General features: G+C 37.5%; 1 long non-coding RNA gene and 1 pseudogene across 1 annotated transcript; one reads left to right on the forward strand and one right to left on the reverse strand.

Moving 5' to 3' along the window:
* Window positions 1–3,408: 3,408 nt before the first annotated feature.
* On the reverse strand, window positions 3,409–3,526 carry LOC118603708 (annotated as a pseudogene).
* Window positions 3,527–36,546: 33,020 nt separating this feature from the next.
* On the forward strand, window positions 36,547–45,105 carry LOC107506976. The gene is made up of 3 exons (XR_001596038.1): window positions 36,547–36,706; window positions 42,359–42,498; window positions 44,959–45,105. It is a non-coding gene; the product is annotated as an uncharacterized LOC107506976 (long non-coding RNA).
* The last annotated feature ends 26,984 nt before the right edge of the window (window positions 45,106–72,089 follow it).

Raw genomic sequence — 72,089 nt, forward strand, 5'->3', positions numbered from 1 at the left:
CTATCCATGAACCTGGTTCTGAATTTAGGATTCAAATCTTAATCTGCCTCTGACTTCCTGACCTTGCTGTTTCTTCACCTATTGCCATCCTTAACACCTCATGTCTTTGACACTTGAAGCCAGTCGCTGCACACCACACCCACAGTGACCTTTCCTCATTCACATGAGCAACTCTGGTTTTTCATACCCTCTTGGATTAATATTCATCACAATTCAACACTATTTCCTAAGGCCCACCTACTGTTGTGCTCTCTGCAAGTACTAACCTTTCTTCTCCCCTTGATGATCCAGAAAAAAAGGACTCAGGACACTTAATTGGGTATTGGCAGGGCGTTATGTTGGCAGACAGCCCCCATGCTTCAGTAAGGAAGAGTGAAGGCACTGGGGTAATCTGCCCAGGCTCTTAAACTGGGCTTGATAAGTGAACTGAGAGGAAACAGCTTCCCTTATGCCCACCTGCTCATTCTTTCTTTTGACCCCATACTATCTTGGATCTCACTCAGACAACCATACTTCTAAGTTCAGGAATACAGAGTAACAACAATACCCAAAAGTGAAAAAGGAGAAAAAATGAATAGGCTGGCTGGAGATAAGTCATAGAAATGCAAAGTAGTTAAGCCTTGGTGTAACCGAGGACAGCAAGCTGAGAGAGTGGAAAGAAAAAAACAATATGGGAGCAATTAAGGGAACGAAGAGATAGCAATTGGGGACGTGATATCCCCCAGTTCTACTGCCTTCCTCTAGGTATCTATTTCAGGAACAGGCACTCATAGAAAAGAAGATATTTTAAAAAGAAATTTAAAAGGGAAACCAGGGGCAGGGTGACTAGAGAAAAGAGCTGTTCAGAGATCTTTGTTTCAGACCATCCGGCATAGGAGAAAGAGAAGAAAGGAGCTTCTCCCAGCCTCAATAAGAAGACTGGCATTGGGCACAGCTTCAGCTGGAAATTTGAAGGCCCGGATGAAGACTCAGATGGGAAAAACCCAGTATAGTCATGTTATTGTTTCTCCCTTAATAATGACCAAAGGCCTTGCTGGGTCGTAGAAAGAATTTTATTCCTCTGATAAATATTTGCATTTGTGAAGATGAAAGCCAAAATTACAGAAACAAGGAGCAACATTAGCAATCTGAAACTTAGGTTTTCATTCCAGGTCTAAACTGGGTGCCATTTGGTAGGTCACCCTCCACATACTTCCTGAGGCACCTCTTAGGGTCCAGCTCTGATGCTAGGTGCAGGAGATTCAGTGATAAATAAAATACTCTATTCCTGTCTCTGAGGGCCTCATCTGTTCTTTGGGCCTCCATTTTATCTGCAAGATAAGATAACTGGGGTAAATACATTCAAAATCTTTCCAAATTCCTTTTTTTTTTTCTAGCTAAGGAAGAATAGCCAGGGGAAAAATATGTAACTAGTTTTGCTGAAGTTCCTATTTTCACTTATTAAAAAAAAAAAAAGAATCAAATTCACGGTCCATGATTACAGTCACTTGATACATAGTCATTCTTACAAAATGATGTTTTTATTTTTTTCTTTAAATACACACTAGATATTTGGAACTTATCACATAAATAAGTTTGTGACTTCCAGACATCCCATAAATCTGAAAGAGGCTCTTATTTAATTGTATTGTTCCAATTGACATTATCAGGATGTTTCCTAGTCCCACAAATTTTTGTGTCTGATCAATATTTCTTGTTAATGCTATTTACACTGGTCTTCCTAATCAAGTCAGAAAGTGCCCACTGTTTTTCAAGCTAAAATGTGAACCTCTATTTCAGACAGTGCCTGACTGCTAGGAGTTTATATCAAAGTCAGGCTTACTGATTTAGAGACCAAAAAAGAACACACAAAGATATGAATAGTAGAAGTAAAGCAAGAGATATATGACTTAGTATATGCTTTGGAAGGCAGGAAGATAATCCATGTTATAGTAACCCAAAGTGAAACAAGGTTATGCATGTTGAGGAATGGAACTGCCAAAGCAAGTGCTCACAGGGCTTTGCAAACCTATGTCACAGGTTTGCAATAGATGAGAAATAGTGATTTCTCATCTTAATCTTCATGGCTGAAGAAGAACATGTAAAACAAAAAGGCCTGAGAATAATACAAAATCTTTGAGATATGAAAGAAAGGTGGTTAGAGCAGAAATTAAGACCACTATCTGCCTTTGAACTATCTTGGTTTGAATCCAGCTCTGCTGCATATTTGACATGTTAATGTAGGCAAGTTATAAACTTTCTAAGCCTTTGTTTCTAATAATACTTCATAGAATTATTGTGACTATTAAATGAGATCATATATATAAAATGCTTAGCTCAGTCTCACAGATATTAGAAACTCAATACATGGTAGTGATTATCTACAAAACTGTTCCTTGATATTTTATAATATATGTATTTATATACATATATATATGAAATACATTTATTTGTAGTTAAAGTCTTAAAAAACCTTTGACAAAGAGGTACCAACACTGAACAACAAAGTCTAAAATTTGTTCAAACAATAAGACCTTTTCGAATTCATAACAATGGCTTTTCTAAACAGTGAATATGACTTTAAATGTTTAAAGCTGTGACTTTTTCTTTAAACACTTCTTTAGTTGCATCCCAGAATTTTTATACATTGTCTTTCCCTTTCATTCAGTTCAAAAGATTTCCTAATTCCCCTTGTGATTTCTTCTTTGATCAGGGTTATTTAGAAATGTGTTATTTAATTTCCACATATTTGAGGATTTCTCAAATTTCTGTTGTTCCTTTCTAATTTAATTTTATTGTGGTTAAAGAACATTTTTGAATACCTTCAATCCTTTTACAATTAGGGAAACTTGTTTTAAGGCCTATCATATGGCTTTTCCTAGAGTGTTCCACATGTACTTGAAAGAATGTGTTTTGCTGCTATTGGGTAAAATATTCTATAAATGTCGGATTATGTTGGTTAACAGTGTTTTTCAGATCTATACCTTTATTAATTTTCTATCTATTTGTTCTATCAATATCAAGTCTTGAAATGTTGAACTCTAATTATTAGTCTATACCTCTTTTGATTCTCTCAGTTTTTGTTTTTCGTTTTTATGGTTCTTTTGTTAGGTGCATATACATTTAAAACATTATATCTTCTTGGTGTATTAACGCTTTTATCATTAGAAAACATCCCTGTTTATTTCTACTAATACCTATTTTCTAAAGTCTATTGTGTTTGATATTAGTATAGCCACTCCATCTCTTTTGTTTACTGTTTATATAATATGTCTTTTCCATATTTTTACTTTCAATGTAGTTGTATATTTGAATTTAAAGTGTATCTTTATTTTTTTTTATTTTTATTTTTTAGGTCAGGTGACCCTTAGTTGACCTCACAGATTGCAAAGATCTTGTCAGTTTACAATCTCTTAGTTTTATTTTTTACAACTACAGCACCTATCTTCCTAGGTGGTCTCCCATCGAAGTACTAACCAGGCCTGACTCTGCTTAGCTTCCAAGATCAGATGGGATCAGGCTTGTTCAGAGTTGCACGGTTGTAGTTGAAGTGTATCTTTAGTAGTAAGCACATAGTCTTTCTTTTATATCCAATCTGATAATCTCAGTGTTTTCATTGAAGCGTTCTGTCTATTTACTGGACTATTTAATGTGATTATTGATGTAATTGGATTTGTGTGTCATTTTGCTATTTGTTTTCAACATGGTTCATGTTCTTCCTTTACTGCTATCTTTCGGGTGAAACAAATATGTTTTAGAATATCATTATATTTATTTATATATTTATTTTTATTTTTTTAGTAAATAAGCCACTTATACCCTATTGGTGTATCTCTACATCAAAACCAAATTATGGGTGTGGTGGGGTCTGTCCTATTTTTATAGAACATTTACAATAATTTCTATTTAGAAAGACTATTCCATAATCAAGAAGAAACTAACACAATCTAAGGCCTAGGGTCTTTTTGTTCTTTTGTTCTTCCTTCTGTCTTTTAGATTAAACCAATATTTTTTGGTAGATCATTTAAATTCCTCTTTTGATTTCTTAAAGTTATGTTCTTAGTGTTTTCTTCAGAGATTAAAATGTACTGACTTAATTTCAGCAAGATATAGTACCTTTGTTCCCATATAGCTCCATTTCCTCTCCTCTCTTTTGTGCTATTTTCATATGTATTATAGCTATCTTAATGTTATAAACCCAATAATACAGTGTTACAATCATTTTCTTATACAATCTGGTTTTCTTAGAGGAGTAAAATATGTACATATATATTTATATATTCTTTTATATTTATTTATACACTCAGTTAGCATTTCCATTGTTCTTTATTTCTTCCAGTGCATTTGCCTTATAATGTCATTTCCTTTTTTTCCCTATAGAATTTCTTTGAGACTGCTCTGCTAACAAATTCTCTCATTCTTTATCTGAAAATGTCTTTATTTTGCTCTAATTTTTTAAAGGATAGTTTTGCTGGATATAAAATTCATGGTTGTCTATTTTCTTTTATTACTTTGACTAGCATCCCACTGCCTTCTAGACTCCATTGTTTCAGACAAGAGTTGGGCTATTACTTGCATCGCAGTTCTCATTTAGAATGAAGTGTTTTTCTCTTACTGCTTTCAAGATTTTCAATTTGTGTTTAGTTTTCAGTAACTTTACTATGATATGGGTAGATGGGGATTTTTATGTTTAACTTCTCAGAGCTTTTTGAGCTTTGTGTATGTGTAGATTTATGCTTTACACCAAATCTGTGAAATTTTCAGGTATTATTTCTTCAAGTATTTTTCCTGCCATTTCTCTCTTCTGTGACTCTCATTACATATGTTCGAGTTTAATGTTGTCTCATAGGTCTCTGAGGCTTTGTTGATTTTTCTTCAATCTATTTTCCTCTCTATTCTTCAGATTGGATAGTTTCAATGATCTATCTTCCAGTTAACTGATTCTTCTACCATCTCAAATCCATCCATTTAGTTAATTTTTTATTTGTTATTATGCTGTCAAATTCTAGAATTTCCATCAGTTTATTTTTATCATATCTGTTTCTCTATTGAAAATTCCTATTTTAGGGTGATTTCTATTTTCATCATAATTTCATTTAATTTTAAAAATATATTTTGAGGAACTTTGAAGTCTTCATGTGCTAAATATAATATATGAGTCCACTCAGAGTCATTTCCTATGATTTTTTTTCTGAGTATGGGTCACATTTTCTTGTTTCTTTAAATACATAATGATGTTTTCTTAAAAACTGACTTTCTAGACCATATATTATAATGTCCCTGGATTATATTTTTTCATAAAGTAGTTGTTATTTTCTTTAGTAACTTATTTAGACTTAAGCTGAAAAACATATCTCCCTGAGATGTGTAGCCACTGATGTCTCTGCTCAGGCTTTTTTAAATTCTCACTTAATTTTTCTGCCTAGCTTCTATGCGTTGCCCTGTATCTGCATAGCTTTCTGGTAAATCAGTGATTTATGAGAGCTTATGCTCAAAAAACTTGAGCCTGTAAGACTTTCACCCTCTGCTGATAGATCCGTGCGTATGTTGAGGAAGCATTCAAAATTTAGAACGTTTTCACATCTGCCTAGGCTTTTACTTTCCTCTGGACCTTTGTGAGTCTCCTGTAAACCTGATCATATATTCCCATTCAGCCAGAGAGGTAGGGAACAACTTATCTAGCCCTCCTACAATTGTCTCATTTCCAACATCTCCTTGTTAAGTTTTTGAATGGTCTGTTACTTGCCATAACTAGGACTGCAAATTCAGGTTGGCAAAACTATGGGAATTCACTTCCTATCACTTATGCTGCTTTTACTGATTGTGCTTCCAGTCCAAATCAAGTAAGCCCTCTCTAGTAGTGAAGCTGCTGGTTTTCACGGGCAGTCCTGGTCTAGTAAGACTACTTCACTGACCAAACTTTTGGAGATGGTATGGGGGAAGAACAGTTCCAAGCAAGAATGCCATATACTCTTGGTAGAATCCCACTTTTTTCATCCAACAGTACAGCAATTTTTGAAGAATAAACACTTTACAATTTCTTGCTTTTCTCTGGTTAATTTGCAGAGCCCTGAAACAGTTGTTTTGGGTCATTTTTCCAGTTTTATCCTCTTTTTTTTTGAAGAACATTTGTTAAATTTCTCACTATAATAGAGTTCTGCTTCTGAATAAAAACTTTAAATGAATTGGTTCGACATGTATCAACAATGTTTTTTTCTATTTATCCTGTTTACTGTTGCTTAATAATATTTATCCATTTTCTAAAAAAAACTATTTTTATGCTTATTTTATTTTCTCTAATGATTAAAAAAAAAGACTTCTTGAGATGATTATAAAACTGTCAAACCATTTTCAGTTATCGTATCATACACTTACCATACAACCTACCTTTAGGTATTTGCCTAAGAAAAATAAAAACATGTTCACATAAAGATGTTTATAAGAATGTTCATAACAGCTTCATTTATAATAGCTTCAAACTAGAAATAACTCAAAAACTCATCAATCAGAGAATGGGTAAAGAAATTGTGGTATATCTACACAATGGAATATTACTTAACAATAAAAAGTCATAAACTCTTGCACATGCAATTATATGGAGGAATCTGAAAAACAACACGCTGAGCAAAAGAAACCAGACACAAAAGACTACATGCTATGTGATTCTATTTATATGAAATTCTAGAACAAGCAAAAAAATCCATAGTGACAGAAAGGATATCAGGGGTGTCTGAGCATGGGGGTGGTGGGAATTATCTGTGAAGGAGAATAAAGGAAGTTTTTAGAGGTTAAGGGGATAGAAATGTTCTTCTATACCTTGATTATGATAATGGCCACACAACCCTATACATGTGTCAATACTCATTGAACTATCTCTGTAATATGGTTGCTTTTTAGTATATGTAAATTATACCTCAGTAATGTTGTACATAAATTACTTAGCTCAGTTACTAGCACATAGTAATCACTTCAAATACATATTGACATTTGTGGTGAAATAATATTAGGATTTCAGAGACTTATTATCTTCCTTGCCTGCAAGACTAGAAACGCAATTTCTCCAGCAGTTTCCCAATCTCTTTCATGTTAAAGACTGGGTGTAGGAATACTTGTTCCACAGGGAGACAGCCAGCAGGTAGAGGTTTAGCAAAGACAGATAGAAATAGCCAGGTAGGTTATGGAGTATTTTTGTTGTTGCTGCTACTGTTTATTATGTTTCTATTTATTTTGTCCTTGTTTTCTGACAAATTGGTGAGGTTGATTACATTCACCTTAAGGAAGGAAGTGCTACAGTTGGTGGTAGAAGCTTGGGTTTTAGTCTATCTCAGGATCCTGACTAAGTTAGTTAACTCTTTGAGCTTCACTGTTTAAAAAATGGGTTGAGTTTTATGACCTCCAAAATTCCTTCCAATTAAAAACTTTTAAGGTTCTGTGAACATACAGATTTATTGCAGATAATATCTGCAAAAGTAATCTGATTTTCACATTCTGAATCTCTTTCTCTCCTTTAGTGAATTATAATTCTGAAATCACTCTGCCATACTCCTTTTGACTACAATTAAAATTTTATTTACTTATGTCCCATTTCCTCAAGTTTCGCTAGGCAATAGAAAAAAATCCATAGATCTATTACTATTTAACAAACCACCTCAAAACTTAGTGGCTTAAAACCACCACAAAATTTGTTTTGCTTGTGAATTTTCAACTTGGACAGGGCTCAGAATGGACAGCTCATCCCTGTTCCACTTGGCAGAACTGGGGTAGCTCGAAGGCCAGAATCCTCTGAAAGCTCCTCACTCACATGCCTAGTGCCTGGACTAGGAAGTCTCAGTCAGATGAATTCTGGAACAGCTGGGACCCTTGAGCATCTTTCCCTGTGTCTGTATGCTATCTCTACATGGTCTTTCTAGCATGGTAGTTTCAGAATAGCTGAATTTCTTACATTGTGGCTCAGGGGTCCAAATATGCAGGGCTGGAGAAGGGAAGGTTATTGAGAATATGCATGTACTCACTCTCTGGCCAGAAGCTGTCTTGCCTTCTCTGCCCTAGTTTGGAAAATGTCAGTTTTATCTAATTGTGTGCCTCAGAAGCAAATCACTAAGGTTGGCCTATATTCAAGGGAAGGGGAAATAGATTCCACCTTTTGATGGTAAGAGTGTTAAAGAATGTAAGGACATGTTTTAAAATCATGGCCAACTAGTTTTAACCAAGATGATTATGTATGAAAATGGCTTTAGAAAAGATTTCCCTCTCATCTTTCATAGTATTGACTTGTCAAGGTCCCTATTGTCTCACCCAAAATAGCTGGTCATTTAGGCATGATGATGGCCATGGTGGAAGGGAGAACACTTGGAACCCCTAAATCACAATGAAAAACTATTCCTACTGTACCCCTCAGAAGTCAACTGAAAAAAAAAATGGTTTGTGGTAATCTTGGCTTTGTCTGCAGCTGGAAAGCAAGTGTGGGCTAGTGACTATGTTTTACCTCAGTGGAGAGTCAAAGAAACAGATATTTCATCTTATTCTACCAAAGAAAACATACTGATGAACAGATGAAGTTTTGAGGGTAGCACCTCATAAGGGGTAAAAACTGCTCATTCTGCAACTTAAAAAAGAGAGCTAATATCTGGGTAAATACAATATGTTTATGGCATAGATTTAATCATGGTTGCAGATTTTAAACAAAGAGCAAAATTTCAGACTTTCGCCCACTGCCAGTGAACTTGCAGAAATTCTCAAACTTTTCTGTCAGTGTGCCAGAGGAAAGAAATCTTCATCCCCCAGCATCTGAGATAGTTGCCTACAGGTTTCCCTCCAAAAAGATTTTTTAAATATGCATATGATATTTGTCTTCCATACTATAATTTATCTATGTTCATTTTAACTTAAAATGAATGAGATTTTACCCAAAATTGCATAGGTAAAATGAATGCCCTGAAAAGATGAGTCATGTTTACTCTATGACTATTTATTAGCCCACATTCAGGTATTCCTTGGGCTTACACACCCAGTTTGAGAAGAAATGGTAAGCTCCACCTGAAAATATAACTTTAATGTTTGAGAGAATTTCTATTTTATAACATTCTGGTTTCATATTGACCATAAAAATTATAAATCCTTAAGCTTTATTTACATTCAATGAATAGAAATTGAATTCTGCATTACATTATAAGTTTATTAAAATTGTAGACCTCAAAGAGCTGAAGGGTTCTTTATATCATCTGATATAAATTCTTTGTCTTTCAGATAAACATCTGTGCCTGAACATATAAAGTAATGTGCTTAAGCAACATAGCCATTTAATGGCAAATAATCCATAAATTATTCTTCGCCGTATATAATTTCCCGTGTGAATACATTTTTGTTTTTACTTGGTACTTACATTTTACACATCACTGTTTAGGGTTACTTTTATTTCCCCCATTTTATATATTTTATATAATATACTGGGGGTTTCTGGTTCCAAAATGCTAGAATAGCTTATATTAGACCTATCCTCTTGCCAAAACTAATGATAAACTATGGACGATATATGAAAATCAACTGTTCTAAGGCCTTGGAGAACAACTGAAATGGCAGAAATGGGGCTGATACTACCTTGGAAATAAGAGAAACTCATTAGATGAGGTATACATTTAACTGGCTTTCCCCTAAGAGCTTCAAGTTTGCTTGAAGCGTGGGAGACAGAGAGCAAGGAATAAAATTTTCATAGATCTTAGGAGGAACTGCCTATATTTTTAACATGAGGTGAATGCCAATAATTTCTGGCAAGAGGGTAGTCTATGGCAGATTAAATATGATCCTATCTCCCAGTAAGAGGTAGGGTCTCTCCCCTTTTCATTTGAATCTGGATGAGCTCGATCTTGCTTTGACCAATAGAGTAACCTAGTTTAAAGGTCAAGACCTTATGAGACTATCAGCTTTCCCATCTCTTCTCTTGGACACATATTCTTAGAACCCAGTTACCCATGCTTTGAAGACATCCAAGCAGCTATATGGGCAGACTCACATGAAAAGGAACCAGAGCCCCTGGCTGACAGCCTCAACTGAGTCTCCAGCTGACAGTGCCAACTTGCCAGGCATGTAGCTGAGCCATGTTGGAGTGAATATTCCAGACCCAGTCTAGCTATCCCAAATGATGCCACATGGAGCAGAAATCGGCTGTCCAAACTGACTCCTGCTCAAATTGAAGATGTATGAACAAAATTAAAAACTGTTGTTTCAGCCACTAAGTTATGGGGTATTTGTGTTACGCTGCAATAAATAACAGAATGAGCAAAGAACTTAGATACTTTACAGAGGCAGATATACACAAGGCCAATAAACACAGGAAAGGACTAGCAACATCAGTCATCAGGGAAATTAATCTTAAAACCACAAAAGATATCACTACGCACCCATTAGTATGGACAAAACTTAAAAGATTGAACCATATCAAGCGCTGGTGAAGATTTAGAGGAACTAGAATTCTAATACTTGGCTAATGGCAAATGGTACAATTATTTTAAAAATAATTAGGCAGTTTTTAAAATAGACTTAAACATATTCTATGACCTAGGTCATACCGTTTGACCCATTTCTCTTGTTTTACCCAAGAGAAATGAAAACATATGTTCACAAAAAAATTGTACAGGAAAATTCCCAGCAGCTTTTATCATTATAACCCAAACTGGATATGACCCAAATATCTGTCAACCATACCATGGATAAACAAGTTGTGGTATTATTATAGAATAGTAAATATAATTGAAGACAATATGAAGTAGTAAATTATCAATACCAGCAATAATATCAATGAACTTAAAAGATATGCCATCGAGAGAAAGAAGTCAAACGCAAAGGGATGCTTACTTTGTAAGTCCATTTATATGTTTTAATTTTTAGCCTACTTTTCAGTCTACTGTTTAAGACTTTTTTTATTAAGTAATACAGCCATCATTCTGTCCCAAGCAGTCCACTTTCTAGAGCCTGTGTTCTTAGCATGGTACTATGTCTATAAATCCACAGGTAAAAATCATGAAGGAGATAATACAAAATGATTAAACTGGTTATATGCATGGTGAGATTTTGGAGAAGAGAGAATAATGAAGACACAATTGAGGAGGGAGTGAAATGTGATTTTTAGTTTTTGCTCTCTATATATTTGTGTTATTTATAAAATTTTAAATGAGCTTATATAACATTTTAATAACAATTTTATTGAGTGTAATTTACCTAGAGTAAAATGTACATATCATAAGTGTATATTTTGGTGAATTGTGTGATGACTTCACAGTAATATAACTAATGCCCCAATTTCACTACCACATGCATGTCCAGAGGCAACTACATTTCTAATTGGATTCCAGAACGAGGCTCAACACTTTCAAAAGAAATATAACACAATCCAAGACTCAACAATGTAAACTTTCACAATGTATAGCATTAAATAAAAAATTATCGGGCATCTGAAAAAAGTAGAAGTACATAGCCAATAACCAGAAGAAGATCAAAGAGGTGCTGAAACAGAAATGACAGAAGGGGGAAAACATGGACATGGTGAGGAGCAGACAGGAAGGTTGTTGTTTTTTGGTTTTTGTTTTTTTTAAAAAAGACTGAAATAGAACTTCTAGAGATGAAAATTATATTATCTGAAACAAAAAATATACTGAATAGATTAACAGTTGATCTGATGCTATAGAATAGTTATAGAATATATCCAAAAGTAAATACAAAGAAAAAAAAGGCTAAAAATTAAAATAATATATAGTATCTGTGGAACAATATCAAAGCAGTCTAACATGTATAACTGGAGTCCCAGAAAGGGAGAGGGGATATATATCAAGAAATAATAGCTAAAAGGTTATATAAATTTTAAAAATTGTTTATTGGGGCAATGTTTGCTAATAAAATTATATAGATTTCAAGTGTACAATTCAATAATACATCATCTGTATATTGTATTGTGTGTTCACCACTCAAAGTTAAATCTCCTTCTGTCACCATATATTTGACCCCCTTTACCTTCTCCCTTTCCTTCGGATAACCACTAAACTGTTATCTGTGTCTATGAGTTTTTGTTTGTTGTCTTGTTCATTTGTTGCTTTCAGTTTTTATATTTTATAGATTAATTTCCCACATATGAGGGAAATTCATGAAGATTCTAAACAGGCATAAAAAAAATCTCAATGGAACCCAAACAGAAAAAAATATAAAGAAAATCATGCCAAACCACATCATAATCAAATTTGCATATGGTAAGATATGCAAACCAAAAGAAAATGGAGCAGCGCCAAAAAAATTATTGTCATAGAATTGTATTTCCAGGAAAATTATCTTTCAAAAATGAAGAAAAATGGAGAATAGGTTAGAAATGGAGAAAATATTTTACATGAATAAAAGCAGAAGGGACCCATCAGCAATAAATCTGTACAAGAAATATTAAAGACAACTTTTCACACTCTTATGAAAAATCAGAGATTGTCAGATTGAATTTTAAAAAGCAATATATATTCTGCCTATGAAAAAAATACATTTTTATGTATAAAGATATTTTAAAAAGTTAAAACTATAATGATGGGAAAAACATGCAAAAACTAATCAAAATAAATCTTGAGTGGCTACAATTAATATCAGAAATTCACTTCGAAACAAGGAATATTATCTAAGATAAATAAGGACATAATAATTTTATAATAATAAAAGGATCAATCTATCATGAGGTCTTACCAATTATAAATATATATGTACCTAATAATGCCTAATAACTTCGAAATTAACTGAAACAAAAACTGATAGAACTGAAAGGAGAACTAGACAAATTCACAGTGATAGTAAGAAATTTTAAAACCCTTTTCTTAGTAATTGTTATACAAATAGAAAATAAGTAAAGATATAGACTACTTAAACAAAATCAATGGCCAACTTGACCTAATTGACAGTTACAGAATACTCCACCCAGCAACAGCAAGATACAAATTCTTTTCAACTGTACATACAACATTCACAAAAAGATTATGTTCTGTGTCATAAAACAAGTCTCAGTAAATTTAAGGGAATGTAAATCATACAAAGTATATTCTCTGATCATAACAGAATTAAAATAGAACTCAGTACCAGAAAAATTTCTGGAAATCTCAAACATTTTGAAAATAAATAACACATGACTTCAAACTTAATCGCAGGAGAAATTAGAAAATAATTTGAACCAAAACAAAAATAAAAATGTAACACATCAAAATATGTGGGATACAGCCAAAGCCGTACTTGTAGTGAAATATATGACTTTAAATGTGTATATTTGAGAAAGGTCTCAAATAGATGATCTAAGTTCCCACCTTAAGAAACTACAAAAGAAAGAGCAAATTAAATACAAAGCCTATATGAAAATTATACCAACAAGTCTGATAAAAATGATCTTATTCTTCATTTTGGCCTGATAATTCATCTTAAATTGTTATTTGCTGTTGCTTTTATTTTCCTCATTGCCATATATTTTTGTTATAAATAAAAGCCTATTGAGAAAAGCATAAAAGTATATACAAGAGAATATATAATTTTTTTTTCTGAATTTTATGGTTCAAATTGTGGCAATGCATAACCATATATTAAGTTCTTACCAACTGCCAGCTTCTGCACATATGTTGTTTCATTTAATACCAAGGCTACGGTGGATTCTTAGGAAATTTTGATGGCCTAATATATGATTACCAGGAGCTACTATTTAAATATCCACCTCCTGCAGAATTGTTGGATTTAGTTTATTTTCTTTGTAATGTGTGAATATTTGTTTTCATCACACAAGAAATCATCATAAAAAAAACCTCTCGTTACTTTTGGGTTATATGAGATCAATTTGCTTTAATGACATGAGATCAAGCAGAACCAGTTTGGAAAAGAGCAAACATGTCTAGAACAGATACAGAATTTATGGCAATTTATTATTTCCCACAAAACTCAAACTCAGCCAATATATGGCATTGCAATAAGCGAAAAGAGGGAAGATGAAAGGTGTGCAAAGCAGAGATAAGAGACTCTTGCCCTGTTTGTCAGGAATCAACATTTCTTCCTGTCTGTCTCAAGATGTCTCCTCATTTCACGCTTATTTATGTTCCTCCGTGGTGAACTTCCCGACTTTGCGACTCCAATTCCCCTTTCTTTAATTCCGTTTGGGGCGCTGCTAACTGATTTCAATTGTAACCTCCTAGAAAACAGATAAAGTACTCACATCAACAATGAAAAATGTCACATTAATACAGAAGAGATATTTGTTTACTGATGAACTGATCAGAAGATGTCACTACTGTCAGGGCTCTTTTTTCTGAATTAAAGCTAGGCTTAAGAATTATTTTTTCAAATGTCTATTTAGAATTATGGAGCATAATTCCATCTTGAAGGCTATTTGTGGGTCACGCTTCACTTCTTGTGGTTTACGACTTCAACCCAGGCCCTGAATGGAATTATAACCCAGCAGTCACAGAGACCGTTGTTTATCATCTGTTTATTTTACTACTGAGCATCTAGTATATTTTGGTTTTATGCTCATGTAGAACACAAGAAGGGAGGAGGAGGTAGAAGAAGACAAGGAGGAGATAAAATAGTTGAACCAAAGCTGCAGCCAGGCCTACCCAACTCTAAAAATTTGAGATAAAAACTGAAAGTCAGACAAGAGTCCAGACTGTTATCTCCATGCTAGCAAATACCTGGAAGTATCTTCTATTCATTACCGTGGACATAAAATATCTAAATGATTGTTTTTTGTCTTTTCTCAGCTGAGCATGACTGCAACAGAGCTCAGAGGGTTGAACTGAAGGGCAGCCATCATTCTCTTCCTCCTCTGCTTTTTTCTACTCTGCACCAATAACAAGCTCTCTGGCAAAGGCTGCAAACAGCTGAGGCAGAGATCAGGCAGGGTCATTGCACACTCGAGCCTTGGCGTTCACCTGCTTGCTGGTCCCTGCAGTGTGCTGGGCAGGACACTCCTTGATTTCTGTATGCCGTCACCAAGTTCTGCAGCACAGTTGGCACTGAGCCTTTGCAAACATTCTAATTTGATGCATAATTAATATAACAGTGATTCAAGGCATAGAGGCTTCTGGGACTAATTAATGACCTGAATCTCCATGGTAGCCTGCATTCCATTCTTATCAGTGCCGGGAAGAACTGCACTCTTAGAAATAATCGGTCTCCCACTTATTACTCTGATACAGCCAAAAGGCAAAGATCATCTTTCCATCCAGTGTACAAAAATTCCATCAGTGTGCAATCACTCCCCACAGGGACTGAACTTCCCCTGGAAGAGTCTCACTGATTAGTCCCTCATGAACTTTTAGGTTTCCATATGGACCTGGAGAGATCTTATTGCAGGTGAAGAAATAAAGACAGTTGGTAAGGGCTCACTGACCATCCACAGAATGGACAGCATTGTTCTAGGGCTTGAAGCTGGTCTGCAGGAAAATAAAAGCCTCAGCTCTCTTTCCAAAGACCTTGTAATACAATAATGAAACACATAGTGATGAGAATGAATGACTTGTGTACTCTTATTCCTAATATGGTCCCCTTGTGTATCTGTGGATGCCTGGCTCCAAGTGTCTTAGTCACATACAGAGGACTTGTTCAAAGTCAGAGTGAGTTCACACCAGGAAGAGAGGTAGCATTGCAGCAGTGCTATTCTGGTCTGTCTTCCCCTCCAACTCCTGTTGCTCTTCAGCCCCATCAAAAACCACTTTATTTCCAGCTCGTTTAGGCCCGGCATGATCTAGACTAGAGTCAACATACTGCAGATATAGATTGTGAGCCAAATCAGCCTGACCATTCATTTAATTCATGTATGGGTGGCCCATGGCTGCCTTCACACACAATGGCAGATTTGAATAGTTGAAACAAGGACCACATGACCCATAAATCCTAACATCTTAGTTATTGCAGAATAGGTTTGGTGACCTCTGGTCCAGACCATCAAAAACCATCCAGCAGGTGGGTGACCTTGGAGATAACAGTCTGGACTCTTGTCTGACTTTCAGTTTTTAGAATTCCTTTTGGAGGAGTGGGCTATGGGCCACCCCATGAGCAGTCCCTTTAACAAAATATATGATTTCCAGCCTCTGCTCATGATCAAATAATGACTAAATGCCTATTTATTACCTTCCCATGTAGGCTTCTTCATACTTATCACACTTTTATTAATTTAATAAATACTTGGATATACTTACTATATGCCAGCCACTAAGCTCTGTAAATAAATTCATTTTGTTCTTACAATCACCCCCATCAGGTAGATATTATCCTCATTTCACAGATGAAAAAACTAAGGTACAGAAAGATTAAGCCCAGGGTTACATAACTAGTAAGTTGACAGCCAGGATTTGAACCCAGAGGGCCTTGTTCTTTAGTCTGTGCTTTTAAGTATATCAATACAACTTTTCTACATGGTATCTCTGGGGAACATAGGGGCATCAACCTGATTAACTGCTTGAACCTGGGGAAGTCTCTTAGAGTTTTTAATTTGAAACAAATGTCAATATCTCACTACTATATTTATCCTATGACTTCCAGTACCCATTAGCCCACTACCTGTACCCACTGGGATATAGGCACTCCTATTTTGAGAGGCATAGACCTAGTTGTTTTTTTGGAGGGGTGGTTTTGTTTTGTTTTACATTAGACAGACCTTTATTACACCTGATTTTGCCACCGTAACACTCATTTATTTGATCAAAACTAATTGTTTGAAAACTTTTTTATCTTTAATCAAAGACACATTTTTTCCCAGACAGAATTGAATGTAGAACATGTAACAGAGGCAATCATCCAAGGAATTTTATTCATTGGGATACTTAGGGTCCTTGAAAAGCCTTGTTAGTGATCCACCCTTCTAAAGCAATGCAGACCAAGCCTACTTCCTTTCCCACTGACAGTCCTTTAAACGTGCTAAGATCAAGATCACGTCTCCTCTTATGTCTCTTATCCAGGAAAAAGAAAGCTAGTTCCTGTGATAATTTCTCGTGGGATGAGCTTTTATTTTTTACTGTGCACACTGATTAAAATAGGTGCCCAGACTGGAGACAGCATTTCAAGATTGGGACTATCCACAGACACTTTAGTGGGAAACATTCACTTCTCAGATCTGGACACTCTATGAAAGGGTTTGTGGAGGACTGTATTTTCCAAAAATGGATGCAGCAATAACTCTCATCCCATTTGTTCTTATAGAACCTTGCCATCCTCCCATTAAATGACAGACGCTAATTCTTTTTCCTCTGAATCTGGTTGGGCTTTTGCCTTATTTGTAACCAATAGAATGTCGAGGAAATAACATTGCATGGCTTCAGAGGCTGTCATAGACAATGAGGCAGCTTCCACCTTGTGAGTTGGAACACTGCACTAAAGCACTGAGCCACCACACAAGTGAATTGACTGTCCTGAAGCCACCATGCTGTGAGGAAGCACAAACTAGCCCATACAAAAAGACCACACATAGTGAGAGAGAGATGCCTGGCCAACCTCCAACCTCCCCAGTCCCTCCCCCTCCACTGTTCTAGTTTCAACTGCCATCTGATTACAACCATATGAGAGACCCCGAGCTAGAATCACACAGCCAAGCCCTTCCCAAATTTGTGACCCACAGAAACCACAAGATAATGAAAATTTTTTTTCAGTCATTCAATTTTAAGATGATTTGTTATGCAACAATAGATAACCAAAACAGGGTCTTATCTTTGATCCTTAGTCTGAAGGGACAAGGTTTGAAGTAAACTCAGAGAACTCAGCACTGTTTATCTCTCTTTGTTTGAAGTGTTGGCATCCCATCTCAGCTACAAAGAGACTTCACAAAGGGTCATAAAAAGATGCTTGAGACCAAAGCTTGAGATAAAATCAATTCAATGGTTGATAATTAGAAAATATATTTTAGTATTGTTTAAATATCCTTTCTCTTCTCTCTCTCTCCCTCCCTCCCTCTGCCATATGATAACACAGTGAGAAGATAACCCTCTACAAGCCAGGAAGACAGCTTTCACCAGAATCCTACTGTGTTGCCATCCTCATCTTAGACTTTTAGCCCTCAAAATTGTGAGACATAAGTGTCTGTTGTTTAAGCCATCTAGTCTAAGATACTTTACCTAAACAATAAAGATAATTTTCATCTTAAGTGAATGAATTTGCAAGCATGCCCACTTTAGTCTCCAAAAATCCTGAAAAACAAAAGATTATACCAATATCTGTAAAATGCAGTAGCCATGCCATTTAGGCTTTTCCTGTATATTTTAAAGAAAATAATTACTTTATCATAAAACCAATCATGGTATAACTAGCTATGTCATAATTTAAATTGATTATAAATATAATCTAGAAGTTTAGATCTTAAAGTCTATTAAGCGAAATCTACCAGAGACTGTTTTATAACATTTTCCAAAGCTCGTATGGTAATGTCCAGCCTAATCATCACAGACCACACAAATTTTCAGTGTTCAATATATTACTGTTAGTGTTGAAAAGGATGCAGTAAAATGGGCACTCTGATTCATTTTTATAGATTTATAAATTGCTACCTTTTTGGAAAAGGATCTTATTAAGTTGCTTGACAGTATTAAAAAAGGTTTATACTCCTCAATCTATGTTCAAGTAATAACCTAACATAAAAGAAAGCTTTCTATGCTATATTTATTGTGACAATATTTGTCATATGGAAATATTAGAAACATCATAAATGTGTAATAGTAAGGAAATGACTGAGTAAGTTATTACTCATGAATTATCCTACAAAGGCTATGTAGATGTGTAAAAAGAAACTCTAAGAAAATGTGTAAATATATATTTGTTGAATGAACTAAATAATAACTACAATCTCCTGAATATTGTATTATCTCTGGGTGTCATAGTTATACTTGGCAAAAGAATGACCCAAATTCATTTTGGAAAATATGATCACTGGAGAGTCATGTGGTAATGAAGTCATGTAATAATGAAATCTGAAAGTGTCTACCAATAACCCATTGTTACACAGCTCTGGCACTTAAAGAAATCTGTCTTCTTGTACCCATTCTTAGGTCTGGCAAATGAAGTGACCAAAATCTTTATAAACCATGACAAGTGTGTAAGACATTATGATCTTAACTGCTCTTAAATAATAAAAGGTATGTCCTAATTACTGTCATGGTTCAAATCACAAATATATGAAATTATTTTTGAAAATGTTTTCTATTTTGGCACTTTAGATGAGAGATTTCTATTTGCTTTCCTCCAAACCTGCTTTCTTCATCTGGAATGTGGATTTGTGGTTTAGAACTTGAAACACTGTCCAATATCTTTCATTACTAGGGTCTAAAATATCCTAATAATTGAAGGCAAATGATTGTTTTCTCCCTTTTCTTGCTGAGTGTTTTCCTGGATTTTGTTTTTTTGCTATTGACTGATATTTTTTCTTGAGTTATGACAGGTGAAAGCCAAATGGATAAATTTCCACAGATCCTGTGGTCAGGATCAGCCAGCAATAGGAGGTAGGAAAGATTTTTTCCTTGGGAAGACAACGATATCATGGGACCATTAGCAAAATGATTCACATACATTTAGTGTGGAAACAGAAGCTGAAGGGAATCTGAAGGGATGGGACTGTGAGTTTTCTTGCTTATCCTGGGGACTGTGGACTTGGTCAGTATTGATATCTGACAATGCTTTTTGGCATGACTCAGTGATGTATACACTTGGGGTACTGAAGCTATCTGGCTCTTGTAGGGCATTTACTTTCAAAGTTATAAAGCAACAAACCTGATTATTCATCTGGTGAATGTAAAGTGGAACCAATGTAAGGGTGTATATTTAGGTGAAATGATAATATGATCATGTATAATTAAGGGGTTCTGGTTAAGTGATAGGTCATGTCAGAAAAAAAAAAACAAAACAAAGTTTTAGTTGACCAAGCTTTGAGGGAAATTTCTATGGTAAATGTACTCTTCCATATCTTGATAGGAACTGGATTACACAAGTATACAAAATTACTCAGCAAGTGTACAATTAAGACTGAGAATTCATTTGACATCAAAAGAAATACTGTAAATAAATATTAAACTCCAGTTAGCATGCATGCTGAAGTATTTAGAAGGAATCATAATTGTATCTGAAATTTACAAAAAAAAATAAGATATACCGATGGAAACAGGACTGGATACCCATGTGATAAAAAATAAATATTCTAAAATGTTAGTTAGTATCTAGGTGATAGTTCTATGCACTGGCACATATAATCTGACTTTGCTCAAATTTTCCCCAAGTTACATTGGTAGCTTGAAACTGGCTGTGGTGGGAATACCTACACCACAAAAATCAGCAAATCATGCAAATCAGAGCTTTTTTACTTTTCCCCTGGAGATCCAGCTTACTAACACACCACTGGGTATGTGGGGTATTCATTGTAAACTTCTCTCAATTTTGCGGTATGTTTTAAATTTTTCATAATAAAATATTGGCAAAACAATATGACTCAGTTTGCTTTCACTGATGAAAAAAAATCTAGATTAATAATTAGTTTTAAGACTTGTGCTTCCAACTAGGATTTAGTAGGGAGAGGCGAGGCATTCCTCTCACTGCAACAGCTAGCGAAAATAAAGACATATTACAAGATTATATTTTCAAAAACAGTGTGGATAACCACAAAGGTAAAGAAGACTAGGAGAATAAAAATTCCAGAAGGGAAGAGCATGTACAAAGGGAGTTGAGTTTGCTGGGAGTTTTCTTCCTTTGGGGCATTTGTTGAGGCCCTGAGGACTGGGCTTACCATATGCAGAAGGGAAGAGAAATTAGGGGAGCTTGTCATATCCCTGCAGCCTGGTATAACAGAGTGGAATCTAGCTGAGTCCTAAAGCATTGCTGACTTTCCCCCACAGAATAGTTATTGCATGTGGAGTGTCACAGAAAACTCAAGAAAGAGTGAAATCGCCCATAGTCTCAAAGTTCCTAGTAGACAGCCACACTAGTGCAAAGGGCTTGAAACCATACCCAAAAGGGCTACCCTTCAGATCTTAGACAGATTCTTAATCTGTATGATGTGGAGTCTAAGGAGCTCAACTTTCAGGTTAGAGATAACAAAGACATGACAACATTTCAATCCAAACCCCAGGAGAACTTTGCCCAGAAAGGGACTGGGTTAGGAAGGCAGAGTTCAATTTCCCTCAGTCTTACACTTCTTAGGAGACAGAGTCCCACTAGAGGAAGGTACCTTCAACAAACATGCATCAGGTCTCATCCCTAAGACATTTGAAACCACAGAGAACCAAATCTAACTGCAACTCAGCCACGACCCAGTTTACTTTCTCACAGCATCAAGATGATTAGCCCCTTGCACCATCTGTCCAGCTAAAGAATGGGCAAAGCCTTTCTAGGGGAAAATAACATTAACTTCAGTCTCTATGGTTCTACATAACATCTGGCAAATAGCCATAAGCAATGAGACATAAGAGAAGGTAGGACAATGTGACCAATACGAGAGAGAGAGAGAGAGAGAGAGAGAGAGAGAGAGAGAGAGAGAGAGAGAGAGAGAAGCAGAAGATACACAAAATATCCAGAGGTTAGTGTCAGCAGAGCCTTGAAAATAGCTACATAAACATTTAAAAAAGAGAAATAATGAACAACCAAAAAAAAGATGGATGAAAAGATAAAGAATTTCAACAGAGAACTATAATCTATTTTAAAACAAGCCAGTGGGCATTCTAGAACTGCAATATCATAAGTAAGAACTTATTGGGTAGTTTTAACATTAGATAGGACATGGCAGAAGTCAAGCTGGTGAACCTGAAGACATGTGAATAGGAAAAAAAAACATGTTGACGGGCAGATAGATTATAACAGACATGCATAGTATAGAGAGTCTAACATATATATGGGTATCCCAGAAGTCAAAGAAGAACAAGAAAGAAGAAATATTTAAAGTCAAATAGCAATGGAAGATGTATTACACTTGGATGTTCACATCCTGGTGGTTAAATTCACTGATTACCTGTGACATTGGGTAAACCCCATGAATCCTCTAATCATCCTTTTTTCTCATCTGTAAAATTGAATCAATAATATGAATTCCTTGGAACTTTCATAATATCATCTGTAAATAATAAAACTATATAAAGTAAGGTGAAATTTTAAAAAATTATTGTCATTGCCCTTATCATTGTTTCTTTGCTTGGTTATTCTAGTGGCCCAGTATGTAATTTCTAGCCCTAGCACATACCAGGGTAAAATTACAAATCAACTAAAAAGAAATGGATTGCACTTAGATCATATCTCCTCTTCATTCTAAAATAATTTTATTTTTATGCATGTATCCTCATGTTTTTTCCCATTGAGTAACAAATAGTATATATTTTAGAGGTTACTAAAATAATCTCGTTATAGGCACTGAAGAGGATTTCCCTTCTGAGACTATCTCCCAGACTTGAAGTTCTTGGGTAGAGTAAGGACATAAGAGACAGAATTGAAAACATGCCCCTAACTTATGTTAAAAGGGGTTGAATCCATTTAAACTCATTAACCATTTAGTTTCCAGTCACATTAGAATGAAGTGAAAGCCCAAAATCATTTTAGTCATACGGGTAGACCCATAAAATTCACCAAAATGACATGTAATTATAAACATATATACATATATACATGTGTTTTTTAAAGTTCTAATGGAACTCAAGATTAGAAAATATGTTTTCATTTGGAAAATTGTTAACATGGAAACCAGAACTTTGAGTTTGCTGATTCTGAGCTATCTAATATAACTCAAAACCATGGTCTCCAAATCATTTTATGCTCTTCTATGGGTTTTGTTGATGTTTTTACAAAGAAAAAGAAGAGTGAATATAAAAATAGGGAGGAAAAATGAAGAATAAAATGAAAGCAGCAATGTAGTCTGCTAGGGCTGCTATAACAAAATACCAAGGATTGGGCAGCTTAAAGAACAGAAATTTCTTTTCTCACAGTTCCGGAGTCTGGAAGTCCAAGATAAAGGTAACAGTAGGACTGGTTTCTCCTGAGGCCTGTCCTTGGCTTATAGATGGTTGCCTTCTCACCATGTCCTCACATGGTATGTGTGTGTATGTACATCTCTGTATCTCTTCCTCTTCTAATAAGGACACCAGTCCTATTGGATTAGGGCCCCACATTTATGACCTCATTTAACCTTAATTTCTCTTTAAAGGCTCTATCTCCAAAGACAGTAGAATTTGTGGTTAGGGCTAAAACATGAATTTTGAAGGAACATAATTCGGTCCATCACAAGCAGGAAAAAAAAGGGGGGTCACATGTTAATAGCTTCACAACTAAAAATATTTTGCCATATCCATACCCATACCACATTAACTGATATAGCAGCTCAGAAAGCTACAGATCTTTGTTTCTTTTCTTTATTGAGGGGGTTTTTTTGTGTGGGGCAGGGGTGGGGGGGGGAGGTGGTAACAGTCTCTGCTTGCCTTGTTAGCTTAGGTGTGTGAGCTTAGAGTCCTCAGTCTTTTCTATCATCATGTTTATGATGAGTTGCCCTCCATTTTGTTCTCCTTAAATATCCTATCTTTTGAGAAATAGAAACTTCTAACCATTCCAGGTATGTCTCAAAAATGAAGCTACCTAACTTCGGGTGACCAAGTTGCAGGAGAGGAGCCATAGGGGATCTGCTCTGGAACATCGAGTTCCCAAAGGAGTGAGATGCTATATGTCTCTGGCCTGATTCTCTATTCAAGATAAACCTCACCCTTTCCTGTCAATGTATATGAAAGTCAATTTAGAAAGTGCTTATTAAATGGGAGGCTGTGAGGAAAAACAGTAAGACTGAAGCAAACACATGTCAATAGCCCAGGGGGCAGCACGAGTGAGAACTCAAAAGGGAGAGTAATTCATTGTGCCTGGGAGGATCAGGTAACACTTCATGGAGGAGCAATGTTTGGACAGGAATAATGAACAGGAATTTGACAGGTGGGAAAAGCATGGAGTGTGAGATGTAAAGAAGGCAAGCAATTCTACTCAGATGAAAAAGCATGAACAAAGTCATGGAGGTACAAAAGTAATTATAATCTTCAGAGATAAATGAGAAATCTGACCCCATTAGAACAGTGGTTCTCAAACTTGAGTGTGTATCAGATGATCTAGAGGGCTGATTAAAACATGGATTGCTGCCTCTCCCCCCTTACCACCAAGATTTTCTGATTTGGCCGGTCTGGCATGGGACCCAAGAATTTTAAATTTTAACAAGCTCCCAGGTAATGCTGGTGCCTTTGATCCAGGGACCACACTTTGAGAACAGCTGGACCCAAAACAGTGAAAGATGTAGTGATGCATAGGGTGAGTTTCATTCTATAGACTATGAAGACTCATTACGTCACTTAGTTGTAAGATGAATTGTAAAGTTAAAGGGAAGCTTGATAGCTGCCTAGAGGTGGAGGCAAGTTCTGAGGCTGTTTAATTGTCCAACTGACAAATAATGAGGGATTACCCTGGAATTTTCTCAGAATGGTTAAAAAACTAAAGATGCAAATGATACTCCAGAAGCAGAATTAATTCGTCTTGGTGACAAGTTGAACACAGGAGAAAGATATGGTAAAGATCACTTTATAGTTTCTTTTTAGGAGACTAAACAAATTTTGAAACATTCCAGAGAAAAAGCACAAGAAGAAGAGCAGCAGGGGAAAAAAATGGGTCTGGTCCTTGAGACAAGTTCCAGTTGCCCAAAGAGCAGGCATGTAGAAATGAACAATGGTTCATTGGCAACTTGGGGCTGGAGCTCTGTAGAGAGTCAAGGTTGAAGATGAAACTTAACATGAAAAGAAAATACAGTGAAAACCAGAACCAAAGAAGTAGCTACCTAGAGGTAATAAGAAGAAAGGGAACGAACGCTCCTGAGGTGCCCAGGAGAGACCTGAGGACAATAGGGAGCAAGAAGAGGCTGTAGAGAACTTTAGAGGTTGGCAGAGAAGCAGTTTGATAACTGATGACTTAGATGTTCCTATTTATTCTTTCATAGATATATATAAATCTTGAGTGCCGAAAATAAGCCAACATTGTGCAGAATGCTGGGGGCATAGGGATGAGCAAAATAGAACAGTCTCTGCTGCCACAGAGCTTGGAGGGTGGTGGTGGAGCAGAGATGCTTTACAAGTAAAACCACCCTGGAATTTATCATTACAATTACGAAGGAAAAATCAAGAAGGTGCAAGAGGGAGTTACAAGTGAGAAGATTGCTCTGTGAAAATGGCATCGAACTCAGAGATTACAGAGAACAAACTGGTGCTTGCCAGAGGGAAGCAGGGTTGGGGGCTGGGTGAAAAGTAAAAGGATATAGAAGTATAAATTAGTAGTTACAAAACAGTCACCAAGATGTGGAGAACATAGTTAATAATATTGTAATGTCTATGTATAGTGCCAGATGGGTGCTAGAGTAATCAAGGGGGTGGGAGGGTCACTTTATAAATTATATAAATGTCTAATCATTCAGGCACTGTCTACCTGAAACAAATGTAAAATTAAATTAAATTTTAATTTTTTTAGAAAATGGCACTCAGACTTACACTTGACAGGTGAGCTGGGCAAATTAAGCCAAGAAAATAATGTGTGTAAAGGCCAGAAAGAGGTAATATGCTTTGTGTCCCAAGGAACTGAAAGGAAACCAGGTGACAGGAACATAGAGAGTGAGTGGAAGAGCAGTTTGAGATGAGGCTGGAGAGGTAGGCAGGACCCAAAAAAAGGACAGCCTTTTGATAAACATCTGCTAAAATCCTCTAGCAGAAGAACATCTTCAGTCAGTTTGTGAACTACTCAAGACCATCAGCATTATTTTACACTAACGCCAGCTTGTTTTTAAACAAAACTGAAAATTTGAAATTGACCTTATTTATCAAATTTGGCTCTGAATTGCCTTTGGGTTTCTGTAATATTCAAAGCTAGTCTCAGAGGACTAGGATTTGCCATGATTGAGGATACATATAAAAATATACTTATGTGACTGAGGCTCAGAAAACAATTTCCAAAGAGAATTTCTAAAGCTGTTTTGAGCATTACATAGCCTCTTGAGACGATGGATTTTTTCCAAACACATAACAGAACTCTATACATCCTAATGAAAGTTCACAGTTCTGTGTCTTCTCCCTGCATGACTAGCACTTCTGGGGCCTGAGGGCACCTAAAGCAGTATAAGGCCTAAGCTTTTTCTCACAGTCTCACTGAAAAATCAATCTTGCCAGAGGAAAGAGCTTGGCAGTTTCCCCATCCTATTATTAACATTTTTCCACAACTGCATTTACAGTCTTACCTGGAGTGGTGAGTATAATATACCAATAAAAGTCTTAGGAACCAAACAAATCAGGGTTTGAGTCTCATCTCTGCCCCGTGCCAGTTGTGTGATCTTGGGCAAATTGCTTAGCCTCTCTGAGGCTCAGTGTTCTTTCCTGTGATGGTGATAATACCTACTTCATAAAATAGTTCTAAGGATTGAGTGAGCTGTGTATGGGAAGCACTTAGTACTTTACCCAAATGTTAAGCTATCATAACTATCCTGACAGAGGAAATTGAGGCAAAGGCAAAATGCACCAGGTAGGACACACATTGGTGATAGGGTTAGGCCCCACTTACCCTACCCACAACCGGAAGTAGAGTATGTCTCTGGTACCTTCCAAGCCACCCTCTGCCTTCACTCTGCTTGTAGCTCTGCCAGATATAGGATGACTCCTATTCCCCAGCCATCTGCTACTTTCATAGACACTGCTTTTCTATGCCATTTTACAAGGCAATTATGTAGGCACAGGTTGCCCAAGGTCAGCCAACTGCTAATATAGAATTATATTCTCTCTTCTTCCTGATAGGACACAGACTGTTCCCTGGCTGTCCCCTCAGATCTTTTCACACTCCAGGGTGTCATGATTAAAGGCTAGCTCTTGGGGCTTCAAGAGCCACCTTTGTTTTTCTTCCATCCCACCTGGCAACTTCATAAGGTCTGAATGGGTCATGTTTCAGGAAACCCCTAAGGAGGTAAACTCCAGTTTCCCATTGATATATTCATAGAGAGTAAAAGAAAGTGCCAAGTTGGTTGGGTCACTGCAGCCCAATCAGAGGTAGAAAGGAGCTGTGCTGTACTGTACAAGTGTTTCCATTCAGAATGAGTCACTGGCTCAGAACTGGCAATCCTGGACCCTGGAACAACTTGGCAAATGGAAAACTAAAGGGATTGTTCATGATGCATGTTTGTATCCCCAGTGCCATGTATTAAATACCACCTCCCTCCACATACCTCCTTTACGCATAGAGAACAGACATACAGCTTGCCTAGAAATCAGACCATGAGGCAGAATGACCACCCCCCCCCCCCACAAACCCCTGGAACATCAGCCCCTGAATTACCTGGGACATGGGGAAGGAGTACTTGAGTGAGAGTAGAAAATTATTAAGAAGAGATGACACAAAAGTCATTTTCAAAAAGGTAACACTGTGACTTTCATGCAAATATAAAATGAATACATACCACAAAGTTATTCCAATTCATCAATTAATGAGTAAAATAGTAAAACATTAAAACTGCTCAAATGACAATTTGAGAAGTTTGATTTTGATAAGCAATTTAATAAAGAAAGATTAGGATATGATCACTAGGTTAAAATCTAAATTGGTTAATGCCTCACAGGGTCATAAACCATAACATTTGTAGTTATCCCCCACCACCCCCAAAGGACAGAAATTATTTGCACCTCTACCAAACAAAACTCTATCAACTAACTCCTGCTCTGACAGAACTATAAAATACCCAAGTCAATGGAGAGCCAAGAAAAGGAGCTTTCCAAGCATTGCTCTGAAAGACACCCAGGCATCTCTCTGCCATTGCTATATTTCAGATAATTTTTCTCCATCATGGTTCAAGTCCTCTCTTGTCCCTTTGCCCAGCCCAGATCTCTGCTCTATCCAGACAGTTTGAGACCCTCTTTAGCCCTTTTGTCTTCTAGAAACCTTCAGTTCAAACTGAATTAATAGCTAATTTGGTACCTCCTATAGCTTCATCTCTTCATTTATTGTATGCCTATGAGGCAGGACTGGGAGACACTGCAGCCTCAGCTGTGGATCACCATGTTCTCTTAACAATAAGTGGAATAAGGGGATTCTGGAAAAACAATGGTGGAGTGAAAGACATCCTAAGATCTCTCCCTTTGAAACAACAATAAGCTAAACATCTATAACTCAACAAAAAAACACCCAAACTGCAGCACGTTTGAGTGTGGTATCTGTGCATAAGAGCTACCAGAGGTCAGAACTCCAGATATTGGGCGGTGGACTCAAAGAAAAAAAGAAGCTGCCTCTCCCAGCTGCTGGAGCTCCTTCAAGAGGAGGGGGAAGGTGAAAGTGCAGCAACTTCACTGATCGGCCCTGCCTGGAAGTGCCGGAACTTTTCTACACAGCCGGCAGCAGGGCTCAGTCATCAGGGCAGAAAGCAGAGAAGCAACACAAGACTGCAGAGAAACAAAAGTTGATTTTTACTGGGCCAGTTGCAAAGTCGAGGCTGAGCTGTAGCCCCCAACCCACAACCCAGAGAGCCCCTTCCCCCACACCCTCCAAGACCAGTCACCACAGAGTCCCAAGGGAATCTGAGCAAATGCTACCAAAACTGTTGCTAATACTGACAGGGACTGAAACTGAGAGTAGTGAGTGTAATTAAAATCTACAAGAACATTAAAAGGCTTTATATAAAGCAGGAATCCAAGAGGCTTAAACACTACCTACTTGAAACCAAAACAAAAGTGCCTTCTTTGCAGCAGGCTAAAGAGATACCTTTATATAATAAATCTTCTTTCTGAAAAACAACAGAATACTCTTCCATTAATGCCCAGGCAGAGAAATAGTCCATTAAACACCATGAACAACCAAGGTGACAAGGCATTTCAGAAAGAAAGAGAAATATTTCCAGAAAAAGAGCTTACAGACAGAAATATGTGACTTAAGTGACAGAGAATTCAGGATGGTACTTCTGAAAAAACAGTGAGTTCTGAAATGAGTCATATCAACAATTTCAGAAATTGCAAAAACAGCTAGATGAGCAGAGCAAGGAGATTTAAACCCTCAAAAAGAACTAAATAGAACTTCTGGAGATTAAAAAAAATAAAAAAAAAACATACTGCAAGAGTTAAAAAATGAAATAACAAGTTTGGGAAATAGAGTTGACCAAATGGAGGAAAGTATCAGTGTATCTAAGACAGAAATCTAGAAATAAATCGGAAGGAAGAAGAGAAAAATGGAAGAATGAAAAATAATGAAAGAGAAATACAAGAACTAGCTGATACCATCAGGAGAGGAAACATAAGAAAAATGGACATTACCAAAGGCGAGGAAAAGGAGCAGGAACTAGAAAATATTTTAAGATAAATAGTAGCCCAAAATTTCCCAAATCTAAGACGTGAGCTACAGCTTGGAATTCAAACAGTCAACAACACACAATTATCTCAACCCAAAAAGGCCTTCACCAAGTTACATTGTGTTAAAGTTATCAAAAATCAATGACAAAGATAGAATTCTCAGGGCAGCCAAGAGAAGAAAACAGTAATGTGTAAAGGAAAACCCATTAGATTATCATTGGACTTCTCAGCACATACCTTACAAGCCAGAAAGGAATGGAATCAAATATTTAAACTATTAAGTGAAAGGAACTACCAGCCCAGAATAATGTATCCAGGTAAGCTCTCCTTTAGATATGAAGGAGAAATTAAGACCTTTTCAGACATACAAAAATTGAGGGAATTCTCCACTATGAGGCCTGCACTACAGGAAATACTGAAAGGATTCAGCTCACCTAAAACAAAATATCAAGAAAAAAATACATAATTAGGAGTAAAGTGATTATCAGGCAAATAGAAGCAGAAGAGCGCAACTCTTACTAAGAACAGGGCATTACATGCTTAAATAATAGTAAGAGAGTTACTATAGCAAGATAGTAATGAACATTCAACATACATAGGAACAAATTGAGATAACAATGACTGAAAAGGGGAGGATTCAAAGATCCAAATTCACAAAGGGGAAAGGAGATAAGGCACGCACAGAAGAAAATGGATGACTGTATATATATATATAACTACCTTTTTCACATCTGCAACGGTAACCACACACCATAGAGTCAGAACTGAAGTATATAACATAAACCAAGAAGAATCAGAGGTAAAACCTACAAAACCCAACCAAAATAAAGAAAACAGAAACACAAGGACAAAGAAGCAACAGAAATACCGAGCTACCAAAAAGCAAAAGATAAAATGGCTATAAGAAGACCTCATATTTCAATAATTACCCTAAATGTAAATGGACTAAACTCACCAATAAAAAGACATAGGGCTACAAAATGGATCAACAAACAAAATTCGACACTATGCTGCCTCCAGGAGACGCATCTTAGCTCCAAAGACAAATATAGACTCAAAATGAAAGGGTGGAAGATAATATTTCAAGCAAAATGCATTCAGTGAAAAGTAGGAGTAGCGGTACTGATATCAGATGAAATAGACTTCAAAATAAAAAAGGTAAAGAAAGATACTGAGGGACACTTAATAATGATAAAGGGAATCATGCACCAAGAAGACATTATTAATATCTATGCTCCCAATCAGGGAGCCCCGAAATATGTAAAGCAATTACTAACAGGACTAAAGGGAGAAACAGACCAAAACACTATCATAATAATTTCTCCTTCATTCCAAAATAGCTGCTTATACATTCTTCTCTAGTGCACATGGTACATACTCAACAATTGACCATATACTAGTACACAGAAATAGCCTCAACAAATATAAGAGGGTTGAAATCATACCAACCATATTCTCTGATCATAATGCTTTGAAACTAGAGATCAACTGCAAAAAGAAATCAGGAAGAACAGCAAATACATGGAGATTAAACACATGCTACTAAAGAATAACTGAGTTAGAGGAGAAATAGAAAGAGAGATCAAGAGATACAAAGAAATGAATGATAATGATAGTACAACATATCGAAACTTGTGTGACATGGCAAAATGGTCATAAGAGGGAAGTTCATATCATTACAGGCCTATCTCCAAAAACAAGAACAAGAGCAAAAAACAACCTAATGCTTCATCTTAAAATAAATAGAAAAGGAAGAACAAATGAGGCCTAAAGTCAGCAGAAGGAAAGAAATAATCAAAATTAGAGCAGAAATAAATAAAATTGAAAGCAAAAAAAAAAGAAAGAAAGAAAGAAAGAAAGAAAGAAAGAAAGAAAGAAAGAAAGAAAGAAAAAAAAAAATACAACAACGGGCTGGTTCTTTGAGAAAGTTAATAAAATTGACAAACCCCTGGCTAGACTCACTAAAGAAAAAAGAGAAAGAACACAAATAAACAAAATCAGGGATGAAAGGCAATTACAACTGACATCACAGAAAAACAAAGGATCATGTAAGAATACTATAAAAAAGTATATAATACCAAATTTGATAACCTAGAAGAAATAGACCAGTACTTAGAAAAATATAATCTTCCTAGACCGAATCAAGAAGATCAGGAAAATCTAAATAGACTGTTTAGCAGTAAGGAAATTGAAACAATCATCAAAAACCTACCAAAAAGTAAAAGTCCAGGACCAGATGCCTTCACCAGTGAATTCTACCAAACATTCAAAGAAGTTTTAATACCTATTATCCTCAAACTCTTTCAAAAAATTGAAGAGGAGACAATACTTCCCAACACATTTTATGAGACCAATACCACTATGTAAACAAAACCTGGTAAGGATGACACAGAAAAAGAAAACTACAGACCAATATCTCTCATGAACACAGATGAAAAATTCCTAAATAAGATACTAGTGAACCGAATATGGCAACATATTAAAAAGATTATACACCACGATCAAGTGGGCTTTATCCCAGGGACACAGGGATGGTTCAACATATGCAAATTGATTAATGTGATACACTACATAAACAAATTAAAAATAAAAATTATATGATCATATTAATATGCAAAAAAAAAAAGCCTACGACAGATACGGCATCCATTTATGATCAAAACACTTAATAAAATTAGTATAGAAGAAAAGTACCTTAACATAATAAAGGCCATATATGACAAACCCTCAGCCAACATTATACTTAATGGTGATAAACTAAAAACCTTCCCTCTAAGATCAGGAACAAGGTAAAGCTGTCCACTATTGGCACTGTTATGCAATATAACATCGGAGGTCCCTAGCAAGTACAATCAGACAAGAGAAAGGTATAAAAGGTATCCACATAGGAAACGAAGAAGTCGAACTGTCACTATTTGCAGATGACATGATTCTCTATATAAAAAACCCTAAAGACTCTGCAAGAACACTACTAGAAACAATAAGCAAATACAGCTAAAGTCTCTGGATACAAAATCAACATTAAAAATTCATAGTGTTCCTATACTCTAATAATGAAGCATTAGAAAAAGAAGTAGAAAAAAATAATTCCTAGTGCAATTGCAATAAAAAGAATAAAGTACCTAGCAATAAATTTAATGAAACATGTGAATGACCTACATAATGAAAACTGTAAGACCCTATTAAAAGAAATTGAAGAAGATACAAAGAAATGGAAGGATATTCTGTGTTCTTGGATTAGAAGAATCAACATAGTTAAAATAACCATATTACCTAAAGCATTATGAAATTTAATGAAATCCCTATCAAAATCCCATCAACATTTTTTAAAGAAGTACAACAAAAATCATCAGATTTGTATGGAAGCACAAAAGACCCTGAACTGTCAAAGCCATACTGAGAAAAAAGAGTGAAGCTGGAGGCATCACTCAACCCAACTTCGAATTATACTACACAGAGACAGTAATCAAAACAGCATGGTATTGGCAGGAAAACAGACACACGGACCAGTGGAACAGAATCAAGAGTCCAGAAATAAACCTGTATTTATATGAGCAAGTAATTTTTGACAAAAACACCAAAAACATACAGTGGAGAAAGGAAAGCCTCTTCAAGAAATGGTGCTGGGAAAATTGGAAGGCTACTTGCAAAAGAATGAAACTAAACTGTTATCTATCACTGCACCAAAATTAACTCTAAATGAATTAAGGACCTGAATATAAGACCAGAATCAATAAAATGCATAGAAGAAAACATAGAAACTAAACTCAAGACCCTTGGACTTAAAGAAGATTTTATGAACAAATTCATAAAATTGTATGGAAGCACAAAAGACCCTGAGCAAGGGAAGTAAAAGCAAAAATAAATGAATAAGACTATATCAAACTAAAAAGCTTCTGCTCAGCAAGAGAAATTATCAACAAGGTAAAGAGACAACCATCTCAATGGGAAAATATATTTGCAAGCAACACCTTCGATAAGGGCCTAATATCCAAAATATACAAAGAACTTATATGACACAATAGCAGCAACAACAACAAAATGATCCAATCAAAAAAATGGGCAGAGGACCTAAATAGGCACTTCTTCCTAGATGACATACAAATGGCCTACAAACATATGAAAAGTTGCTCAACATCGCTAACTCCTAGGGAAATGCAAATCAAAACCACAATGAGATACCATCTCACACCTATTAGAATAGCTATAATCAATAGGACAAGTAATAAAAAATGTTGGAGAAGATGTAGAAAAAAAGAAACCCTCATATGTTGCTGGTGGGACTGCAAATTGGTGCAGCCACTATGGAAAACAATATGGAGGTTCCTTGAAACACTAAGAATAGATCTACCATGTGATCCAGCAATCCCTCTACTGGATATTTACCCCAAAGACTTGAAAACCTATATCCAAAAAGATATTTGCACACTGATGTTCATAGCAGCATTATTCCCAGTGACCAAGACATGGAAGCAACCGAAGTGTCCTACCATAAATGACTGGCTAAAGAAGCTGTGGTACATGTATACAATGGAATGTTACTCAGCCATAAGAAGAGATGAAATACTGCCATTTGCAACAACCTAGATGAACCTCGAGTTAATCATGCTAAGTGAAATAAGCGAGACTGAAAAAGTTGAAAATCACATGATATCACTTATATGTGGGATATAAACCTAAAAGCAACAAATGAACAGGACAAAGACTCAGGGACATGGACAATGGACTAGTGGTTACCAGAGAGTAGGTGGGGGGAGGGAGGGGGGAGGTAGATGGGATAAAGGGGGTTAAATATAGGGGGCAGAGGAAGGGTAAAGAGGGTAAAAGGGATCAAATATATGGTAGCTGAAGAAAACTGGACTTTGAGTAGTAATCACACAATAGAATATGTAGATGTCAAATTATAATGTACACCTGAAAATTATATAATTATATTAACCAATGTTACCCCAATAAACTAATAAAAAAATAAAATAAGTAGTAAAAGGGCTCCAATGGCTCTATATCATGAGTTTCTCCACTTTCTGGGATTTTGTTGAAGCCCCACCAAGACTTAAGAGGTTGTATTTTGGCCTAGGTCATAGGCAGAGAAGAGAAACAGCTTAAAACATATAGCCAGAACTAGATAATATGGCCATAGAAAACCACAGTACAATCGTCGAAGAGAACACTTAAGATATGTACATTTCATTTTATGCTAATTATTCTGTTAATTCAATCTCAATTTTAAAAATTAAAAACAGAAACAACCACAGTGATCATTGTTCCTTTCATGTACTCAGCAACTGTTTACCATGCATCTATTTGTGATCTATAATGTACACAGCGGTGCATACAATTATGTGGCATCTGCCTTTCTGAAATATTTGATAAAATGACTCTTGAAAAACTAATCTTCCCTTACATATTTCATACTTTCAAAGATTTCTCATATAAGAAGGCCCAGAACCACAAATGCTTTTAGCTGTTCCTCCAAATTCATCCTGTCTATAACCAACTCTCTCCACCTCCACTCCTGCCTCTGTGGCTCATCTTCTCCTCATCTCTTGCCTGTCACTGCAGTAGCCTTCTAAACAGTGTTTCTGCTTTTTGTTTCACCTCACCACATCCATTCTCTTCAATACAACTAGAGGGCTTTTAAAATGTAAAGAAAATCAAGTCTCTCCATAACTTAAAACCCCCTCTACCACCTGCAGGTTTTTGCCGACTTCTCCACCTTCACCTTCTCTCCTAAAACAACACCAAATTCACTTCTGGGTCAGGGCCTTTGCACATACTGTTACATGCCCTACAGGCTCCTTTTCAACAGGCTCCTTTTATCATTCAAGTCTCAGTTCAAATGTAAACCTTTCAGAGAGGGCTTTTGTCATGCTAGGTCTCAGTAACCACCCACTCTCAGTCACAATCATATCACCATAGCACTCACCACAACAATTACCTGATTCTTTATCAATTGATTTCTTGTCTCTCTACACTTGATTATAAGCTCCTTGAGAGAGGCTGTGTCTGCCTCGTTTACTGTTGAATCCCTAGCACCTAATGCTTAACCCATAGGGAGCACTGAATACCTCACATAGTGTGGTTTCCTATGGCATATGAATGAGAAAATAAAGGAGTTATTTCTTATCAAAATTCCAAGCACTAGAGTTTTTTTCTCAAGGTAGAAACTGGACAGTTATAAGCACAGAAACAGAATTTAATAAGTTTAGAATTAGATAGAAAGCTCTGGGAAAGTAGCTCTCATCTCTTCTGTTAATGATACCAGGACCTAGGGTTAGAACTTGGGACAAAACTGGCATTCCATATTTACAGAAAACACCTCACCACATGCAATTCAGGGGATGACACAATTCTGCATGGAAGAGCTTGCTCAGGCAGGCTGGGGTTGGGCAAGATGTCCTCTCTGAGCTGACAGAGAAGCCTGGGGAAGACCAAGAATTTCACAGTCACTGCCTGGCACGTATCCCCCCTTGAAAGGATTTTCAGGAAAAAGGAGGTCATTTCTGCCTAGTCAACAGCTGAATTTGGGGAAGATAATTTTGTTTCTAGTTAATCTTTCTCCTTCTAAGTCCCTCTCTCTATGAAGCTCCTTGAATGTATATTCAAGAATTTATCATTATAAATTTTTTTTTGTCTGTTTCTAACCTGCAATTTCTCACTTATTAAAATAGGGGCTCTGGAATAGATCTCTAAATTCCCTTCCGAACCAACATTTTATTTTAAGTGAAAATATGTTCCACCTGGAACCGAGGGGTGTCAGGTCAAATCTTTAAAGAAAACAACTCCAGCTTAACTGGAGGACATCTAGAGCTCCTTCACAGCAGGTGTTCCAGGTAATGAGGCCTACACTCACCTAATCTGAACATAGCTCCCAAACAGTACCAGATGATTATGAAGTCCATATCCTGTCCCTTCAGGGCTTAGCATTTAGGTTCCTGAAACTTCTCTCCTCTAAGCAGAGATACTGTTAAGGAATGTTTTGAATTGAAGAATGAGAAAAATTCTCCACATGAGCTTTTAAAGTCCACGTGTAAAATGGGTGGTTAAGCTCAGAGTCACCTGGGGGTGCTTGTTAAAAGCACTCCTGGCTCATGTCCAGCACTCCAACTTGGTGGATCAGTATTCACAGAGCTTCCAGGTGATTCTGATACAGCTTCATGGTAGAAAACTACCCACCTCCCGTGCAACCTGGTGTGAAGGAGCCTGTGATCTGCAGGGACATAAGCTCTGATGGGCTTCGGGTGCTTTCCTCGCCAGCTTTCTGGGGCTGCTTCATGTGCAGGGGATCCCAGCAGCCTCTTCACAGGCCAGCCTTAGGCCAACAGGCTCAACAGTCCTGACAGTCATCTAAAGAACCACTTAGAGTGGACAAGGCCACTCATGCCCAGACATACAGGGTGAGTAAACACAACCTCTGATCTGAGCGAGTTCTGTGTCTTTATTTCAATGAGCACAAGAGTGGATTATCTTAAGGCTATCAAAATTCTAGAAAATAAAATGTGATTTTTGGCTGTCTCTTGTTCTGTTAAGTTGGTTGAAGGAACCTGAACAGCAAACTTGAGTCTGCACAAAATGACATTTTTTTCAGGTCTTCTGAAAATACTCTGTTGCTCTAGTCCCACTTTCTGGAGGTGATGGCAGGAATATTGAACCTACCATTGCATACAAACTTGCAAAACCAAAATTCATGAGCATTTGTCCCCCAAGGTTGAACAAAGTTAGAACTATATTTCCCAATGGCAGCCACCCCATTCTTCATCACTGTTCAGACAACCAATAACCAGTATAAAACTGAAAAACCCTGCTCTCAGGGTAGGAACCTGGAGTGGGGAGGAGGCCAGAAGTCATGCAGGGCTATGCACTGTGGGTCAGAGAAACTGATCCATCTGCAGAAACAACCATGTGGTCCCTCCCAGAACACAACCCGTGAAAACTCTCCTCATACCCAGATCCAGCACCACCCCAAGGTTCACCCCCCTTATAGGCTTTGTTTGAGGCAGAGGGGAGAAGTCAGCTTCCACAGAATTTTCATGAAGTTGTGGGTCTACAGAAGAGCCTATTAAAAAAAAAAAAAAGGAGTAAGCCTAAAGTCAGTGAATATGCCTGCAAGACTTCTGGCTTCCTTCCCATTCAAGGTTAGTACCCTGGGAGCAGGGTTTCTCAGTGTTACTTTAGTTGTTGGTTGTCAGGGCTTTTATCTTCATTCTGTGCCTTCACCTCATCTCTGCTATTGTGGTTCCACCTCCAGCCCATAAAAAAATAAAAGCTGGGAGAAAGAGGGGTGGGGGAAGAGAGAGAGAATGCCAGCGCAAGACTTTTTCCCATTGTGGCCCTTCCCATTACGGGTACCAGGAGTACTTCTGGGCAACAGCCAGTAGCACAGTCTAGCTTGCCACTAACTCAAGGAGCAAAGTTCTTGGGCACTAGTCCCAGGCAGCTCTAGAGACTCAAAAAAAGCAAGAGTCAACAAAAGAGTGATTATGCCCATATATCATCCAGACCTCAGTACCAGAGCAAGAGAAGCACCTACTGTAAGGCTTAGGTCATGAACATTTTAGACTTTGCGGCGAGAGCAAAAAAAAGACATACTACCAAGATGACCCAGTAGTCAGTGATGGATGAAGGAAACCTTTTAGACCAACAGGTTCTTGCCCCAGAGATACTGCTAAGAGCAATAAAGATAACTGCTCTGTTAGAAGGCAAAACAGAGCCTACCAGATTTCTTTCATTTAAGTAGTAGAAGCATTATTGGTAAGGTAATCCTTGACTTGCTGGATTCCAAAAGACCTTACTACACATCAGTGAGCCAAAATAACTAGAATTCCAGAGTCAGAAAGGATCAACCCTGTAGGTGTGGGGACCCACGGGTATGTGCCCACAGGGAGGAGGTCACACAAATGAGAGGACTGGGTTGGTGGTGAACTGGAGGTATAGACCCCATGCCAAGTCTTCAGCCCTGCTCAGCCTCTCTCCTAGCCAATTGTTACCACACGAGAAATCGGTGCCAGGTTTGTCAGATCTCATAGTTTTTAACATAAGCCTAAAATTCTGGTTTTTATGTGAAATTTTTTAATTTTAAGATGTTGGCAACTAAGTCAGTGCTATTTAAATACTGCACAGGCCAAACATCTGGATTTGGGAGAAGGGCAGTTCAACCTATGGGCCTCCAGCTCATAACTTCTGACATATATCAATTATTTCATAACCAATAATGGTAATAGGTAATATAAATTGGGTACTTCACACACATTATTACATTTAGGCCTCAGAGTTGAGGAAATTAAGTTTATAGAGAATATGTAGCTTTTCCAAGTTTGCATAGATGTATAAGTGGGCATCAGGATTCAAATCCAGGTCTGTCTGATGTTAAATGCTAAACTTTTGGCCATTAAGTAATACTGCAGTTCCAAAAATAAACCATAGTTGCCCTTAAAATCGTTTATTTCCAGGGATGGTACACTGAAATTGATGATTGGTGTTGGAATCGCTTAGTGTTTATAGGAGGACAAGACCAGGAAAGACAGGCTCACAAAAGAGAAGCTACCACCCTTTCTGGGGACCATGGCAGAAATGTTGAAATGAGAGTACTCTTCCATGCTCCACGGCACGAACATCCCTCCTGGCGTCATGGGATGAGTGTTCCTGTCCTAGCTAGCTACTCAAAGGGCAGGCAATGGATCCATAGCAAGGTCATCACCCAGGAGCTTGTTTGAAAGACAGAGCCTCAGCTAACCCACATTCGCTGAATGGGTCTCTTAATGAGATAATCAGCTGAAGCACACTGAAGCCTGAGAAGCCTGGGACTTCCCCTCTCTGACTTGTACTCCAGCCTGGTATGGCCCTCCAAAGCCTACCATATATCCCCTCAGACCTGTTAACTCCCTAATGACAGAGGTTTCATCTTCCTTTTCCTTTTTCTTTTTTCTTTCCTTTTTTCTTTTTTTGACTTCCTGGGAATGGTATAGAGTCAATTGAGCCCCAACAACCCAGCTGCAAATAAGGGGACAGGTGGCAGGGGAGCATTGGTTGTCTCCAAGCACACAACAGAAGGGATCCTTCCCTAAAACCATAACCATGATCATTAGCTCAGGCTTCCAGACTGAGGGCAGCCCCTTGAGAATGTGAGAAAAATCAGTACAACACTGAAGGCCCCCCAGATCTTATCCTGGTGTTGTAGGGATATAAGTGGCACCTGCATTATAAGTGTATATATACTATAGGCAGAAAAAGATTATGTAGGTTTACTGATTTTAAAAATTGTCTGCCATCCCATAAGAAAAAACAGATCCCTGGCTTTAGGGGGCCTCTGTGCTCCTGGACAGCTATTCTTGGCAGAAACCCTCACAAAATGCTGTGGGCATAGACACAAACCCAGAATTGAGGTGCTAGTGTTCATCTGCCTGCGCTGACTGCAGCTGGACTACCACACACAGCAAGACACTCGGACCTCTGATCTCTTGTACTTAGAGTTTACTGCAAACCCTCTTTGCTCTGTAGCATATGAGTCTTTTTCAGAAAGTGGGGCACACTCTTGTCCTGACTCTTCTGCCAAAGCTACTAAATTTTCAACCATCTCTGTATGCTAGGGTACCCCAGGAGCAGAAACACCATGGGAGTGCAGAGGACAGACAAGCCAGCTGATTCACATGTCTTCTCATGCCAACATACCTTTCCCTGTTTGCTCAAGATGCAAGGCCTCCCCAGTGATCACGCCTTGCAGGAAATTTCTCACTCCCTAAGGGAGCCCAAATTCTTTAAGCGCATATGTCACCTCTAACTCCTTCCACAGCCCTCACCTGCCTCAGAGACCTTAATGACTCAAGGAAAATTAAAGTAAAAGTTCCCAACACTCTCCTCCTCCCCAAGGACCCCCGCTTTGTGCACACGTGCAGCTGGAAAGCTGCTCCTGGCTCTAAACCACTGAGGCTTTCCATTCCAGTTAAATTGTGATGTTGCCATGGAAACAACCAGTGAGGTGTTTCTCTGGCTGTGTCCCAGGTTAAGGACCCAAGGCCCCCTGTTGCAGACACCTTCATCGACTGGCATCCCAGGAACCCTGTGCCACCCCTCGCCAACCCAGGGCAGCTCTGAGCCTGCGAGGTGTGGGGAGGGCGCTGTCATAGCTCTGTGTATATATATGTGCATCAGCACACACATTTGTTTTCTTTTCTCTTCAGCCCAGCCCCTCTAGGCACACAAAAGGCACATTCTTACGACAAAAAAAAAAAAGAAAGAAAGAAAGAAAGAAAAAAAATGTATTTTTTTTTCTACATTCCAGCTGCCTGAGCTAAGCGAAGGAATGAATGGTTTGGGAAAAATTTCACACAGGAATAAATTTACAAGGGACAGCTGAGCGGATAAATCCAGCCTCCACAGAGGGGGCATTACGAGGCCTTTTGGCAGGAGCCTTGCCCCTTGTGCAAAGCTGTTGTAAAAGAAAAACAGAGCAGGAGAGGGGAGCTTTCAAACCCACCCTCAGATAAACCTTTTAGAAATCCTTTTAACTCCTCTAGCTGTTAGTATTTAAAGATAGAGGAGGCCCAATAACAAAGCAAATCAATCCTGTCCTGGTGGGCTGCCTATGTCCCTGAGCTTAACTTGGGTGTGCTCTCACTCCTCACTTGCTCTGGTGGATGGTTCAAGGTCATTCAAGTTTATGGTTTGACATATTGTCCACATACTCAATAACAAAAATGGAGTTTGACCTAGTGAGAATCTGGCAGTTAGTGATGTGTCCTTAGGGACCTCCTCAGCTGAAAAGTGGACCAAACAAAATAGGAGCCCACAGAATGCACTGGGAGCTGAACCTCACATGCCTCTTGGGATGAGGGAAGCACTACAGAGAGAAGATGGCGATTGTGACCAGGGGAGGATGGCTGCCACCAATGCTAGAGGATTCTGGGTCCAAACATGCAGTATTTGCTCCTTTGAATCTCCATGATTATTTACAACAAAGACTAAGAGTAGGCCAGAATCATTTAGGTTGTCAAACTTGCCTCTCCCTTGCTTCTTTACCGCTTTCTTGACTCACCACAATTAGTGGCTGGTTACTAGAGTCAGGAAAGTCCCTTTGGTTACTTTGAGGTCTAAAAACTCAGTTAACCCATATCCTCTCCCTTTTCTTTGGAAATCAAATCCTAAAACTTTGACAGCTGGCAATGACCTTCTTGTTCCTCGTCACAGCTTTTCCCAGGCTCTGTCACCCCTGGGACAGCCTGAAACTCTCAGCCCAGCCAGCCAGGCTCCTCTGGGAAAGCCAAGCCACTGACCATCACCAATCACGTCCACATTGTATGCTTTGAGTCAGTGCTGCCTGCACTCAAGTTACATTGCTCCTTCTTGGGTATTCTTCTGAAGTCACCAAGAGTCAGTGAGAATTAAGCGTTTACAGTCCTGTCCTGCACTGTGCACTTGGAGACATAGAAAGAGACATAGAAAATGATCTTTCCCTGTCCCCAGTGAGCTCAAACTTCTGTTGATTAGACAATGATTCCCAGTTACTGAATACTTGATATGTTCCAGGCCCTAAGCTTATTCACTGAGTATTTCATTGGGGTAAGTACTTTATTTGCATTTAACATAGTAAAATGCTCAGTGGAATCTGACTAATGAGCAAATCTGGGTTCATCACTTATTAGCTGTACAGACTCAGGCATTAATCTCTCAGAGTTTTTTTCATTTTTCATTTGTATAGCAGGTAGTGTCTACTTTGCAAAAATGTTGTGAGAATTTATAAAGGTGTTAATTCAGTGACAAGCACATAGTGCTCAAAGTGGCATTGATCAAACTGTGATCAAATAGCATTATTGAGTTTCTGGGTTAGCGAACATGTGGAGGTGCCAGGGAGTGCAGGGCGCAGGGAGCATGGAAGCTCCCCACCCATCCTCGCATACCTTTCACCTCTTCCGGAGGGCCATTTTTGATTTGTAGCAGTACCTCCTTTACCCTCAATAAAGGAAATCAGCTACCCTCCATGTGGAAACCTGCTAAGTTCTCAGCCAAAGTAGCAACAATTCATGTTCATTGCTTAATCTTTGCATGTTAAACAGGAAGCAGAATATGTCCTACTACAAGAGCAAAAAGGCACTGGGAGAGCTATGGGTGATCTTATACCTCATCACAGGAAGAATAGTTGACCGGTATCTCGCTTTTGCCTATGTCCTTTGAATGACTTGTAAATTGGAACTGGGTAAGATCTATAATCCATGTTAAGTCTGATTTAACAATTAAACATTCTGTGTTATCTTAGTAAGGAAAGAAAAAATGATATTTTCTTTTTAATTTATATGTATCTATTTATACTTATATACATATACACACATTCACAAAATAAATTGAAAAATGACTCCAGACACTAATGGAAATGTTTTCATAAAGAAAGTAGATTGGAGAAGTTATGATGAGAGCAAATTTTCTGAGCATATGTTTTTCAGTATTTTGTATTTGAATTTAATAAATGTTTTACGTATAAAAACAATGTAATTAAAGCAAATAGGAAAAGGAAATAAGCCATAAAATTGAACTTTAAAAATACAAGATAACCCAACTGCAGAGCACATTAAAATGATAAAAATATATTAAATGTTACTCAGAATTTTTTGTTACAACTAATATTTATAAAACAATTGAAACTATTTTACAAAAATTACAGGAAAAGGCATATGTATGTATTGATGTTTAAGAAATATAATTATTACTATAGATTGAATGAGGCCAAGGAAAACATTAAATATGAAATAGGAAAAATGGCACTATTACTAATAATTATAAAGGGCTCCCTGAGATCTCCCTAATGTGACCACCACAGCCTGCCAATGGTGCTGAGCTTCTACTGTCCTGTGTGAAGAAAGCATCTCTCTCTCTTTCTAACCTTCCTAGCCAGTGACCTTGTGGTCTCCACACCAGTTAGAAAGGAGCTTGGAAGAAGGCAAGCGAATGTTTGGCTCCTGGGCTGCTTACAACTCATAGAATCTTCCTTCAGGAAATATTAAGCTATGGTTCAAAATAGGTAGCATTTGTATGGCTCGATTCCATCCTCTTCTTTTTTGCACTTGACTCCTTCACAAAGCAAGAAATTATAGTGAAATCAGGAAAATGCACATGAGTCTCAAGTTCACCTCTTTTGAGAGTTGCCACCTTTGAGCTTGTATCCTTGGATAAGTTATCTGTACTTTCTGAGCCTTAGTTTGCTAATCTGTAAAACTAGCATACAATAATGCTCATCATGCTAGATGATACAATTTAGAGATATGCATAAAATACTTATTTATGTATCCAATAAATGTTGGTATTATCCTTGTCATTTTTATTGACACATGAAAATGCTTCATGCATTGTAAAACTCTGCATAAATGTCAAGTATTATTAGCTGTCTTTTAGTTTTATCAGAAATTATACATGATACTTCTGGTACTGTGCAAAGGAAACATAAAGAGCTTGGCCCTGTCTCAGTCCAGCAGCAGGTACAGTGCATGGGCATGATCCACAGCCCACAGAAGAAAGCCACACAGCCGATATTCCAGTTGACCACATGCCTTGTATTTTAGGGAAACAGGCTGGGGTCTGTTCCTCATTGAGATGGAGATAGAAGAAGCAGCCTTAGACATGTTTCTTCCCTGCAAAGATTAGCAGTTAATAAAATCCTTTTGGAGAAGCATGAACATTGGCTGTTAGGCAGCAGGAGAAGAAGGTGGAAGTGAAGACTGGAACTGCTTGTTGGAATTCTACGACCACATCACAGGCAACGAATATGTTTTTAATAAGCATTTATTAATAAGTAGACAATAGCTGCTTAATTAAGCCTAAATTAAATGCATGTTTCAGAGAATTAAACACTAACTGAAGAGGGAATTCACCAATATCTCTTGTTATAAGCCATTAGTTTTAAAATGTTAGAGCTTGGTTCTGACGAGGAGATCTTGGCTTTCAGAGGAACTCAAAATCTGAGCGAGATTAATTTATCTAAAAAGAAAATGATGGCCTTTTTGAAGGGTGTGGTAAATGGTCACAAGAATGATGATAGCCAGTTAGAAATCTTATTTCCAGTTGGCTAAAGGAAAAGGAGATCCTTGGGGAGGTTCCACATTCAAAACAAACATCATAATCAAGAAGACATTGTCAGCTTCCAACTGTTCGTCCAGAAAGACACTGCAATTTCCTAACATTGCCTTTTAATTCTGGTGACAATTCTCTGAAGTTATTATTAGTGTTATAAAAGAAAAGACTTGTGCTCAGAGAGATTCAGAAATGTGCCCAACATTGCACAGCTAGCATCCAGTAGAATTAAAATTCCAATCAGGTCTAGCCGCTCGGCCTTGGAGACAACTTCCAAGGATGACTGTGGCCCTTTTTATGATATCATTCTATGATGTCCATTCTTGTTTTCAGGGTGTGACAGAGACTGTTAATTGTCCTCTGATACCTATACTGTTCTTCTTCCTCGGTAATAAAACCCCACAAAAGATAGATGGACATGTGGCTACTCAAAATTAAAACACATTTCCCAATCTCTCTGCAGCTACATGTAGCCATGTGACTAAGTACTGTCTAATGGGATATAAGTTGAAGCAATGTATTCAATTTCTGGGAAATGTCCTTGAAGGAAAAGCACTTTCCCTTGCCCTCCCCTTTTCTCTCTTTCTCTTTCCAGCTGCCTAGAATGCCGATGTGATGGCAAAAGTTGGAGCCACCATCTTGGACTGCAATGTGGAAACTGCATGTTGAAGATGGCAGAGGCATGATATAGAAGGAATCCGTCTATTCACTTATAATTGCAAAGCCATACTAACAACCCTGATCTGCCTTTTGAGCATTTAATGTGTGTGACAAATAAACCTTAATCTTGCTTAAACCACTATTAATTTTGGGTTTTCTGTCCTTCGGTTGGAAAGAATCTTATCTCTTGCACAGGGATTCCTCCATTTTTTTTGCCCCCATCTCTCCCTACTTACAGTCATTGTCCTTATTTGTATTTTTTTCTTTTCCTTCCGCACATTTCATTCAAATGGTTTCAAATCAAACATGTATCAGATTAACGACAGATCACCAAAGGGGCAGAAGGAGAGCTTGGGACCTCTCGGGATGGAAAGTATGAGTTGGAGCCAAGTACCATGCTCTCAGAGGCAATATTCTTGGGCCTAGCCAGCAGAGAGGGAGTGGTTCAAACCCAGTTCTTCCTGCTCAGTCTCCCTGCCCATTTATGAGGCAAAGCATAAGTCTTGCCAACAATATCTTCCTTCCAAGAAAATAAATTTAAGTAATTCTGCTTCTCTGGTCCCTCTCCTGTCATCATTCCCAGAAAGATGTACATGATGTGGCTGTCATGAAACATCTGCCTCTAGTTCCACCCAAAAGTATCGGGTTCCAGGCAGGACCAAGCCAGACTAGAGTGGACTTTCCCCTACTGTGTGTATTCTTGATCATCTTCCAGGACAATTCCAACTGAGCATGGCTGCAAAGAGAAAATATCCTTACCCTTTCCATAGAAGTGTTTTAGAGAGTTATAGAATGGATGAAACCTAAGAGTTCACTTAATCATTGATGCTTACATCTGGAGGAAGCAACGTAGCAAAGGTCAATAGTTTGTTATTAGAGAACTGGTGCCACCAGTAATAATGGTAACAACAATAGCAATGTTTAGTCAGCCTTTTCTATGTGCCAAACTCTGAGCTGAGCACCTAACATAGATTATATCATTTAATCCGCACAATGACTCAGTGTGATAGGTAGCTAACCTGGAGGCTCAGAGAAGTTTAATAACTTGCCTGATTTTATAAGATAATAGGCTATTAAGCTAAGATTCACACCCGAGTTTATTGGTTGCTTAAGCCTGAATTCTGCTTTTTTTATAGCATACTACCAAATTATCACTTACCAAAGCAAGACAATGTCACAATCTACCTCTTCACAATTGAGCCTATCTGGACACCCTGGAGTCTCATAGATTTGTCGTCTTCAAGCTTATTTACACACACAGTGCTGTCCTTGGAGACACCCAAAGGCCTAGACACAGAGAAGTACCCTCTGTAGGTGTCTAAAATCTACATCTGGAGGAAAGTTGAGCTTCATGCCTATCCATAGGCACCAGCCTGAGCAACGATTTTCCAGGTTCAGGCAAAAGGAAGAATTTTATCCTTTAGTTCCCTCGCTGGTGTATTCAGTCCCTCAAGAAGTACTTATTAAGTCAGATAAAACCGTGCTCAGCATTTGGGATAAAGAGTTGAACAAAAGAGACATGGTGCCTGATTTTAAAGTGCATTTCAGTGAAAGAGATAAACAAATAATTTCACAAATACGTTAGTGACAATTGTGATAAGTACTGCAAAGGAAAATTCATGTTACCACACATGTATGTTAAAAAAATACACCTGGCAAGGGAGAGGGATATGAGAAGGCTATGAGATGGACAAAAACTTGGTAAATTCAAGAACCTAAAAGAAAACCAAAGTGGTAAAGATAAAACTAGGAGTCAGATGAACCAAGGCCTAATATGCCATGTTAAAAATATTGGACTTGATCCTAGGAATTATATTTTTATACAGGCCAATGACAGTCTGATCATTTTAGTTGCTGAGTGTAGAAGACATCAGAATGAAGGTAGAGTGACCTTTCACAGGCTGTCACAGTCATCCAAGTGAGTACAGACAAAGAAGCGTGCAGAGAAGAAAGAGAATTAGATGGAATTGAGGTAGTAAACAGCATCAACAGGAACTTCACGTATGAGCATTAGAGCTCAGAAAAGCAGTCTTATTTAGAGAGTTAAGTTTGGGAGATGGCATTTGAAGCCATAGAAGTGGGTAAGATCTTCCAGAGAAAAGCAAAGTGAGAAGAAGAAGTGGTCTAGAATCCAAACCTGAAGCATTCTAAAATTAAAGTTTGGGCAGAAGGAAAATCTCCATCAAAGGAACCTGAGAGAACAAATGGCCAAAGAAGCAGAAAACCAACCAGGAGTGTGTGATGTCACAGAGGGAGACAAAATGTTCCAAGAAGCAGGGACTGGACAGATGAAAAATGAGTGGCGTGGAGCTTCCAAGTTTGTAAATACATTGAAATAACGGAAGGATGGTACAACAGAAGAGTGTCCACAAACTTCTACACCTACACTGGCCCTATACATCTCTTTCATTTCATTTGGCTATTTCCCAAGTTGTATTCTTTACAATAAACTAACAATCCAGACACTGATTTATAGACTTCTACCTGAAGAAGTTCAAAGGACACTGTATCAACATCATCTAGAAATATGTCTATTATTGATGCCTTTAAGTGATCAAGCAGGAGTAAAACAGTCCAGGCTTAAGACTTGGGAACAGGAGACCAAATAAAAGCACCCAAGGTGAACTGACTGTGGAATCCAGAGGTGTGAAAAACACAAACAAATATTAGGTGGTCAGAATGAGAGAATTTTTTGCTTGCTCCAGGATCTGGGATTTTAACCATATGCATATAGCTTCAATAATTCTTACATCCACCCTGTGAAGTATCACTAGGCTCATTTCACATAAGAGGACTTGCCTTGGGTCACACAACCAATGAGTGGTAGACCCAGGACTCAGTCCCAGGCAAGCTGACTCTATGCTGCAATACGTGAGCCCAGCCAACCTCACTGTTCTCCTGGTGATGAATTATCACTTATTAGTGAATCTTCATCTCTCCAGGCCTTGTATTCTAATCTCTTATCATACCACCTTCCATGGTTGGGAATGTGAGGGACAAAGTAGTAGTTCTCATGGAGCCACTGCATTATCCCTCTGCCCTATGCATGTTGCTTATTTAGCAATCCACCAGAATATTCTTTAGCATAGCTGCCCTGCTAAAAAATCTCATTACCTTAAAATCAACCCTCTATGGAAACTGAATACTTTGAGCTCCTCCAAAAGCAAACCAGGACTAGCAGTTTCCATAGATATAGATTAGTTTCTCAACACTCACTCCCTTCCCTACTTCATGTGGCTGACAGCAGGATACCGTCCACTGTGTATTGAATTTTCCCACATGGTACAGGTTGTGCAATGGAGAAGGACAAGGAAGTGGAGCCGGCATCCATCACACATGGTTGCACAACATCCCTCACCTGAGCAACTTTTGTCCTCATTTTGATCCAGACATATAGAATGGCTGATGGGCTCTAACGTGCAAGCAGCCCCTCTGCCTCAGTGCAGATTGATGGACCTGTGTGTGCATGCGCATCTGAATGTGTACATTGCTGTGCATATGTGTATGAGTCTGTGTGTGCATCTCTTGAGAGAGGGCTTAAAGATGTTCCAAACCTGATTGCTTATTTCTCTTATCTAACCCTTTTAGTACACATTGGAGCTTGAGAAAGTGCTTAATCAGAAAATGAGTAAGATCATTCCTCTGAGTGTCAGGTATGAAGAGTAACTTTTGGGGACCAATTCGATTTGTTCGTATCTTTATTGGAAATGAAGCTCTTCTGTTCCCACATTCCCCAGAGATGAGGTTCTTGAGCCACTGTGGAACTTGCTGGAGCTCTTTTCCTGGTTGCTAGGCAATGTCAATCCTGCTTCGTGCCTGATGAGCTCATGCCTGTGCTGGGGCTGTGTCTGGGGGTGATCTAGGATTAGCTTTATAACAACCAGAAAGGGAGAAAAAGGTGAATGTGCAAACAGCACACATCAGCAGTAACGCCATGATGAAGGATGACTCTAATGGGATACTTAGAGTCCTAAGGAGCAGTAAAAACGATAGGTGCCATTTTAAGCATCTGCTCTATGCCAGATGTTAGGCTAGGCACTTTGGCACACATGAGTTCCTTGAAATTGGGATGACACAAACCAAAAGGAAGTGGCCACATGAGAACAGATGCCTGTCATTCACTGTGTATTTGCCTCACACAGTGCCTGTACATGGAATGAACTGAGAAATTATCAGAGCTGTACTAGTACCTAATCCAACTTTTTCATCTACTATGTGAGACAGTCACATAGAGACAGTCCCCTAAATAAACTCTATGCCTATTCCTCATTCACATCTGACTCACATTTTTAAAGGCCCACACAGAAAAGTTGTAAACAGAAGAGGTGGAATGTTCCAACCCAATCCTCCCCACTGCAAAGGAGCCAGACAACCACCCAGGGGAGGAGGTAGGATCACACTTGACTGAATAAATCTGCCAGGGCCCCTTGTTCTTACCACCACTACCACTTCCCTAGCCCAGGCTGATACTTTGGGGCTGAGTGGCTTCAGCAGAATCCTAGCCATCTCCCTGCCTCCTTTTTCCTGCTGTTCCTCTCCCAGACCTGGTAAAATAGCAGCAATAGTCATTGTTCCTGACATGTGGCTCCTGCTCAAGACCCTGCCCCGGTCTCTCCCAGAAACCAGCAAGCAGCCCTCCTCCTCCCGCAGACCCACTCCACAACCCATGTTTATTTAGCCTCTTCTCTCACAGAGCCCCAGCCCTGCCATTATGCTCTTGTCAGTTCTTTTTGCACACTCCATACTAGATTCCACTTTTTTTCAGCTTTATTGAGATATAATTGGCATACAGCACTGTATAAGTTTAGGTTGTACAGCATAGTGATTTGACTTAAATATATTATACAATAATTTCCACAACATCCATCATCTCATATAGGTACAAATATATATGTATATATATTTTTTTCTTCTTAGAACTCAGGATATACTCTCTTAATAAATTTCATATATATCATACAGCAGTCTTAGCTGTAGTCTGCATGTTGTACATTATATCCTGAGTACTTATTTATCTTGTAACTGGAAGTTTGTGCTTTTTGACCACCTTCATCCCATTCTCTCTCCCCCTAACTCTCACCTCTGGTAACCAAAAATCTGATCTCTTTTTCTTGAGCTTGGTTGCTGTTCTTGTTGTGGTTATTGTTTTTAGATTCCACACATGAGATCATACAGTATTTGTCTTTCTCCATTTGACTTATTTCACTTAGCATAATGCCCTCAAGGTTTATCCATACTGCCACAAGTGGCAGAATTCCCTCATTTTTCATGGCTTAATAATGTCCTGTGTGTGTGTGTGTGTGTGTGTGTGTGTGTGTGTGTGTGATATCATAACTTCTTTATCCATTCTACCATCCATGAACACTTAGATTGTTTCCATGTATTGGCTATTATAAATAATACTGCTTTGAACATGCAGATGCAGACACCTATTTAACCTAGAGTTTTAGTTTCCTGTGGATATATTCTGAGAATTGAAATTGCTGGATCATATAGTAGTTCTATTTTTAATTTTTTGAGAAACTTTCATACTGTTTTTCATAGTGGCTGAATTAATTTACAGTCTCACCAAGAGTGTATAACAATTCACTATTCTCCATATCAACATTTGTTATCTCTTGTCTTTTTGATGATGGCCATTCTAAGGAGTGAGGTGATATCTCATTGTGGTTTTCATTTGCATTTCCTAATGATTAGTGATGTTGAGTATCTTTTAGTGTATCTGTAGGCCATTTATTTATCTTCTTTGGAAAGATTTCCCTTCATGTTCTTTGACCATTTTCACATTGGGTTATTTGTTTTTTTGCTGTTGAGTTGTATGAGTTCCCTGTATATTTTGGATATTAATCCTTTACCAGATATATGGTTTGCAAATATTTTTTACCACAACGAGACCCAAACTTGAGCCTTTGACACCTGTCCTCCAGCTTCTCTCTGCCAATTCATGGTCATTGCTTCTATAAAAGCATCCTCCATTCTCTCCCAGGCTGATCATTTTTTCATCTGAATTCCCTCGAAACTTCTTAATTGTAGTAAAATAAACATAGCAAAATTTTTAATTTTAACCATTTTAAAGAGTACAGTTCAACGGCATTAAATACATTCACATTATTATACAATTACCACCACCATCCATCTTCAGAGCTTTTTCATCTTCCTAAAATTAAAACTCCCTACCCATTAAACAATAACTTACCATTCTCCCTGCCCTCAGTTTCTGGCAAACATCATTTCTGTCTCTATAACTTTGATTTCTCTTGGTACCTCTTACAAGTAGAATCATACAATATTTTTCCTTTTGTGTCTGACTTATTTTACTTAGTATAATATCGTTAAGGTTCATTCATGTTCTATCATGTTTCAGAATTTCATTCCTCTTTAAAGCTAAATAATGTTACACTGTATTTTGTTTATCCATTTATTTGTGAATGGACATTTGTGTTGTTTCCGCCTTCTGGTTATTATAAATGATGCTGCTATAAACATTGGTGTACAAATATCTGTTTGAACTCCCGCTTTCAATTTTTTTGAGGCTATACCTGGAAGTGGAATTGCTGAATAATATGGTAATGCAGTGATTAATTTTTTTGAGGAACTGCCATACTGTTCTCCACAGTGGCTTGTTTTCCACTGTGGAAATGTTTTCCACATTTTACATTCTCTCAAGCAGTGCACAAGTGTTCTAATTGTTCCACTATTTTAATACGCTTATTATATTCTGTTTTTGTTTTATTTTTATACTAGCTATTCTAATGGATGTAAAATATATTATGGATTTCATTTGCATTTTTCTAATGACTAGTGATGCTAAGCATCTTTTCATGTGCTTATTGTCTAACCATATATCTTCTTTGAAGAAATGCCTATTCAAGTTCTTTGACCATTTTTTAATTGGACCGTTTTGCTATTGTTGAGTTGTAGGGATTCTTTATATATTCTAGGTATTAATTCTTTACCAGATAAATGATTTGAAAATACTTTCTCCCATTCTATGACTTGTCTTTTCAATCTGTTGATAGCGTCCTTTAATGCACAAAACTTTTAATTTTTTAAGAGTCCGATTTATTTATTTTTCTTTTGTTGCCTGTGCTTTTTTGGTTTAATATCCAAAAAAAAAAAAAAGTCATTGCCAAATCCAATGTCATCAAAATTTTCTCCTATATTTTCTTCTAAGAGTTTATAGCTTTAACTCTTACATTTAGATTTTTAAAACTATTTTGAGTTAATTTGTGTATATAGCATAAGGTAAGGGTCCAATTTTAATTTATTTTATTTTTTGTATGTGAATATCCAATTTTTCTAGGACTATTTGTTGAAAAGACTGCCCTTTTCTCTTTGAATGATCTTGGGATTCCTGTTTAAAATCATTTGACCATATATGCAAGGGTTTATTCGGGGGCTCTCTATTTCATTGTATGTGTCTGTCTTTATGCCCATACTGTTTTGATTGTTTTGATACTATAGCTTTGTAGTAAGTTTTGAAATCAGGAGGGTGAGGCCTTCTGACTTTGTTCTTTTCCAATAAATTTTTGGCTATTCGTTGTCTTTTGAGATTCTATATAAATCTTGAGATGTATTTTTCTATTTCTGGAAAAACATCATTGGTATTTTGATAGGAATTGTATTGAATCTGGAGATTACTTTGGATAGTAACTGGAAAGTTTTTAAAATCTTTCCTAAGTTTACTTATTTATTGTTTTTATGTATAAATGTCTTCTTTGGCCAACAAACTAATAGATTTCTGATCACAGGAACTATGCTTTCTGTCTTTTCTATTCTCATTGCGTCCACAACAATACTGAAAACACTAAGCCATAAGCAAGAAGATGACTATTTCTCTAAATGGATTTCTTTTAATAGAAAAAAACTAGGAACAATAAACTACTACTCCAAAATTTCTTCTAGCATGGATTTTTCTATTGAATGTCATAGAGCTGACAAAGAAAACAAGAGGTGCCACCAATCCCTGTTATATCTGGAAGGCACATGCTCCCTTCCTGAATTGCCACTTAAAGCTGATGACATGACTGCTGGCCACACCAGAAAAGCCAACACCTCTTCCTTCCCTGACAATTCCAGTCAGTGCTACCATTTGGGTATGACTGTTCATAAGAAATCCAAATGAAAAGTAATTTCTAGACTAGCGAGCCTATGTTGATGCTACAACAGGCATGTTGTAGGAGTAATTATAACTTCTTATTATGCACCATTTATTCAGAACCTGCAGTATGTCAAGTCCCAAGCGATAACTAAGTTTTAAATGTATTATCTCAATGCTGGGGGAGGGGTAATTAGGGCCAAGGTTTATTGTAGAAAGAAAACAGGTTTAGTATGCAATTTTCTAGTGAGTGGGAGACCTTAGGGAAAAAAGCCCAGGTACAGAGAACCCAGTGCATTTTATCATACAGTAAGTAACATGCTAATTATATACAAAATCTATGCACTTACCCATTAGATAGATGTGATCAACTTGCATTTGCTTTAAGTCATGTTCTCTCTGTAATAGGACCATAGTACTAGTCTCTAAAGAACCAACAATGTAATCCTTCTAAACAGAATTCTGCAGAACTGAAAGTACACAAACATGCAGAGGAAAAGAACTTGGTCCCAGTAAACTCACCCACCAGAACTGCCAGGCTTGGTTCCAAGAGTCAGGGCAAGAGAATCTTCCCACACCATGGCTTGCACCCTGAGCTAAGCCCTCCAGGAACGGTGGAAATTTCTGGCCACCAGTGGGGAGTGTTGACAAGTTAATTACAGAGCCTATGTAGTCTGTGGTGAGTGTGGGGTTCTCCACAAAAATTTCATGGTGCCAGATGTTGCTCTTGTACTGAGTGACATGTCAGATGTGTCAAACACTAGGACTATGCTGATTTGCTGCCACAGCAACCAACAACTGAGATTTAAGAGTAGTTTCCTTTGATATTAGTTGGCATCCTATAGACCAAACAGTTGGTTGGTTGGGTACATTTATACTTTTCCATGAGGTTTTGGTTCTGGTATGATCTGGGTGTTGAGATCCTAATGGAGTAACCATGAATAGCCTGGGTAGTGAACTGTGGTAATCTATGAAACCTGAGCTTCTTGAGAACACTTTTCGCATTTTCTCCCATATCTCCATTTAGTGAGTCACCTGTTCTTTTCTCAGAGCTCCCTGTTTCTCACCAGCATTTCCTGATTAACACAATCTGCCAGATTTCCATTGTGTTGTCCTCCCTTTATCCCTAAGAACACTATGTATTCTATTAATTTGACCTGGTCCCTGTATAAATCAGATCACCTGACTTACAGACAAGCTCTCAGATGAACATAGATCATACCCCTAAGTCCAACTAGCCAAGGGGCCAAATATCTGCAAAGAGCTCCAGAGAGGATAGAGAATAAGTTCACTCAATAGAGAATAAGTTCAATTCAATTTCACCATTGCAAAGTAACTTGTAGTAAATACTCTGGTAATATGGGTCCCTGGTGTCATTTTTAATAACTGGAGCAAATATTTACATACTTCATGTCTTATTTGAACTGCTTATTTGTCTCTGTGTTATATATCATAATCTTTCAATAGCTCCTTCCTGCCAAGAGTATGAAGTACAAACTCCTTACTTCAGCAGTCAAGGGCCTCCAAAGTACTCTCTGATCTGTATTCTCCAGTCTAGCCAGGCTAGCTTCCTTCCAGCGTACCTACATATTTCTACCTCTATGTCATTGCTTATCACATTTCCCCCATCACGTTTCTGTCAACTGTCAAGTCCTGGGTCATGTCACATGTGATCTAAGAAGATATCACCAATCAACTTGTATCCTAGATATCTATATCCATCTTCTCAATCTTCTCTAGAACTTTTTTATCTTTACCATTGTTATGGGTTGAATTGTGTGCCTCACCCCCCATTGCCAAATTTATATGCTGAAGTCCCAACCCCCAGTACCTCAGAATTTAAAACTTATTTGGAAATCGGGTCATTGTATAGATGTAACTAGTTAAGATGAAGCCATACTGGAGTAGACTGAGCCCCTAATTTAATGTAATTGTCTTTATAAATATGGGACAGAGAAGAGAAAGAAAGAGAAAGGAAGAAAGAGAAACACTATGACAACATTAAGGTAGAGATCAGGGTGATGTGTCTACAAGCCAGGGAACACCAAACATTGCTAGAAAACCACCAGAAGCTAAGAGAGAATGTATTCTTCTCACAGCCCTCAGAAGGAAACAACCCTGCCAACATCCCGTTCTTGGACTTCTGGCCTGTTGTTTAAGCCACTCAGTTTGTGGTACTTTGTTACAGCAACCCTAGAAAACTAATACAACCACCTGTTTCTTCTTTATTAAATTTAGATTCAACAACTATTGCAATTTTAATATATACTTAACACTGACCTAGGTGCTTTACATGTTTACATAAGGTAATGATAGTATTCCCATTTCAAAAATAAAGAAAACGTGTTTCCAGTAGTTAGCTAAAATCACAGGACTAGTAAAATATTTAAAACCAAGCATGCCCACACTAGGATTACTACCTCAATGCTGCCACTCTTATATGTTATTCTGTAGGACTAACTTTTTATGTGTGTGTTTTTCTCTCCAGTTAGACTCACTTTTCTTGGAGCCAAAGTTATTATCTGAAAATTTTATGAACCTATAAAATGGCTAAAATCATATTTTTTCTATAGTAAGTATTTGATAACTGTTTCTGTGATTAATATGTATTACATATTTTCTTCATAGAACATTACATAGTGACTAAACAGTTGCACTGAATCCCTGGAGTCCACCTCCTCCATAATTGTCCCCCTCTGTTCCCTTACTAGCTTGATGTCCTATGGTATACACTGCCTATGCTTATGTGTCTTTTTCTCATACTTATTCCTTGAACTTTGAAGAGTTTAGAAATCCAAGAACACTGCTTACAAAGGTTGCAAAGACCAGCAGCACCTTCGGACTCTAGGTTTTCTGCTCTTGGGAATGCCTTAAGTGGCTTGGAGCCACTGAGACAGCCCAAATGCTTCCTCAGGCTGCTGCTTTCCCAAGCCACACCTGCCTTTTTAAAGAACCATCTTTTAGAATCAGCTGTCCTTGTCAGCACTCTAAGAGTTGGGCAGTTTCTGGAGATAGTAACAATCATAATGCCCTACACATGCAGTGTGGCCTTGTATCTTTCCTCAGAAATGGGGTACTAAAGTCAGAGAGGGACTTTCAGCCAGCTATGATCCTTTCACCTCAGTTCTGAGGCTAAGGAAATAACTAGGAACAATTTCCGCCCCCCCCCCCCCCGGAAAGAGATCTTTGTAAAGTAAGGTAAGACTCAGAAAAACAAGATTTTCGTGTCATTAACTACCCCTTGAGTAAAGTTTAATAGTGGTCGAAGGGTCAGGACAGGTATCATTCTTTTTCTCTATGACCCCTCCCCCCTTCCCACACCAACACACATAGCCAAAAAGCACAAAAGTTCCCTCAGGTCAACATCCTCATTCAGGCTCATGTTTTCAGCCTAATGAGGTAGAAGGCATTTGATTTTTAGAACTAGAAGGTACACATATTTCCCTCCCTTCTCACAGTTCTGGCTAAGTAACTTTAGGTAAGCTCCATAAGTCAGTGGGTACACACACAGGTCTCTGGAGCCAGCCATCCTAATTCTACCACTTACCAGCTGTGTGTCACTTCTCACTTTGTTATATAAATCAATTCTACATGAATAAATCAAAGTTTCTATTTCCGTATCCATATAATTGCTTATTAATGCATCATACAGAACTGAATAATTTAATCAACGCCAAATGAAGAGGTAATATTTTGTAACAGGCCTTCTGGTGTACAAGAAATTGGAACTAGAGGAAGAGGCTCTTGGGGGGACTTAAAAGGAATAGGCAATCTTCCTCCAGAATGGTTAAAATAGAGATCTAAAAAGAATGGAAATCACAAAACAGAGCATCCAAGAGCTGGATAATGGCAAATGGTTGAATATATGTGTAATTAGAGTTCCAGAAGTTAAAAGGAGAGAACAGGGTAGAAGAAATATATAAAGAGCCAATGGCTAAGAATTTTCTCAAATTAATGAATGATAACAAATCCAACACACATAGCCAAAGGTGTAAGAAGTTCAAAGAATTACAAAAAGTATTAAAACACACATACAGTCTACGGTCATGCCCAATCCTGTCTGATCTCGGAAGCTAAGCAGTCAGGCCTGGTTAGTACTTGGATGGGAGACGACCTAGAAAGACCAGGTGCTGAAGGTGTAAAAATTAAATAAATAAGAGATTGTAAGTTGACAAGGTCCTTGTAGTCTGTGAGGTCAATCAAGGGTTGCCTCCCCTAAAACACACACACGCACATGCATACGCGCGCACACACACGCAGATGCACACATTCACAAAGGCCATATTATAGTTAACTTGTTTTAAACCAAAGATAAAGAGAGAATCTTGAAAATAGGCAGAGTAAAAAAGAAACATTAAATATAATGCAACGAGGAGTTATCACAGACCTCTAGTCAGAAACTATGCAGCCTACAAGATAATAGCGTGATATCTTTAAAGTACTAAAGAAAAACTGTCAATCCAGAATTCAGGTAAACTATCTTCCAAAAATGAATTTTAAAAATACCTTGTCAGACAAAAAAGCAGAAAATTAATTGCCAAGAGTCTTACACTAAAAGAAATATAATAGGAAGTTCTTCAGATAGAAGAAATATAGTAAGTACCAAATGGAAATTTAGCTCTATACAAAAAAGAAGTGTTGAAAATAGTAAAAATAAAGATAAATATAAGAAATTTTCCTTATCTTCAATCTTTTTAAGAGTAGATGTGAAGAAGTTAAGCTCTCTGAGTTTGAAACCTGTCTTTAACATTATTAACTGTATTTGTGGGAAATTTATATGAATTTTCTCTTCAGTTCTCTTATCCATAAAGTCAGGATAATAATACTACATTACTTGGTTGTTGAAAATTAACTAAAACAATACATGGAATATGTACTAAGGATACATTAGCTTTCTAATACCTTTATTCCACTCCCAAACCCTTATACACACAAGGATTATATTCTGGGCCAAGAGCAAACAGAATGAATTAACCCTGACTCCTTAAAATTTTCCAGGCCATTTATTATTAATTTCAAATAACCCCTCCCCCTTCATTCACTATAAAGAGATTGTGCTTCCATACTTTTTCTCATCTGATGATAAGAACACTTCTATAGTTAAATTTCTTGCCATATCAAGAGTCTCTTTCTATGGGGAATGGGTGATTTTAGAATCTCTGAATTATTATCCAATTAATTCATTGAATCACCTACCATATGTCAGGCCATGGTCAAAAAATGGCAAATGTAGCAAGAAATAAGATACATAAGGTCCCTGACCTCGAGAACTTTAGTTTTAGTAGAGAAAGCAAGAATTAAACATGCAATCGCACCAATAACTATATAATTATATAGGGGTAGGGAGCATTATTCACTGAAATTTTAATTAGGAAAAGAACTTGTTCTATTTTCTAGGGATGTCTTCTTATTTGGGGAAAAGTAAAGATTATTTTGCCTGGAAGTCAGCTGGCACCACAGCTTCAGGGGGAAAAAAAGAACCACCCATATAATAAAAGAGAATATAGTTTCTGTGGGCAATTAAGGAGGAAATATTTCAGAAGCGGTGATGGGAAGAAGGGTGAAGGAGAAAGGAGGCTGTAAATAGGCAAAAAGGCATATGCTTCACAATTCCACTTACCTTCAAATCCTCCAGATTCTGAGTGAATGTTATTGACATTTACAGTATAAGTGAATTTCTTGTGGAAAACTGTGAAAAAAGCCAAGCTACATACATAGATGATATGAGACAAAACAGAGAGCACATGCCAAAGAATTAAGAGAAAAGCAGACATCTGGAAGCAATTTTTATTTAAGAGGTAATATGAGCCGTTTAAAAAAAAAGTAAAGGGAAGTCAGAACATATGACAGAGGTTTTAACCTGGTCTGTGGAGTCAGGGAAGGCCTCTCTGGGGGAAATGAATATAAGGCTGAGAACTAAAGGATGAGTATAAGTTAGTCAGAATAAAGGATAGGGAAAAGTGTTCCAGAGAGAGGGATCAGCTCATGAAAAGGCTCTGAGGTGCATCTTGTGGAACTGTGCATTAAAAGGCTAAGCTCCAAACAGGCAGCCAAAGTTTCATATATAAGTACCAGCTACCCAAATATAGGATACTTTCAGAGAAGATAACAGTGCAGTAGTGCCCCGTTATGCATGGTTTCTCTTCCCATAGCTTCAGTTACCAGGGTCAACCATAGATCAAAAATATTAAATGGAAAATTTCAGAAATAAATAATTCCTAAGTTTTAAATTTCATGCTATTCAGAGTAGCATGATGAAATCTCTCACCGTTCCACTCTGTCCTGCCCAGGTTGTGAATCATCCCTTTGTCCAGCATATACATGAAGTATATGCTATCCACCCATTAGTCACTTAGTAGTTGTCCTGGGTATCACATCAAGTGCCATGGTATTACAGTGCTTGGGTTCAAGTAACCTTCTTTTACTTAACAATATCCTCAAAGTGCAAGAGTAGTGATGCTGGCAATTCAGATATGCTGAAAAGAAGCCTAAAATGGTTCCTTTAAGTGAAAAGGTAGGGGTGTGTGTGTGTGTGTGTGTGTGTGTGTGTGTGTGTGTGTATAAACCCATAGCCTTTATAGGGTTCAATGCTATCTGAAATTTCAGGCATCCACTGGCAGTCTTGGAACGCATTCCCTTCAGATAAAGGGAGACTATTGTGATTTCAAAACAAAGACAGAAATTACTCAAAGACAGTGGGTAAAATTATTTTCTCTAAATTAAAGAAAATTCTTTGAGACAACATAGAGGAAAATTAATAAAACTTAAGGACTACATTGGAATATGAACGCTTTGTGTGAGTGTTTGCCTTCACCTACGATACTTTCCCAATGACTAATATTCCTTTGATGAGTGCTAAATCTCTGAAAATTAAAAACGTAAGCATAGAAATAAATAGCTGAAAGAACCTTCCTCCAGGGGAAACTGGGTCCCAGAGAGGAGAACAAATCTGGCCACGGTTACACATCTGACTAGTAGAAGAGGTGAAATTGCAACAAGTCTTCTTGACCATCATTCAGTGTTTTGGTTCAAGAGACCACACTGCCTCCTTTGGGAATTATGAGTTCTTGCTGCCTTGGACTTATTTCAGAAATTAAAAACTACTGGCAATTTTCCTTTACTCATGATTCTAGAATATGCAAATTTTCTATTTTTGGTCTATGAAACAAACACAAGCTTTTCAGTATTCAATATATTCAAAATGTAGTCTCTACTGTCATAAATAATTTTTAAAAGAAGGATTAAGAATCAAGAAAGGAAAAGGGAAGTAAAATAACTTCCAGTTAGATAGAGCAACTTAAACACCATCGTTAACCTTTATTCTCTTCTAAAAGGCTATTAAAATGAAGATAACAATTATGAATTCATGAGGAGACAAAGAGAATGGGAAAAAAGACTGAAAATGACCAGACGCATCAACAAAATTTTGGAAGATAGAAAGTGGATGGCTCAGTGGGAACTGACATACTTCAGGTGAAAATAAAGTGAACGACTATAGTGGGGAAGACAACAAGAAGCAAGCCAATTTGGACTGCAGAACCTAAAAAAGGCTCATAAATTTGTGGCATCACGTAATTTGAAAGTTTAGAAAAAAAATAAGAGGATCTGTTGAAACTCTGTAATAGGAAGAGTTAGGCCCCTCCCACAGCCTCTTCCCAACCCTATAGATTCACATGATTATCTCTTCCCAACATCAGCAAGAAGGATTGAAATAGAAAAGTTCTGGACTTGAGCATATTACACATGACAGAGAGCAGGGGTGGGTGATCTCAATAGAAACAGAGGGGTGAAATGAAAGTCTACAGATTGAACAGTGAGGGTCCCCACTCTCATGCCCACTGAAAAACTCAGGACCCTGGAAGTCAGGTTTGTGCCTTTCTAGTCAGGAGATTGCGGGAGTCCTCTCTGGACAAAGATGTACAATATTGACAATTTTGTGTCCTTCCAACTCCCATCAAAGTTTTACTGTGAATTTCCCTAATCATCAAGCTGAGTCCCCACACTAGAAATTCCAATGAGCTTTTTAGTGCCTCACTCTGAAATAAAAATGCACCATTGAGGTCATTAAATATTTTATAAAAAACTCTAACATGAAGACTGATACTAACATAAACAGTAAAATTCTGTGCACACACACACACACACACACACACACACACACACACAGAAACAACGGAAGGAACAGGCAAAACTTTTTTACTAAAACAAGCAATTAACATCCTCAGATAGAGGAAAATATAACACATCCAAGAACAGGATGCTATTAGAAGAAAGGCACATTCAGAGAACTAGAACAAGCTCTTGGGGATTACAAGCATTAGTGAAAACTAAAAATATCAAAAAAAAAAAAAAAAAAAGCAGGAAGGATAGGAAGTTAAAGTTAAAGGAATTTCCCAGAACTAAAGGTTAAACAATGGAAACTAGTAGAGGAGAGGCAAGAAATTAGAGGACAAATTCAGACAGTCTTATAACCAAGTTCCAGTAAGAGCGGACATATATAATTAAAGAGAGGAAGTAATTAAAGAAATTTGCCTAACACTGATATGACTTCCTAGACTATAAAAGCTCACTAAGTATGAAAAAAAATCCACAAAAAGACATTTCATTGTGAAATTTCTGAACTGCAGCATAACAAAATGATCCTAAAAGCTTCCAAAGAGATAACATAAAAGAATCCATAATCAACAATGCATCGATCTCTCCAAGAGCAACAAAGGAAGCTAAAACATAGTGAAACAATATCTTCAAAATTATGTACAGAAATCTTTCAAACATAGAATTCTAAAGCCAGCCAAACTCAGTCAAGTGTGAGAATAGTATAAAGACATTTTCAAAAATTTACTTCCATGTATCCTTTCCTGAGAAGCTACTATTCCACTAAAAAAGAGTCATGGAAAGAAAGAAAAAAAGCAAGAAAGAGGCAATGGGGATCTAAATCAGAAGAGAGAAAGATGGTAGGGAGTCATGGTAGAAGGGTGACCTGGGGCAGCTGGGCAATGAGCCTGAAAAACACCCAGTACAGATCAGAGCAAGAGGAGGAGAGGCCCAAAGTGGAGGATGGGGGGACAATAATCTGCTTGATGCTCCTGACCTTACTGAGAGAAGTTTTATAGTTCTGTAAGTGTTTGAGGCAAAAATTTGATAATTTCATAGAAACATTAAACATAAAAAATTTAATAAAGAAAAATAACTCCAGAAAAAAAAATATTATAAAATAAAAGAATGTAATTATATTTTGTGACTCAGCTATTAATAATTGTATGTAACCATAATCTTGTAAAAATTTAAGATTGGTTTAACCAAAATTGTGAAATTATTATAGAATGTGGAGAGAAAACATATGTGTATATATTGATGGGCAGACAATAAGAGAACTAAAATTCTCTTCTACAGGAGGAGGCCAATACATGATGTCTTAAATAGAAAAATAAATAAATAAATAATACACACACTACTTGGAAACATAACTATACATACCCAACAAAAAAGCCAATGACACCCTGAAAACGACACCCTGTCAGGATAAGATTTAGGAATGGAGAAAGGTAGGACCTAGAACTACTTTTTGTTATCAGCCCTGTAACACTATTTGACTCTTTAAGTATTATTCATGGATTACTTTGATTTAAAAAAAATTGATAGGGCAAAAACAAAAGGGAAAACATATGGCATAATGAAATTAGATCTTAATTCAATAAAGTCTTGTGGCTAAAGATGCAGAGGTACCTTAGAATCCCTTAGTTGGTGGAGCTTGGGGTGAAAATGGAGGATAGATGGGTATGATTGATGGGAATAGTACAGGCTTTGGCACCGAGAAGATAGTGAGTGGAATGAATTGACAATAAAGATTAAGAAAGGGAGGAAGTATAAGAAATGCCTGACTAGAAATGATGTATTGTTCAACACAGGTGACTCTAAGCTTTTTCTATCTGAAGTGTCAAGCCTCTCTGCTTCACTGGGACCTGGCCAGGGGAAAACATGCATTGAGCGTTCAGAAAGGCAGGACGTAGGGTGGAGGAACAAACACAGACAGGCTTCTGAAAATGTCCATCATTTTCCACACAGCCAGATGAATTTACAACATCCCATTACATCCCATTACATCCCATTACCTCTCAAGCTTTACAACATAGTGACTACTGAGCATAACTTAGGTCATGTCCTTTAACAGACTGTCCTTATTTTAGTGAATGTAAATTTTTTTGTAAAGGGATTTTACAGGTTATTCTCCCTGTAGTCTCCAAATTTTTTCTTAAGATTTCAATATCTCCACCGCAAGTTCACTTACGAGGGGTTTTCCACAAAGAGATCTCAGACACCCATGTTGCTCACACTTTTGTTCCTGCAGCCAAGAATTCCTTCTTCTCCCTTATCTTCACTTTCATCTGCCTAACTGGGCCTTGTTAGTAAGACTTCTCAAGCATCATTTTCTTCAGGAAGTCTTCCTTGGCCTCCTCTTGACATTCTCTTCATCCAAGGTGGATAGGATGGTTTTTCTCTGTGTTCCCTGAGGGCACAGTGCACAGCTACACCTTAACACTTAGCCCACTGAAATAGAATTATCCCTAGGCCACCTGTCTCCTCTATTGTGTCAGCAGTCTCCACCACAGACCTATACAATTCTGAAGTTAAGGCTGTATTTGATTATCTCTGGATCCCCAGCACCAAATAGGCTAGCCCAAGAGAGCAGCCATCACAGGTAGTGCTAAGTTAAGACCTGAAGAATGAGTGCTGTTCTGAATACAGAGCAAAGCAAAAAAGGGGCCTCTTGTGAAAGCAAATGGCTTGGCAAGCAGAGGCCCAGCTGGCTCTAAGGTCTCATTCGCACACCACCTGGTGCCCTTGTGAAACATATACATAAGCGATACAACTTTATGCAATGTCTTTGTTTGCCAGTGGTGTGACCTTCATTACATACTCTCAATCTTAGCCTTCTCATCAGTATAGTGTGGAGAACAGTAAACCTCACCTGGTGAGGTCATTTGAAAGATTATCAGAAGTATTGCATGAATACACTTTGCTAAGTGTCTGGCACAGAGCAAGAGCTTGCTAATGGGTACAAGTTATTGTGATTATTGTTTATAACAAGATCTCGGGGGACCATTGGGGGTTTCAAAGCCACATAATGACATGTTTGTGGTTGAGAAAGCTTGCTCCAACAACAGTGTGGTGGATGAATTGGATGAGAACAAGAGTGGAGGCTGGATGAGAGAGAGGGCTCGAGTCAAAGTAGAGCAGAGACACGGGCTGGAGTGGCACAGACACACTTTCTGTACATCCCTTGGCCTTCTGTCTCCAGCTTTGCAAACCTCCTCCATGCAGAGCTTCCCCAGAAACTATTAGGAACCTATGTAGAGAGCCCTGATCCCTGTTCCTAGGACTGGTGCAAAAGCAATTAAGCCTGTAACAATGCATTCAAATAGAAGACTGGTCAAAAGAGAGGGAAAAAACTGTAACCTTCAGGGGACTCAGAAGGCCCTAAAGTGCATCCACAACCCCCCAGACACTTCTGCAATCCAAACATCCCAATGAGAAAGAAGATTTGAATGAGAACAAAGCCCCATACAATGCGTACGTGCTCACAGACACACGTATACGTTTTTGAGATGGGTGCCAGACTAAGATGGCCCAGGCCAGCTGAAGAATGTTTTCCAGGCCCACAGTACAAGAGGTCCCATGAGAGGAGTGTGGGGGGAGCGTGGAGAGTTCCTGTGCCGTATGGCCTCTCTCTAGATATGGTGCTCACAGACTCATTCTATATTGGAAACATATGCACCATCAGGCAAGGCAGGAACCAGAAATCAACAACATATAAAAATATTTTCTTCCACAGACATTTTTCCCTCCACGGTCTTGCACCTCCTCCCTAGTCTCCCTTCACTTCTTTATTGGCAATGGGGCTTGCCAAGGAGAAACAGGCTCTTGTGCCCCATAAATAATAATATAAGTGGAAGCTTTACATATGGTTTGTGTCTCTATTTCTGAGTCACTCTGAATGCACCTGAAGTTGTAACAGCCAAGTGAGAGATTTCCAAGGGCACATAAAGCCTGCTTTGAGATGTGTGTAAAGAGGACTTCTCTTTCTTCTTATTCGATGTTTTTTTTTCTATTAGTGTCACATGGTGGTGGCACCATCTCAACATCTGTAGGCAGAACTTGGAGGGAAATTCACCTTCATAAGCACATACCAAAGCAAAAGTATCTTTTGAGCAATGGCTTGCAACGTAGAATCTGCAGGTGGTATCAAGGGCTATAGGAACAAAATGGTACATTGTGATGGTTTGCACGTGTGCTCATGTGGATATTTTTTTACAGAAGAGAACCATAGATTGCTGTCGAATTCTTAAAAGAGTCTATTAACAAAAATGTTTAGAGTTACTGACTTAGCTGTTAACCAGCCCAGTGACACCCATTCTCTCTGAAGTTTAAATCTGCCCTTTATTGTTTCATTCATGTAATAAACCAATTTATACTTGAACACCTTCGCTGATGATAACCTGATGAAATAGCCTCATAATTGAGAATAGAGCCATTGAAGCTGGTGCTCCAAAGCAGGTGGTTGGTGCTGCCACTTTCTAACTGTGTGACTGTGGGCCAGTAGGTTGGCCTAGCTTGTTTTCAGTTTCATCTAAATATGCAGATTATAATACCTCTTAGATATTTTTGAGATTAAATGAAATAATGTGTGTAAAACTTTTAGCACAACCAATGAGAATGTAGTAACTGCACAAGACACAGTCACTGCTATACCGTCATCATTTTTATCATCATTGTTACTGTTATAGACAACTCATTACCATGCTGAAAAAATACAGTAATCCTTTCTAATTTTCTTCCTTACAAAATTCTTTCTCCTTATGCTGAACCAAATCTGCTTCTCTGCAGCTTCCAGTCATTGGTCTTCCTTGACACTTGGTCATACAGACCAAGATATAGTGTTAAAATACTGTCCCATAATTCGATAGTAGCATTTTGGGAAAACTTGCATTCTAAAATAATGCATTGTAGTAACAATCTTTCAATAAGAAAGGGAAAATTAAAGCTAGAGAGCTTTAGATTCAAGATAACAAAGTAGGGTTTTTTATTTGTTTCATGAAGACATCTTGACAATAAAAGTTCTTTATAGCTTTAAGTGAATAGTTTTAAATTTTAAACATCACTGAACAAATTCAGTATCTGATTATATTTACCTTTCATCCCCCAAATTTTGCTTGCTCTTCCTGTTTCCAAAAGCCCTGTCATTAACACAGTGTTTCTTACAGATTCTTCTAAAGGCTTATCTTCCACTGTTTTGATAAACAAGGCCACTCAAGCAAAGTCAGCATGTTACAGGCAACAGCATATGTTCTGCCCTGCCCCCCCCCCCCCACAATGTCTGGCTCCTATTAGGAAGTTAAAAGATATTTGTTGAATGATTAAATAAAAAATTAAGTAATGAATTAATGAACTTATAAGCAACAATAACTTGTACACAGTAAATCATGTTTCTTTATTAATCCATAGTGTTATATCCAATTTGAGTTATAAAAATTTGTTTTATATCCTTTATAATTAAAATGTACTTGATAACACGTTTTATATTTTTTCACTCCTGAAATCATTTCTTTTATTGGATAAAAACCCACAGATCTTTAAATCATTTTCTATATTATATGCTTTTATATTCTTTCATCTATCCTCATTCTTCTTTTCGGGACATGGAAGACTGATAATTCCTAGGCCCTAGCCATGTCAGGGGTCCTTAGCTTGGAACCTTTCCCAGTGTTCACCCACTGCATTCTTTGGGGAGACTTAGAAGATTCTGACTTGAAGGCTTCATTACAATCTCTTAGGAGCCAGAGGTTTAAAAGAGAAGATAATATTGAAGAGGCATTTTTGACCACTGAGCTCAATTCTCCCTTATATTTAAAGAACCTTTAAGGTTAGGTACATAGGGCCGTGTAGTAGCAGAAGTGAAATTTGTATATGTGACCAAATTATATTATTCAGAAGGAAGATCTTGATTCTTTAATCATGATGATTATTTAAGATAATAAGCCTGGAGCAATCTTAACTGCTTTCTCCTTTTTCCTGGTCTAGTAATTGGTGAAGCCCTCAAAACCAATTACTTAAAAACATCCTCTTACTGGTACCTACTATGTTTTAGGTAATATATTGTGCCCAAACAGCCTCTGTTCTTAATGAGCTAATAATAAAAAACGAACACAGAGACAATTTGAAAATGATGTAGTAACATGAAGAGAGACAACTGACAAAAAAAATTGCAGAAACAAAAATCTATTTAAAAGTTTAACAGACTCATTTCAGATCAAAAGACATACAGAGACAAAGTAAAAGGATGGAAAAAGATGTTTCATAAAAATAGAAGCAGAAAATAAAAAAGCTGAAGTAGCAATACTTATTGCAGACAAAATAAACCTTAAAACAAAGGCTATCGCAAGAGACAAAGGACTCCAGTAATCCCACTTCTGAGTATTTAGCCAAAGAAACCCAAAACACTACTTCAAAGAAATGTGTGAATCTGTATGTTCATTGCAGCATTATTTACAATAGCCAAGATATGGAAGCAATCTAAGTTCCCATCAATAGACAATTGGATAAAGAAGTGGTACATAAATGTAAGGGTATATTACTTAGCCATAAAAAAAGAATGAAATCTTGCCATCTACAGCAACATGGATGGACCTAGAGGATATTACACTAAATAAAATAAGTCAGACAGAGAAAGGCAAATACCATGTGATTTCACTTATATGTGGAATATGAAAAATAAATAAATAAAATAAAGGAACAAACAAAACAAAAACAAACTCATAGATACAGAGAACATTTTGGTGGTTGCCAGATGGCAGAGGGTTGGGTGGGGGTGAACAGAAAAGAAGAGATTTAGAAGTACTAACTTGTAGTTACAAAATAGTCATGGGGGTATAAAGTACAGCATAGGGAATATAATCAAAAATCTTATAATAACTATGTATAGTGTCAGATGGGTACTCAATTTATCGGGGTGATCACTTCATAAGTTATGTAAATGTCTAATCAGTATGTTATACACCTAAAACTAATATTTGTCAACTGTAATTGAAAAATAAAATATTTAAAAAATAAAGACCCACCAAAATAAATAAAATAAAACATATAAGGAATTCCTAAAACTCAATATCAAAAAAAAAAAGAAAAACCTGATTAAGAAATGGGTAAAGGCTAATGTTATACAGTGGCAATCATTTCTCAATATGTTAGTGTATCAAATCAACATTTGTACACCTTAAACTTACACTATGTTATACATATATCTATATCTCAATAAAGTTGAAAAAATGAGCAAAAGAAAAAGTTCAGTCTTGATGGCAAGCAAAGGCATTGAAAGTAAAACTTTAGTGAGATGCTTTTTTTTAATTAAAATCTGTAAAGATTAAAAAGAAAGAGAAGTCACAGAGCTGGTGAGCATGTAGTCGAGCATTCCTCTACACTGCTGGAGGAGGGAAAAATAGATCAATAGAGTTTTTTCAGAGACCAATTTGGTAGTCAATTACAAAGACTTTAATATGCATACCCTTTGACACAGCACTCCCATTTATAGAACATATACTCTTAGGAAATTATTGGAGAGATATGCAAAAATAGGTGTAAAAAATATTTATTACAGCATAACTCATAATAAAAAGTAAGTAACTTAACTATCTAATGTTAGGAAATTTATTAAACTGCAATATATCCATATGACTGTATACTATGCCTAAAATACATCCATGTCATAAATGAATTTTAACCAAGAAAATGTTAGCAGTTTATTAATAAGTACAAAAATGAAACACACACAAAAAAATCTAAAGCAGGCCACTCAACAATATATTATCCTTCTTAGCTAGTTAACTCATAGCTTCTTTTAGATCCCAATCTCCTGACTAAGTCAGTTCTCTTTATTTTATACCCTCGTAGCTCCATGTATCTCTCCTTCTTTGCACTTGTCAACTACATAAAGAGAATTGTACCTTGTATTTATTTATATGACTCTTTGGTTAATGTCTAACCTTCCAACTACAGTGTAGCCGACTGAGAGTATGGCCTATGCCTGGCACATGTAAAAGTGCTCAACATATTTTGGAAGAGTGATATATGATACCACTATTATATAAAAGTCTGTACATATATACACACATAGACAAGAGATTAGAATGGTATTTCCACTATCAATATTCTGAAAAAAAAAATTCTAGGATTAGTGGGATTATAAATTATGATTTTTTTCTAAGTCTTCTGAATCGAGTATATTATAGTATTTTAGCCAGTATCCACCAGGGATAATGCTCAGTGAAAAAGTTTGAAAAGCATTTGTACATCAAGAGCTCTGTACAATTTCCCATAAATAGGAAGTGAGAGACTGAGCATCATGTCAATCCAGTGCAAAAGAAGGGTCATATATTTCCTGGAACATACTAGAGCTTTTCAAGACTATATAAGAAAGTTCACTTAGGGTAGTAGGCATTTAAACAGGAACCTGGTACAAGAGGAAGACAGTGAATAGTGTGATAATATGTGATTCCTTTATAGATATTGAAGCTTTGTTGCCTGATATAGTCATTTCTCTATAGTCATTTGCTGGCATTATACTATTTTTCTGAATCTCTTAATTTAAATTTGTACCAAGAATAGAAAAATATTACAAAAGCCCTGCCTTGTCCTCCAAGGCTGAAAGAAAGGAAATGAAGATAGGTATGGGGTGCAGGTGAATTTATAGAAGTTGAGGACCATCTCTAAACTCTGATGGGTAATTCAGCCACTTGATGAATCTAACTTTTCCATGTAAATCCCCTAAATACAAACGTGAGTTTAGTGATAACAGAAAACAGAGACCACTTAACAGTACATATAAGAATCTTTACTATCATGCCTCAACCTGTGTTCATAAGAGGCTTCCCCAGCTGAAATGTAGTTCTTTACCTTCTTTTTATTCTTAGTTTGCATATATTCTATACAAAACAGCTAATTTCTTAAAATATATTGTCTTCAACAAACATTTATCAAGTTCTTTTAATTTTCCAGCATTGCCTTCGATTAACAGTTAGTATAAGAAATATAAAAACAGGAGAGAGAAAAAAATGGTATAGATAGAGGCTTTGTTCATTCCCTCTGATGACCAAATCAAAGTTGTGATAAAAACAAGGAGCAGCAGCAAGGAAAAATTACCTGAGATCTAGATGAACAAGCCATACAACTAGAGAGAAATACAAGAAATCACCCTGCAACAGCACAAGGTAGAATGGGGCAAGGACAGAGGGCTACCCGGTCTCCAGCGGCTGAGTGAGACAGAGACCACAGCAATGGCAGTGGCAGAAGCCTCTTAAAGGGGGCCGCGTCCATGAGCAGATTTTCACGGTGATAGACCTGCTCGCTCTGAGCACCAATGCCGGTTTGGCTGCGCGCAGGGGACACCAGGGACTTACAGGGAGACACTGTCAGAGTGAGGGCCGAGACAACACTCGCTATGTACAGAAGTGCTGATGGTATCCATTGTTCCCTGTTGAGCCCTCCCTGCTACCAGTGTGCCAGACACAGTGTCATCATAGCCGTGATGTCATCAACTTGGATAACCAAGGTCTCTCTGCCCAGAGAGATTACCTGAAAGTCTTCCTTCCCCAACTTGTGGCCCCACCCAAGCCACATCCAGGAGCACCCTCAGCAAGTCAGGTGTTCCTTGCTGAGACTCACACTGGAGGCAGCCTCAGTTTCTGGTGTGGGCTTTTGAGGCAACTATAAGCACAGCATCTGTGGATTGTTTGCTGAATCTTAACAGTTGGCCCTGGAGTGGTAGAGGCTTGGGCTAAGTTTGGCCTGCAGCTAAACTCCTCTCAGGACCATGCCACTGGACACTTATTTCACAAATCCACACCAGAGATTTAGGAGCTTTGCTTAGTACATAGAAACAGACACAGAAAGGCAGCCAAAATAGGAACACAAAGAAGCAGAAACCATATGACAGAACAGAACAGAGATCCAGATATACTGGAGTCAAGTAATCTAACAAGTGCAGAGTTCAAAACACTGGTTATAAAGATGCTCAATGAACTTCTGGGAAGTATAGATAAATTCAGTGAGAACTTCAACAAAGAGATAAAAAAAACATAAAAATAAAAATGGAAATTATAAAAGGGAACCCATCTAAAAAGAGGAATACATTATCTGAGTTGAGAAGTATATTAAATTGAATAAACAAAGGAATAAACAAAGTGAATAAAGAAGCGGATCAAATGTCCTATCTAGAGGATGAGAAAGCCAATCAGGACACTCAATCAGAATGGCAATAAAAAAGATGCCAAGACTATAAAAATAATTTAAGAAGCACAAAGGACACTATTAAGGCTCCAAATAGTTATCTGATCAGCACACCTGAAGAAAATCAAGATGTCAAACTGCTGTTTGAAGAATTAATGATGGAAAACTTCCCTAACCTGGTGAACAAAGTGGACATAAAACCACAGGAAGTTCAGAGAATTTTAAACATCAGGGACCCAAAGAGGCCCACACCAAGACACATCATCATTAAAATGCCAAAGGTTAAATACAAAGAAAGAATAATAAAAGCAGCAAGAGAAAAACAGATAGTTACGCATAAGAGAACACCCAAAAGACTAGCAGCTGATTTCTCAAAAGAAACTATGCAGGACATAAGAGCTTGGCACAAAATATTCAATAGGATGATGACTCAGGATCTACAACCAAAAATAATTTATCCAGCAAAGCTATTATTTAGAGTTAAAGGACAGATAAAGAGCTTCCCAGGCAAAAATAAACTAAAGAAATTTACCGCCACCAAGCCAGAATTACAGGAAATAGTGGAGGGACGTCTTTAAAAAGGAAAAAACATATATCAAAAAGAAGAATAAAGAATGATAACAACTACATTTCTATCAATAAGTACCTTAAATGGAAAAGAATTAAGTACCCCAACCCAAAGATAGAGTGGC

Source organism: Rousettus aegyptiacus, unplaced genomic scaffold (genome assembly GCF_014176215.1).
Source record: "Rousettus aegyptiacus isolate mRouAeg1 unplaced genomic scaffold, mRouAeg1.p scaffold_m13_p_5, whole genome shotgun sequence".
Classification (NCBI taxonomy): Eukaryota; Metazoa; Chordata; class Mammalia; order Chiroptera; family Pteropodidae; genus Rousettus; species Rousettus aegyptiacus.